At 26.3% G+C, this 72,089-nt stretch overlaps 5 protein-coding genes and 2 long non-coding RNA genes across 11 annotated transcripts; 6 read left to right on the top strand and 1 right to left on the bottom strand.

The window, feature by feature from the left end:
• Positions 1-4,861: 4,861 nt before the first annotated feature.
• Positions 4,862-6,546, top strand: LOC132924612 (uncharacterized). The gene is made up of 2 exons (XR_009661354.1): positions 4,862-4,999; positions 6,316-6,546. It is a non-coding gene; the product is annotated as an uncharacterized LOC132924612 (long non-coding RNA).
• A 5,173-nt stretch (positions 6,547-11,719) lies between these two features.
• On the top strand, positions 11,720-13,629 carry LOC132927858 (uncharacterized). The gene is made up of 3 exons (XR_009661868.1): positions 11,720-11,893; positions 11,954-12,084; positions 13,399-13,629. It is a non-coding gene; the product is annotated as an uncharacterized LOC132927858 (long non-coding RNA).
• A 3,637-nt stretch (positions 13,630-17,266) lies between these two features.
• Positions 17,267-19,510, top strand: LOC132926605 (AP-2 complex subunit mu-like). The gene has a single exon (XM_060990976.1). The coding sequence runs from the start codon at positions 17,682-17,684 to the stop codon at positions 18,990-18,992; it is 1,311 nt and encodes a 436-aa protein (XP_060846959.1). The 5' UTR covers positions 17,267-17,681; the 3' UTR covers positions 18,993-19,510.
• Positions 19,511-33,826: 14,316 nt separating this feature from the next.
• LOC132924336 (DDB1- and CUL4-associated factor 7) lies at positions 33,827-40,766 on the bottom strand. 3 transcript variants are annotated; one of them, XM_060988569.1, is made up of 9 exons: positions 40,059-40,766; positions 38,222-38,382; positions 38,008-38,149; positions 37,579-37,677; positions 37,282-37,404; positions 37,083-37,206; positions 36,865-37,016; positions 36,187-36,304; positions 33,827-36,114 (listed from the first exon to the last, which is right to left on the bottom strand). In XM_060988569.1, the coding sequence occupies exons 2-9, from the start codon at positions 38,326-38,328 to the stop codon at positions 35,939-35,941; spliced, it is 1,041 nt and encodes a 346-aa protein (XP_060844552.1). In that variant the 5' UTR covers positions 38,329-38,382; positions 40,059-40,766; the 3' UTR covers positions 33,827-35,938. The 3 variants fall into 3 exon arrangements, with proteins under 3 accessions (XP_060844552.1, XP_060844553.1, XP_060844555.1); XM_060988570.1 differs by having other exon boundaries at positions 40,063-40,766; XM_060988572.1 differs by lacking the exon at positions 40,059-40,766 and adding an exon at positions 39,864-40,035.
• Positions 40,767-43,007: 2,241 nt separating this feature from the next.
• Positions 43,008-45,670, top strand: LOC132927649 (uncharacterized). The gene is made up of 3 exons (XM_060992229.1): positions 43,008-43,280; positions 44,890-45,056; positions 45,326-45,670. The coding sequence occupies exons 1-3, from the start codon at positions 43,013-43,015 to the stop codon at positions 45,536-45,538; spliced, it is 648 nt and encodes a 215-aa protein (XP_060848212.1). The 5' UTR covers positions 43,008-43,012; the 3' UTR covers positions 45,539-45,670.
• A 1,812-nt stretch (positions 45,671-47,482) lies between these two features.
• LOC132928068 (uncharacterized) lies at positions 47,483-49,048 on the top strand. The gene is made up of 2 exons (XM_060992630.1): positions 47,483-47,923; positions 48,668-49,048. Exons 1-2 carry the CDS (start codon positions 47,715-47,717, stop codon positions 48,897-48,899), a joined length of 441 nt encoding a protein of 146 aa, XP_060848613.1. The 5' UTR covers positions 47,483-47,714; the 3' UTR covers positions 48,900-49,048.
• A 2,143-nt stretch (positions 49,049-51,191) lies between these two features.
• Positions 51,192-71,789, top strand: LOC132924323 (uncharacterized). Of its 3 annotated transcripts, XM_060988551.1 has the most exons (28): positions 51,192-51,716; positions 52,802-52,947; positions 53,013-53,258; positions 53,331-53,415; positions 54,963-55,130; positions 55,289-55,348; positions 57,391-57,480; positions 57,571-57,630; positions 57,700-57,771; positions 58,708-58,785; positions 58,875-58,958; positions 59,042-59,137; positions 60,366-60,437; positions 61,872-61,946; positions 62,116-62,217; positions 63,466-63,570; positions 63,982-64,080; positions 64,272-64,361; positions 64,835-64,948; positions 65,113-65,226; positions 65,286-65,390; positions 65,472-65,584; positions 65,821-66,012; positions 66,084-66,239; positions 66,879-67,026; positions 67,100-67,271; positions 67,661-67,820; positions 67,901-71,789. In XM_060988551.1, the coding sequence occupies exons 1-28, from the start codon at positions 51,396-51,398 to the stop codon at positions 69,006-69,008; spliced, it is 4,431 nt and encodes a 1,476-aa protein (XP_060844534.1). In that variant the 5' UTR covers positions 51,192-51,395; the 3' UTR covers positions 69,009-71,789. The 3 variants fall into 3 exon arrangements, with proteins under 3 accessions (XP_060844534.1, XP_060844537.1, XP_060844535.1); XM_060988552.1 differs by lacking the exons at positions 57,391-57,480; positions 57,571-57,630; positions 57,700-57,771; ... (2 more) ...; positions 59,042-59,137; positions 60,366-60,437 and having other exon boundaries at positions 51,193-51,716; XM_060988554.1 differs by lacking the exons at positions 57,391-57,480; positions 57,571-57,630; positions 57,700-57,771; ... (4 more) ...; positions 61,872-61,946; positions 62,116-62,217.
• The last annotated feature ends 300 nt before the right edge of the window (positions 71,790-72,089 follow it).

Below are 72,089 nucleotides of genomic sequence, written 5' to 3'. Positions count from 1 at the left end.
TATAAAGATTTTCGTTTTAATTATGGCATGTATTAGTGACATTTTATCCTACAACTATTATACATATTTAACCGACTACATTTTTTCAGATTGTAGTACAGCAGATCACTTGATGCATGCTGAGACGGAAATTCACATTCCTACAACTTTGGAAAGTATCAACATCCTACATTAAACAATGGACTAGAAGATTCTGATAATAATAATGGTTTTATGCAATGTATGTGAAATGAATATAGAATGTAATCGATAGTCAATTAATAGTAGTATAACATAAAATTAGTTTCAAAAAACCCTGATCATTATATTAAGCAAATAATACTTATTTACCATTAAAAACATTCATATATTTCATTTAAGATGACACTGCATAAACACTATGAAGCATGCTTTTACATAATAATTTATACACATATAACAAATTCATATTTTTAGCTGCTTATAAAACATTCAATTCTCATGTTAGTGTCTTAAAACCTTTACTACTAGATTGTAAAAATGATTCTTATTTACCATTATTAACATTCATGTATTGCATTGAAGCTGATACTTCATAAACAGTATGAAGCATGCTTTTACATAATAATTTATACAAATATAACAAATTCATATTTTTAGCATCTTATAAAACACTCAATTCTCATGTTAGTGTCTTAAAACCTTTACTACTAGATTGTCAAAATGATTCTTATTTACCATTATTAACATTCAGATATTTCATTTAAGATGACACTGCATAAACACTATGAAGCATGCTTTTAAAAAATAATTTATACAAATATAACAAATTCATATTTTTAGCATCTTATAAAACACTCAATTCTCATGTTAGTGTCTTAAAACCTTTACTACTAGATTGTAAAAATGTTTCTTATTTACCATCATTAACATTCATGTATTGCATTGAAGCTGATACATCTTAAACACTATAAAACATAGTTTTATATAATGATTTATACAACTATTAAAAATTCATATTTTTAGCTGCTTATAAAACATTCAATTCTCATGTTAGTGTCTTAAAACCTTTACTACTAGATTGTAAAAATGTTTCTTATTTACCATCATTAACATTCATATATTACATTGAGGCTGACACTGCATAAACACTATGAAGCATGCTCTTTCATTATTATTTATACCAATATTACAAATTAATTTTTTTAGCTGCTTAAAAAACATTCAATTCTCATGTTAGTGTCTTAAAACCTTTACTACTAGATTGTAAAAATGATTCTTATTTATCATTATTAACATTCATATATTTCAATTAAGATGACACTGCATAAACACTATGAAGCATGCTTTTACATAATAATTTATACAAATATTACAAATTCATTTTTTTAGCTGCTTAAAAAACATTCAATTCTCATGTTAGTGTCTTAAAACATTTACTACTAGATTGTAAAAATGATTCTTATTTACCATTATTAACATTCATATATTTCATTTAAGATGACACTGCATAAACACTATGAACCATGCTGTTACATAATAATTTATACAATTAAAACAAATTCATATTTTTAGCATCTTATAAAACACTCAATTCTCATGTTAGTGTCTTAAAACCTTTACTACTAGATTGTAAAAATGATTCTTATTTACCATTATTAACATTCATATATTTCAGTTAAGATGACACTGTATAAACACTATGAAGCATGCTGTTACATAATAATTTATACAATTATAACAAATTCATATTTTTAGCATCTTATAAAACACTCAATTCCCTAGTTAGTGTCTTAAAACATTTACTACTAGATTGTAAAAATGATTCTTATTTATCATTATCAACATTCATATATTTCATTGAAGCTGATACTTCATAAACAGTAGGAAGCATGCTTTTACATAATAATTAATACAAATATTACAAATTTATATTTTTTTCATATTAAAAATCAGCAAGTTTAAGTTATTGTACAAGTATATTTTTTTTATATATTTTATTTTCATTAAAATTCAACACAACACTGGTAGATTTTTATTATCTTTTTTTGCTCATCAATCATCATTATTATAATTTCTCCAACCATTATACATATTTATATGACTATTTTTTTTTTAGATGGCAGTATTATAGTAGATCACTCAAGGCATGCTGAGACATTTATTAACATTTTCGGAACTTGGGAAAGTTTCAACATCCCACATTGAACATGGACTTGAAGATTCTGATAATAATAATGATTTTATGCAATCTAGTTGTAATGAATATAAAATGTAATTGATAGTAAATTAATAGTAGTGTATCAATTTAAATTTGTTAAAAATATGAATATAGTATTGGTAATCAAAATGAGCTTTTAATTTTCATTCTTAAAATATGCCTCAGTTTTAAAAATCTTTTTTTATTATTTCTGCGTTTTTTTCATAATTAGGTTTTCATTAAACCATAATCCAAAGTATTGTAAATAAATCGTCTAGTTTTATTAGATGCTTTACGGTACTTTTATTCAATAATGATTCGATATATTTATGTTCAAATCAGTATTATTTTTGAGGTACAGTTATGTCATATTCTATTAAAAAAACAGCAAGTTTAAGTTATTGTACAAGTGTATTCTTTATAAACACTTATTTTACATTCAAATCCAACAAAACATTCTAGTAGATATGTACGATCTTTTTTGTCTTATCAAAATTATTATATCTTATCGTCTGTTATATATTTATATTTCATATCTATTTGCAGTTTTACATTCGTATTAGTACTTAAGTTTCATCTGCAAACTGCTTTCACAAATGATGTAATAAGAATGAAGTTTGTGTGTTAGTTTTTGTTTGACTATTTCCATTTCTGAATTGCTCAGTGTATTCCCGTACTAGTTGTAATATAAAGATTTTCGTTTTAATTATGGCATGTATTAGTGACATTTTATCCTACAACTATTATACATATTTAACCGAGACTACATTTTTTCAGATGGTAGTACAGCAGATCACTTGATGCATGCTGAGACGGAAATTCACATTCCTACAACTTGGGAAAGTATCAACATCCTACATTAAACAATGGACTAGAAGATTCTGATAATAATAATGGTTTTATGCAATGTATGTGAAATGAATATAGAATGTAATCGATAGTCAATTAATAGTAGTATAACATAAAATTAGTTTCAAAAAAACCCTGATCATTATATTAAGCAAATAATACTTATTTACCATTAAAAACATTCATATATTTCATTTAAGATGACACTGCATAAACACTATGAAGCATGCTTTTACATAATAATTTATACACATATAACAAATTCATATTTTAGCTGCTTATAAAACATTCAATTCTCATGTTAGTGTCTTAAAAACCTTTACTACTAGATTGTAAAAATGATTCTTATTTACCATTATTAACATTCATGTATTGCATTGAAGCTGATACTTCATAAACAGTATGAAGCATGCTTTTACATAATAATTTATACAAATATAACAAATTCATATTTTTAGCATCTTATAAAACACTCAATTCTCATGTTAGTGTCCTTAAAACCTTTACTACTAGATTGTAAAAATGTTTCTTATTTACCATCATTAACATTCATGTATAGCATTGAAGCTGATACATCTTAAACACTATAAAACATAGTTTTATATAATGATTTATACAACTATTAAAAATTCATATTTTTAGCTGCTTATAAAACATTCAATTCTCATGTTAGTGTCTTAAAACCTTTACTACTAGATTGTAAAAATGATTCTTATTTACCATTATTAACATTCATGTATTGCATTGAAGCTGATACTTCATAAACAGTATGAAGCATGGTTTTACATAATAATTAATACAAATATTACAAATTTATATTTTTTTCATATTAAAAAATCAGCAAGTTTAAGTTATTGTACAAGTATATTTTTTTTATACATTTTTTTTCCATTAATATTCAACACAACACTCTGGTAGATTCTTATTATCTTTTTTTGCTCATCAATCATCATTATTATAATTTCTCCAACCATTATACATATTTATATGACTATTTTTTTTTTAGATGGCAGTATTATAGTAGATCACTCAAGGCATGCTGAGACATTTATTAACATTTTCGGAATTTGGGAAAGTTTCAACATCCCACATTGAACATGGACTTGAAGATTCTGATAATAATAATGATTTTATGCAATCTAGTTGTAATGAATATAAAATGTAATTGATAGTAAATTAATAGTAGTGTATCAATTTAAATTTGTTAAAAATATGAATATAGTATTGGTAATCAAAAATGAGCTTTTAATTTTCATTCTTAAAATATGCCTCAGTTTTAAAAATCTTTTTTTATTATTTCTGCGTTTTTTTTCATAATTAGGTTTTCATTAAACCATAATCCAAAGTATTGTAATTTAAATCGTCTAGTTTTATCATATGCTTTACGGTACTTTTTATTCAATAATGATTCGATATTTTTATGTTCAAATCAGTATTATTTTTGAGGTACGGTTATGTCACAGTCTATTAAAAAAACAGCAAAGTTTAAGTTATTGTACAAGTGTATTCTTTATAAACACTTATTTTACATTCAAATCCAACAAAACATTATAGTAGATATGTACGATCTTTTTTGTCTTATCAAAACTATTATATCTTATAATATATTTATATTTCATATCTATTTGCAGTTTTACATGTGTATTAGTATTTAAGTTTCAACTGCAAACTGCTTTCACAAATGTTGTAATAAGAATGAAGTTTGTGTGTTAGTTTTTCTTTGACTATTTCCATTTCTGAATTGCTCAGTGTATTCCGGTACTAGTTGTAATATAAAGATTTTCGTTTTAATTATGGAATGTATTAGTGACATTTTATCCTACAACTATTATACATATTTAACCAACTACAATTTTTTCAGATGGTAGTACAGCAGATCACTTGATGCATGCCGAGACGGAAATTCACATTCCTACAACTTGGGAAAGTATCAACATCTTACATTAAACAATGGACTAGAAGATTCTGATAATAATAATGGTTTTATGCAATGTATGTGAAATGAATATAGAATGTAATCGATAGTCAATTAATAGTAGTATAACATAAAAATTAGTTTCAAAAAACCCTGATCATTATATTAAGCAAATAATTCTTATTTACCATTATAAACATTCATATATTTCATTTAAGATGACACTGCATAAACACTATGAAGCATGCTTTTACATAATAATTTATACAAATATAACAAATTCATATTTTTAGCTGCTTATAAAACACTCAATTCTCATGTTAGTGTCTTAAAACCTTTACTACTAGATTGTAAAAATGATACTTAATTACCATAATTAACATTCATATATATCATTTAAGATGACACTGCATAAACACTATGAAGCATGCATTTACTTAATAATTTATACAAATATTACAAATTCATATTTTTAGCTGCTTATAAAACATTCAATTCTCATGTTAGTGTCTTAAAACCTTTACTACTAGATTGTAAAAATGATACTTAATTACCATAATTAACATTCATATATATCATTTAAGATGACACTGCATAAACACTATGAAGCATGCATTTACATAATAATTTATACAAATATTACAAATTCATATTTTTAGCTGCTTATAAAACATTCAATTCTCATGTTAGTGTCTTAAAACCTTTACTACTAGATTGTAAAAATGCTTCTTATTTACCATTATTAACATTCATATATTTCATTGAGGCTGACACTGCATAAACACTATGAAGCATGCTTTTACATAATAATTTATACAAATATTACAAATTCATATTTTTAGCTGCTTATAAAACATTCAATTCTCATGTTAGTGTCTTAAAACCTTTACTACTAGATTGTAAAAATGCTTCTTATTTACCATTATTAACATTCATATATTTCATTGAGGCTGACACTGCATATACACTATGAAGCATGCTCTTTCATTATTATTTATACAAATATTACAAATTCATATTTTTTGCTGCTTATAAAACACTCAATTCTCATGTTAGTGTCTTAAAACCTTTAATACTAGATTGTAAAAATGATTCTTATTTATTCATTATTAATATTCATATATTTCATTGAAGCTGATACTTCATAAACAGTAGGAAGCATGGTTTTACATAAAAATTAATACAAATATTACAAATTTATATTTTTTTCATATTAAAAATCAGCAAGTTTAAGTTATTGTACAAGTATATTTTTTTTATATATTTTTTTTTCATTAAAATTCAACACAACACTGGTAGATTTTTATTATCTTATCTTTTTTTGCTCATCAATCATCATTATTATAATTTCTCCAACCATTATACATATTTAAATGACTTTTTTTTTTTTTAGATGGCAGTATAATAGTAGATCACACAAGGCATGCTGAGACATTTATTAACATTTTCGGAATTTGGGAAAGTTTCAACATCCCACATTGAACATGGACTTGAAGATTCTGATAATAATAATGATTTTATGCAATGTACTTGTAATGAATATAAAATGTAATTGATAGTAAATTAATAGTAGTGTATCAATTGAAATTTGTGAAAAATATGAATATAGTATTGGTAATCAAAATGAGCTTTTAATTTTCATTCTTAAAATATGCCTCAGTTTTAAAAATCTTTTTTTATTATTTCTGCGTTTTTTTCATAATTAGGTTTTCATTAAACCATAATCCAAAGTATTGTAATTTAAATCGTCTAGTTTTATCATATGCTTTACGGTACTTTTATTCAATAATGATTCGATATTTTTATGTTCAAATCAGTATTATTTTTGAGGTACGATTATGTCACAGTCTATTAAAAAAACAGCAAGTTTAAGTTATTGTACAAGTGTATTCTTTATAAACACTTATTTTACATTCAAATCCAACAAAACATTATAGTAGATATGTACGATCTTTTTTGTCTTATCAAAACTATTATATCTTATCATCTGTTATATATTTATATTTCATATCTATTTGCAGTTTTACATGTGTATTAGTATTTAAGTTTCAACTGCAAACTGCTTTCACAAATGTTGTAATAAGAATGAAGTTTGTGTGTTAGTTTTTGTTTGACTATTTCCATTTCTGAATTGCTCAGTGTATTCCGGTACTAGTTGTAATATAAAGATTTTCGTTTTAATTATGGAATGTATTAGTGACATTTTATCCTACAACTATTATACATATTTAACCGACTACAATTTTTCAGATGGTAGTACAGCAGATCACTTGATGCATGCCGAGACGGAAATTCACATTCCTACAACTTGGGAAAGTATCAACATCTTACATTAAACAATGGACTAGAAGATTCTGATAATAATAATGGTTTTATGCAATGTATGTGAAATGAATATAGAATGTAATCGATAGTCAATTAATAGTAGTATAACATAAAATTAGTTTCAAAAAACCCTGATCATTATATTAAGCAAATAATTCTTATTTACCATTATAAACATTCATATATTTCATTTAAGATGACACTGCATAAACATTATGAAGCATGCTTTTACATAATAATTTATACAAATATAACAAATTCATATTTTTAGCTGCTTATAAAACACTCAATTCTCATGTTAGTGTCTTAAAATCTTTACTACTAGATTGTATAAATGATTCTAATTTACCATTATTAACATTCATATATTTCATTGAGGCTGACACTGCATAAACACTATGAAGCATGCTCTTTCATTATTATTTATACAATTATTGCTAATTCATAATATATCAAACTTCTTATAAAACACTCAATTCTCATGTTAGTGGGTTAAAACCTTTACTACTAGATTGTAAAAATGATTCTTATTTATCATTATTAACATTCATATATTTCATTTAAGATGACACTGCATAAACATTATGAAGCATGCTTTTACATAATAATTTATACAAATATAACAAATTCATATTTTTAGCATCTTATAAAACACTCAATTCTCATGTTAGTGTCTTAAAACCTTTACTACTAGATTGTCAAAATGATTCTTATTTACCATTATTAACATTCAGATATTTCATTTAAGATGACACTGCATAAACACTATGAAGCATGCTTTTAAAAAATAATTTATACAAATATAACAAATTCATATTTTTAGCATCTTATAAAACACTCAATTCTCATGTTAGTGTCTTAAAACCTTTACTACTAGATTGTAAAAATGTTTCTTATTTACCATCATTAACATTCATGTATTGCATTGAAGCTGATACATCTTAAACACTATAAAACATAGTTTTATATAATGATTTATACAACTATTAAAAATTCATATTTTTAGCTGCTTATAAAACATTCAATTCTCATGTTAGTGTCTTAAAACCTTTACTACTAGATTGTAAAAATGTTTCTTATTTACCATCATTAACATTCATATATTACATTGAGGCTGACACTGCATAAACACTATGAAGCATGCTCTTTCATTATTATTTATACCAATATTACAAATTAATTTTTTTTAGCTGCTTAAAAAACATTCAATTCTCATGTTAGTGTCTTAAAACCTTTACTACTAGATTGTAAAAATGATTCTTATTTATCATTATTAACATTCATATATTTCAATTAAGATGACACTGCATAAACACTATGAACCATGCTGTTACATAATAATTTATACAATTAAAACAAATTCATATTTTTAGCATCTTATAAAACACTCAATTCTCATGTTAGTGTCTTAAAACCTTTACTACTAGATTGTAAAAATGATTCTTATTTACCATTATTAACATTCATATATTTCAGTTAAGATGACACTGTATAAACACTATGAAGCATGCTGTTACATAATAATTTATACAATTATAACAAATTCATATTTTTAGCATCTTATAAAACACTCAATTCCCTAGTTAGTGTCTTAAAACATTTACTACTAGATTGTAAAAATGATTCTTATTTATCATTATCAACATTCATATATTTCATTGAAGCTGATACTTCATAAACAGTAGGAAGCATGCTTTTACATAATAATTAATACAAATATTACAAATTTATATTTTTTTCATATTAAAAATCAGCAAGTTTAAGTTATTGTACAAGTATATTTTTTTTATATATTTTTTTTTCATTAAAATTCAACACAACACTGGTAGATTTTTATTATCTTTTTTTGCTCATCAATCATCATTATTATAATTTCTCCAACCATTATACATATTTATATGACTATTTTTTTTTTAGATGGCAGTATTATAGTAGATCACTCAAGGCATGCTGAGACATTTATTAACATTTTCGGAACTTGGGAAAGTTTCAACATCCCACATTGAACATGGACTTGAAGATTCTGATAATAATAATGATTTTATGCAATCTAGTTGTAATGAATATAAAATGTAATTGATAGTAAATTAATAGTAGTGTATCAATTTAAATTTGTTAAAAATATGAATATAGTATTGGTAATCAAAATGAGCTTTTAATTTTCATTCTTAAAATATGCCTCAGTTTTAAAAATCTTTTTTTATTATTTCTGCGTTTTTTTCATAATTAGGTTTTCATTAAACCATAATCCAAAGTATTGTAAATAAATCGTCTAGTTTTATTAGATGCTTTACGGTACTTTTATTCAATAATGATTCGATATATTTATGTTCAAATCAGTATTATTTTTGAGGTACAGTTATGTCATATTCTATTAAAAAAACAGCAAGTTTAAGTTATTGTACAAGTGTATTCTTTATAAACACTTATTTTACATTCAAATCCAACAAAACATTCTAGTAGATATGTACGATCTTTTTTGTCTTATCAAAATTATTATATCTTATCGTCTGTTATATATTTATATTTCATATCTATTTGCAGTTTTACATTCGTATTAGTACTTAAGTTTCATCTGCAAACTGCTTTCACAAATGATGTAATAAGAATGAAGTTTGTGTGTTAGTTTTTGTTTGACTATTTCCATTTCTGAATTGCTCAGTGTATTCCCGTACTAGTTGTAATATAAAGATTTTCGTTTTAATTATGGCATGTATTAGTGACATTTTATCCTACAACTATTATACATATTTAACCGACTACATTTTTTCAGATGGTAGTACAGCAGATCACTTGATGCATGCTGAGACGGAAATTCACATTCCTACAACTTGGGAAAGTATCAACATCCTACATTAAACAATGGACTAGAAGATTCTGATAATAATAATGGTTTTATGCAATGTATGTGAAATGAATATAGAATGTAATCGATAGTCAATTAATAGTAGTATAACATAAAATTAGTTTCAAAAAACCCTGATCATTATATTAAGCAAATAATACTTATTTACCATTAAAAACATTCATATATTTCATTTAAGATGACACTGCATAAACACTATGAAGCATGCTTTTACATAATAATTTATACACATATAACAAATTCATATTTTTAGCTGCTTATAAAACATTCAATTCTCATGTTAGTGTCTTAAAACCTTTACTACTAGATTGTAAAAATGATTCTTATTTACCATTATTAACATTCATGTATTGCATTGAAGCTGATACTTCATAAACAGTATGAAGCATGCTTTTACATAATAATTTATACAAATATAACAAATTCATATTTTTAGCATCTTATAAAACACTCAATTCTCATGTTAGTGTCTTAAAACCTTTACTACTAGATTGTAAAAATGTTTCTTATTTACCATCATTAACATTCATGTATAGCATTGAAGCTGATACATCTTAAACACTATAAAACATAGTTTTATATAATGATTTATACAACTATTAAAAATTCATATTTTTAGCTGCTTATAAAACATTCAATTCTCATGTTAGTGTCTTAAAACCTTTACTACTAGATTGTAAAAATGATTCTTATTTACCATTATTAACATTCATGTATTGCATTGAAGCTGATACTTCATAAACAGTATGAAGCATGGTTTTACATAATAATTAATACAAATATTACAAATTTATATTTTTTTCATATTAAAAATCAGCAAGTTTAAGTTATTGTACAAGTATATTTTTTTTATACATTTTTTTTTCCATTAATATTCAACACAACACTCTGGTAGATTCTTATTATCTTTTTTTGCTCATCAATCATCATTATTATAATTTCTCCAACCATTATACATATTTATATGACTATTTTTTTTTTAGATGGCAGTATTATAGTAGATCACTCAAGGCATGCTGAGACATTTATTAACATTTTCGGAATTTGGGAAAGTTTCAACATCCCACATTGAACATGGACTTGAAGATTCTGATAATAATAATGATTTTATGCAATCTAGTTGTAATGAATATAAAATGTAATTGATAGTAAATTAATAGTAGTGTATCAATTTAAATTTGTTAAAAATATGAATATAGTATTGGTAATCAAAATGAGCTTTTAATTTTCATTCTTAAAATATGCCTCAGTTTTAAAAATCTTTTTTTATTATTTCTGCGTTTTTTTCATAATTAGGTTTTCATTAAACCATAATCCAAAGTATTGTAATTTAAATCGTCTAGTTTTATCATATGCTTTACGGTACTTTTATTCAATAATGATTCGATATTTTTATGTTCAAATCAGTATTATTTTTGAGGTACGGTTATGTCACAGTCTATTAAAAAAACAGCAAGTTTAAGTTATTGTACAAGTGTATTCTTTATAAACACTTATTTTACATTCAAATCCAACAAAACATTATAGTAGATATGTACGATCTTTTTTGTCTTATCAAAACTATTATATCTTATCATCTGTTATATATTTATATTTCATATCTATTTGCAGTTTTACATGTGTATTAGTATTTAAGTTTCAACTGCAAACTGCTTTCACAAATGTTGTAATAAGAATGAAGTTTGTGTGTTAGTTTTTCTTTGACTATTTCCATTTCTGAATTGCTCAGTGTATTCCGGTACTAGTTGTAATATAAAGATTTTCGTTTTAATTATGGAATGTATTAGTGACATTTTATCCTACAACTATTATACATATTTAACCAACTACAATTTTTCAGATGGTAGTACAGCAGATCACTTGATGCATGCCGAGACGGAAATTCACATTCCTACAACTTGGGAAAGTATCAACATCTTACATTAAACAATGGACTAGAAGATTCTGATAATAATAATGGTTTTATGCAATGTATGTGAAATGAATATAGAATGTAATCGATAGTCAATTAATAGTAGTATAACATAAAATTAGTTTCAAAAAACCCTGATCATTATATTAAGCAAATAATTCTTATTTACCATTATAAACATTCATATATTTCATTTAAGATGACACTGCATAAACACTATGAAGCATGCTTTTACATAATAATTTATACAAATATAACAAATTCATATTTTTAGCTGCTTATAAAACACTCAATTCTCATGTTAGTGTCTTAAAACCTTTACTACTAGATTGTAAAAATGATACTTAATTACCATAATTAACATTCATATATATCATTTAAGATGACACTGCATAAACACTATGAAGCATGCATTTACTTAATAATTTATACAAATATTACAAATTCATATTTTTAGCTGCTTATAAAACATTCAATTCTCATGTTAGTGTCTTAAAACCTTTACTACTAGATTGTAAAATGATACTTAATTACCATAATTAACATTCATATATATCATTTAAGATGACACTGCATAAACACTATGAAGCATGCATTTACATAATAATTTATACAAATATTACAAATTCATATTTTTAGCTGCTTATAAAACATTCAATTCTCATGTTAGTGTCTTAAAACCTTTACTACTAGATTGTAAAAATGCTTCTTATTTACCATTATTAACATTCATATATTTCATTGAGGCTGACACTGCATAAACACTATGAAGCATGCTTTTACATAATAATTTATACAAATATTACAAATTCATATTTTTAGCTGCTTATAAAACATTCAATTCTCATGTTAGTGTCTTAAAACCTTTACTACTAGATTGTAAAAATGCTTCTTATTTACCATTATTAACATTCATATATTTCATTGAGGCTGACACTGCATATACACTATGAAGCATGCTCTTTCATTATTATTTATACAAATATTACAAATTCATATTTTTTGCTGCTTATAAAACACTCAATTCTCATGTTAGTGTCTTAAAACCTTTAATACTAGATTGTAAAAATGATTCTTATTTATTCATTATTAATATTCATATATTTCATTGAAGCTGATACTTCATAAACAGTAGGAAGCATGGTTTTACATAAAAATTAATACAAATATTACAAATTTATATTTTTTTCATATTAAAAATCAGCAAGTTTAAGTTATTGTACAAGTATATTTTTTTTTATATATTTTTTTTTCATTAAAATTCAACACAACACTGGTAGATTTTTATTATCTTATCTTTTTTTGCTCATCAATCATCATTATTATAATTTCTCCAACCATTATACATATTTAAATGACTTTTTTTTTTTTAGATGGCAGTATAATAGTAGATCACACAAGGCATGCTGAGACATTTATTAACATTTTCGGAATTTGGGAAAGTTTCAACATCCCACATTGAACATGGACTTGAAGATTCTGATAATAATAATGATTTTATGCAATGTACTTGTAATGAATATAAAATGTAATTGATAGTAAATTAATAGTAGTGTATCAATTGAAATTTGTGAAAAATATGAATATAGTATTGGTAATCAAAATGAGCTTTTAATTTTCATTCTTAAAATATGCCTCAGTTTTAAAAATCTTTTTTTATTATTTCTGCGTTTTTTTCATAATTAGGTTTTCATTAAACCATAATCCAAAGTATTGTAATTTAAATCGTCTAGTTTTATCATATGCTTTACGGTACTTTTATTCAATAATGATTCGATATTTTTATGTTCAAATCAGTATTATTTTTGAGGTACGATTATGTCACAGTCTATTAAAAAAACAGCAAGTTTAAGTTATTGTACAAGTGTATTCTTTATAAACACTTATTTTACATTCAAATCCAACAAAACATTATAGTAGATATGTACGATCTTTTTTGTCTTATCAAAAACTATTATATCTTATCATCTGTTATATATTTATATTTCATATCTATTTGCAGTTTTACATGTGTATTAGTATTTAAGTTTCAACTGCAAACTGCTTTCACAAATGTTGTAATAAGAATGAAGTTTGTGTGTTAGTTTTTGTTTGACTATTTCCATTTCTGAATTGCTCAGTGTATTCCGGTACTAGTTGTAATATAAAGATTTTCGTTTTAATTATGGAATGTATTAGTGACATTTTATCCTACAACTATTATACATATTTAACCGACTACAATTTTTCAGATGGTAGTACAGCAGATCACTTGATGCATGCCGAGACGGAAATTCACATTCCTACAACTTGGGAAAGTATCAACATCTTACATTAAACAATGGACTAGAAGATTCTGATAATAATAATGGTTTTATGCAATGTATGTGAAATGAATATAGAATGTAATCGATAGTCAATTAATAGTAGTATAACATAAAATTAGTTTCAAAAAACCCTGATCATTATATTAAGCAAATAATTCTTATTTACCATTATAAACATTCATATATTTCATTTAAGATGACACTGCATAAACATTATGAAGCATGCTTTTACATAATAATTTATACAAATATAACAAATTCATATTTTTAGCTGCTTATAAAACACTCAATTCTCATGTTAGTGTCTTAAAATCTTTACTACTAGATTGTATAAATGATTCTAATTTACCATTATTAACATTCATATATTTCATTGAGGCTGACACTGCATAAACACTATGAAGCATGCTCTTTCATTATTATTTATACAATTATTGCTAATTCATAATATATCAAACTTCTTATAAAACACTCAATTCTCATGTTAGTGGGTTAAAACCTTTACTACTAGATTGTAAAAATGATTCTTATTTATCATTATTAACATTCATATATTTCATTGAAGCTGATACTTCATAAACAGTATGAAGCATGGTTTTACCTAATAATTAATACAAATATTACAAATTAATATTTTTTTCATATTAAAAATCAGCAAGTTTAAGTTATTGCATAAGAATTATTATAGCAAACTTTTGTTTTGATAACAAACTATTTTTTAGGATTTTGAATCATGAATGATGAATCATATTAAGTATATATTATAATTTATAAATTTGAATTAGAGTTTAAAATATTTTATTTAGCTATACTGTTTTATAAAGTAAAAATATAATTTTATTTTTAACAAAACTGTTATCTTTTTAATCCACAAGTGCTATTTTGATATTTTTTAGTGTAATGCTGCAATCAATTTTTCTTTTTTTTTTATATTAACAACACATGTGCCCTAGTTATTTATTTTTAATTTTAATTGAACATTTAACTTCAACATATATAACAAACATAACAACAACAAAAAAAACTAGTTGTAGGTTAAAATATTTACAAAATGATCTAATAATTGCATTCTTCCTATGCTATCACTAACAGAATACTATATTTATTAATATATATACAAAATGGTGGTAGAATGTTTTTATTATTTGTGTAAATATACTATACTGTTATAAAAAGTTAAAATTCTAAAAAATCTTATTTTCATTAACACATTATTAAGATTAATATTATGAATTAATAGTTTTAATAACATAAGCTACATTAATAATTTTACTTTAATAAATTAAAAGATATTAGTAATATTTGTGAGTATATAATGTAAAGTCCTTTAATTACTATAAAAACATAAATTATTATCAAACTAATTATGTTCATAAATCCTGATAATTGTTATTTTTTTATGGCTCTGAAGGGTTAATTATTGTACGCTGAGTAAAAACAAATAGGCATTTGTACCTAATTGCGGTTGTTTAGGGATTGCACAATGTCACATTTCCAATAATCCTTTTGAAAAAAACAACCATTAATTACAATATCATTAAAAATACAGATATGATTATGGTTCAATATGTTAACAAATTATCTCTTCAGGAATGGCTATCTAATATTTTTTTTTTTTTTTTAAACAATTCAAAAAAATCAACATTGTGGGTCCTGACTTTCTGAGGATATTAGGAGTTTCTCTTGTGGGTTGCGGGTGTTCACATAAGACACAATTAATAATAATAAAAAGTACATCTTTGACTTGATTATGGGCTATGGCTATAATAAAAAATATTTTGAATAATATTAATGTTAGACATTATCAACATTATTAAAAAAAAAGTTATTTGTTAATTATAAAACAAAAACTTTGTAAGTAGGTACCTACTTTTAGATTCTAAACGGAGTAATGAATGTATTGATTTTACAATGATGTGTGTTTTTTTTTATTTTTGTGTCTGTCATCAGGTTTTGGAGTAGTAATAAACCTTCGATTTTCGACTTCAGCCCCTCTTTGAAAAGGAAAATTCATTTAGTTAGTATTTTGGGGGTTTAAAAGTAGTAGTTTTCAAAAGCGTCGGGAAAAACCCTGATAAAATAACGGAAAACCGGGAATTTTTACGCATAACCACTTTTCGACTATTATTATTATTATTATATTTTGATTTTGCTGTAACTCAAAAACGAATCATTGTAAATACTTGAAATTTTCACCAAATGTTTATATTAGCGTTATCTATTTATTATTACATTTTCAAAATATTTTGACTTTTTTTAAGCTACTTATAGACAATTGAAATTTTTGACTTTTTACAGTTTTTTTTCTTGAAATGCCGATAAAAAAATTTTGGCTTTCCAAAAAATCTTTAAAATTTAATACAAGGTTTATTATAAGTTGCACTTATCGTAGTAAAAAAAAATCAAAAATCGTTAGTCATAATGTTTGTTTATAAGCATTTAAAGTTCAAATGTTTATGAAATATATCAAAATCGCGAAAATTTGCAAGGAATTTTGAAGTTGAAAATTTATAATATGTTTGTGATTTATACTTAAGGTTCAAAAATCCAACCACTTGCCCACTTTTTTTAAATTTTATGTAATATTCTGTTTTTATTGCACAAAATATGATTTATTGTGTTTAGTAATTACTAATTTGAAGGCAACACGTTCTATAAAGTTCCAAAATAAGCATGCATTATTTATACTCTAAAAAAATACAAAAATTCATCGAGGACAATGGGACGAAAGAAATTTAAGGGCCGGCAAAATAGACTTTCTAGACCAAAATTTTTTGGATCATAATAATCATAATATCACTGGACAGTCGACACCAATGACATTCGTGATAACGTAATTATTCGCAGTAACTACTTGTCGTGTCAATGGTGTGTAACCCTACCGGGCCAATGCACAAGACGCATTATCTGTGGTATCACGGACACGTACCGCGGTTCTTCCACGACGTGTCCGGTTATGGGAGACGCGATAACGCGGTGCGCTGATAACGTAAACGTCGAGTCGCCGCGCAGACACGAATGTGCGATCAATCGATTCACAGGTCTTGGTAAACGGTTCCGCGGAGGCGTGTTAAACTGTTAAAAATAAACGAACGGAAACGCCGTCTGTCTCGACACTCCAAAACAGTCCCAACGACGCGTTTCTATTCCCGTGGTCAACTGCTCACCGAGATCGCTTCACATCGTCGAGTCCGGTGAGACAGCAGCACTTTCCTGTTCATCCTTCGGGCGCCCCGACCCGATACGACCTACCCCCAAAAAAGTTTTTCGTGCCGCCCGCCTCGTAAACACCAACAACTCCGGTAATAAATAATAATAATTATTATTATTATTCAGCAACAGACGTCGCCATGATCGGCGGTCTGTTCATGTACAACCACAAGGGCGAGGTGCTGATATCGCGCGTGTATCGCGACGATATCGGCCGCAACGCCGTGGACGCGTTCCGCGTGAACGTCATACACGCTCGCCAGCAAGTTCGCTCGCCGGTCACCAACATTGCGCGCACGTCGTTCTTCCACATCCGCCGAGCCAACATTTGGCTGGCAGCCGTCACCAAACAGAACGTCAATGGTGCTATGGTATTCGAGTTCCTCATACGGTTCACGCAGGTCATGCAGTCGTACTTCGGCAAGATCAACGAGGAGAACATCAAGAACAACTTTGTGCTCATCTACGAGCTGCTAGACGAGATACTCGACTTCGGCTATCCGCAGAACTGTGACACGGGCGTGCTCAAGACGTTTATCACGCAGACGGGCGTCAAGTCACAGAGCAAGGAAGAGCAGATGCAGATCACGTCCCAGGTCACTGGCCAGATTGGATGGCGGCGCGAGGGCATTAAGTACCGTCGCAACGAGCTGTTCCTCGACGTGCTGGAGTATGTAAACCTGCTCATGTCGCCCCAGGGACAGGTGTTGTCCGCTCATGTTGCCGGTCGCATACTCATGAAGTCCTACCTGAGCGGTATGCCCGAATGCAAGTTTGGCATCAATGATAAAATTGTAATGGAGTCCAAGGGCACCAAGATTCTTGACGACACGGGCTCGAGGACGGCTTCTGGAAAGCCAGTTGTCGTCATTGACGATTGTCAATTTCATCAGTGTGTAAAACTTTCAAAATTTGAAACCGAACATTCCATAAGCTTCATTCCGCCCGATGGTGAATTTGAATTGATGCGTTACCGTACCACCAAAGATATATCATTGCCGTTCAGGGTTATACCATTGGTGAGAGAAGTAGGTCGCACTCGCATGGAAGTCAAAGCTGTTTTGAAGTCTAATTTCAAGCCCTCCTTGTTAGGACAGAAAATAGAAGTCAAGATTCCCACTCCCTTGAATACTGCTGGTGTTCAATTGTTATGTCTTAAAGGCAAAGCCAAATACAAGGCTTCAGATAATGCAATTGTGTGGAAAATCAAGAGAATGGCAGGCATGAAAGAAACACAGCTCTCAGCTGAAATCGATCTTTTGGAGACTGACACTAAGAAAAAATGGACTAGACCGCCAATTTCTATGAATTTTGAGGTACCATTTGCTCCTTCTGGATTCAAAGTCAGATATTTAAAAGTTTTTGAGCCAAAGTTGAATTATTCTGATCACGATGTTGTCAAATGGGTTCGTTATATTGGGCGAAGTGGATTGTATGAAACTAGGTGTTAATCAAACAAAACTATACGTATTTTAAGAATTTCCCAATATTCTGGTCCAAAATTATTTACATACTGATTAATATTAAATAATATAATATTTATTTTATCATATTATCATATTTTTTAATTTATAATCCGTTCAGTATGTATGGTATGATTAAATACATTTATTGTTATTTGGGCTAGTCATTTATATTAATTTTATATGCATAATAAATAATGTTTATATTTTAATGTAATTGATTTGATAAAAGTATTGGCTGATACAATTGTATTATTACTATTATACCCACATAGTTAATTTATTATTTTATATGTATTTTTTTTATTATTATTTACTTATTTTGATCTGCTTTTATTTTTCTAGGTATTTATTATTTGTTATATTACAGCTAAATATAAACGAATAGGTATCACCATAGGTAAATAATAATTATTATAATAATTGAACATGTAACAGTTCATTACAATAATCATAATGATTTTATTTAGTGCTTTATTATAATATTATATTCAAATATAACAGAATTGTATTGTGTTGTTATTGATATAAATAATATACTACTACTTTGTTAGACAGAATGGATATATTAAAGAAGTTAAATTTGTTTGTATTACTGTTGTCTGTAGGTTACAAAACAATTTTAAGTTAACAGGAAATAATATTTAGACTATCTAGTAGTCCCTTCACAATATAAAATAAATTGGCTTAATAGGACTATTATAGTATTGCTTATAAAATAAACTGTTTTGACTTTTGAATACAATTTGACATTTATTAAATTAAATCAATTTTTTTTAGTGACCTAATTAAATTTTTTATTGCTTTAAGAGAATAGTAAAATATATTTATTATCAAATACTGTTTAAAAAATATAAAACATTCTAATTTTTATCAAAAATGGACAATAATATTAGATAAAAAAATTACATTTGAATATTTTAATTTTAAGAATTATGAATATAGCTTATTGTAAACAAATTGATTATGTAGTGATAATTACTAGACCTAAAGCAAAGAAGGAGGCAGCTAGCTGGTATGTACTAATAATATATTAATATCTTATATATTTTTAAGAATTAAGTGAAAGTTTTAACTTTGTCATTATAATCATATTCTTCCTATAACATGAGAGTAGAGAATTACATGATTGTATTTGAGATAAAAATTATAAAAAATGTTTTTACTCAAATCTTTTAGCTTAATAAATAATAAATATACATAACATTTTTAGCAACTACTTATTTTCATATATTTTATTCAAATGCATACAATTTGTACAAATTATAAACAAAATGTATCCATCTATTTATTTTCAGAGTTAATATTTCAATATAATATATAATAAATAATTATTAATATTAATTGAGACAAAATAAGAAAGTATATTCTCCGGTAAAAATAACACATAATTGAAAAAAAAAACATTTTCATTTATTGAAATTTGAAATAAAATTGTCTTTATTATTTGAAGAGAATTTATATAAAATATTAACTTCATATTTATTTGTATAATTATATTAGTTAGATAGCTTAATATTCTGGACAATAGTATTATTAAAAAAATACTTATCTTAAAACTTAATTAATTTCTTCAATTTTCTCATAACCTAAATGTATTGCTCTATTGAAGTTAAATTATTTATTAATAGGGCCACACCCTATATTTTAATGTGTTTATCATCCGTACATGCATATGCTATAACCAAATCCATTATCCCTAAATCCTAATAATATCAATGTATAGTTATTCTAAATATAGAGCAAGTTTAAATGTATATTTAAGAAGGAAATCATTACAACTTTGATTAATTTAATCTTAAGCTATTAAAACATTTTGTTTATAGTTAAAGCTAATAAGTAATTAGGAAGGTACCTAGGTACTAAAAAATTAATTTGCTATCAAATCAGACACCCAAATTTAACAAAAATTGTGAACAATATGTTACCTATTATTTATAAAATTGAATTTTTAAAGATCTAACTTACTTATTTGAATTTGATCTTGAGTCTTTGAACATGTCTATTTACTTTTCACAAACACAAGTCAAAACTTAAAAACAAGCTAAAATAATTGCCTATACAAAACTCCTTTATTTTATTGATGAACTCCACTCCAACATAACATTTTTTTACAAATTAAAACATGTTATACAACTTTTTGAATAAATAATTAAAAGTACCTATTGTTCAACATTTTAATGAATAACAAAAACATACCACAATCTTGAAAATGTATTTATATAAGTGTATGTGAATTGTGAATCTACCTGATATGTAGTTGGAACTTGGAAATATTAACAAATTGTATTAAAAGTATTAAGGATACTTATGTTAGGTTTAGGTATACAACTATACAAGACAATAATGTAGACACTAAACATAATATGTAATTAAATGTTTAAACATAAACAATGTTAAAATATAATTATTTGACACAGAGACACAAAGTATTATACCTTTGAGCTTTAGGGCTTTAATAGCCAATAGGTACCTCATTATATGTGGATAAGAGCTTCAGATATGAATTGACGGAAATCTCAATGGTGTACAGTGTACTGCTAACTTGTGTACCAAGGGGCAAGGATTTTAGTACTTTGGGTCTACTAAGTTCACGAGAGGCAACCTTGCAACTTAGCTGTATCTATGGATTATAGAAAATCATAAACTAATCGATGTACACACGATTTACTTCATTTATTTCATATTTTTTCCGACATAGGTATTTAACTAATATACTACATACAAAACAAAAATAAATTTAAAAAAACTTATCTACAGAAAGATAAATAATCGCATTTTAATAAATTGTTGGTCAATTAACAGTTATTCATTTGATAGCCGTTCTTACGTCATCATTGAACGAAGATATATATATATCTTAAGAAGTAGATGGTAATAATTATTAATTTATAATACATATAAATTTTATACAATGTATATGTATATATTTTGATAAGAAAAAACCATATTTCAAGATATCAGAAACTTCAACACTTCATAATTCATTTAAAATGTTTATTTTCTTCGTAAACTCGATTGTAAACCAGACAAAGCGAACAATCCTACATACTTTCTACTTTTATATCCGTTTCATCTATATGTTAACTTTATAAACCACTATACGACTAAATGTAATAGGTACTACTAATACTTATTTATTATAATACATAATACAATACCTATACTTATATACCTAATTATTTAACCATTACCATTTACCAATACAATTAACTTAAATGAAATATTTTGACAGGAAACTCAACTTTTTAAAGGCATACAATTTTCGGACTGTAAAGTAAGTATAGTAGGTATAGGTATTTACTAGATAGATATACCATCTAATAATTATTATTTGACTTGCTCACTAAGTGTACTTACACTTTACTTACATTAGCACAGTGGCGTCATTTTAGCTTTTAAGAGGAGGGGGTAAAAGTTTTGACCGGTCTATAATAAAAAAAACCACTCGCTAACAATTACATTTTTATCTCAATATAAACAACCTTCTTACCATATGTGGAGATAGGTGGGGGTCTTATAGGGGGCTTATCCCCCCAAAAATCGAAGGTAGTATGTTATACTTGTGTAAGAAAGGGGTGGCGAGGGCGAACAGCAGGTCACTTTAAATTGGATTATTAAATCAATGCAAATCGTTAACGATTATGGCGACCATTAATGAATTCATGTTAAGATTGCATTCAAGAATCAAGAGTTCTAATAATATTGTATAAAACGAATATTATTGTAGTACTTTAATGTACCTACTTACCTATTATTCATTTATGCCTAACCTAGTTGGCTAGTTAACTGCTACATTTTATAATTTAAATGTTAGGCTTTCCACTTATATAGTTAGCTATTATTGAACATAACAGCTATCAGGGCACAGGCCACATGTGACAGTTTTAAATAAAACAATAGGTACATACACACTACTTAAAAAAATTAGTTTCTGCGATGTACGAATATAACTAATAATAATTAACGGGTGTTTTATAATTCATCGAAATAACGACTGCAATAGTGTTTCTGTATTTTGACATACTGTACTGTTGTCTGTTTACCAGGGCCATATTTACCATAAGGCAAAATAATAGGCAACTGCCTATGGCCTCCGTTATTAGAGGGCCTCGGATTTTTATGAACCTTCTATTTTTTTTTTTTTAGAGTACTACTATCATCATATAAAATAAATATAAGAAACATATAATATTTCAACAAAATAAAATAATTAATCCTTATCAGCGTAAAATGTAAACGAAAATAATAGGTACAAGAAATCTGTAGCCTGTAGAGGTAAAAAAATATATAACATTATAATTATGTTTGTGAAAATGTATAAGTAGGTAAATAATAAATTGTAATAAATTATTATTTTGTTTTATACAACTCATTTGTGGAGGGTGTGGGGCTATGGCTATATGCCTATATACGCTACTGTTAGCAATGAGGAGCCACATTTTTTTATTTCACCTAAGGCCACAAAATGTCTAAATCAGGCCCTGCTGTTTATACTCTAACGAATGCAGACGTGCAGTAGTCTATTACACACTTTACGGTTTACTTATTGACCTAGGTACATAGACATCTATATTATAAAGTATATTTACTATGGCTCTAAGCCAAAATTATAATTGTAAGGTGTCGTTTACGAAAAAAAACATTCCAATTTTTTATTCCTATAATACCAATTGATTTGCACTCTAATGACTATGATTCCTCTGTGTACATGAGAATAAGGTACAGATAGTACTCTTTGTCGTATGAATTGGAGAGCGAATACACGTCATGACACAAAACAGTATTATATTATTATATTATTATATGATAGGTAAAGTAATATATCTGGTAAATTTTTAATAACTGCAAATATCGTGTTATTATTTATACCGTTTAGCTATACAATGTTATATATTATGTTCATTATAATCTATACATTTTTAAATTTCAATCCATGTTACTATATTTAACGGCGCCAATGGTACTATAATAATGTCGTCAATTATACATATAACATTATTAATATTATGATGAATAAGTCACATCATATTATTATGTAGCTTTATAGTTTTCTAAAACCAGACAGACAAGTGCTAATGACTAGTATAATTTGATATTATACGCGTATCATTGGAGTTTAAAATAAATAATTCGATATACAATTAAAAATATATATATAAATCAGTACATGTACAATAAACATCTATAGTGTCATAACATCTGTGTATACTCCTCTATAATAGTTTGCAGTTAAATAACGCCTACTTATTCAACAAAATAATATAATATTATGTTATCTTGACGATAATATTTTGTGATTACTGCCATTATAGTGCCATACTATAGTATGAGTAGTATGACTAATATGTAATTAATCAGTGCCCACTATATAGTATACAGATACAGCTAGGCTGCAATCGGTAGTCATAATATTATAATATTTAATAAAATGTATATAATATATATTGACTTATGAGTACACATTACCGTATCAAATGTGTCTTGTTCTAATTTTCCGTTTTATAATAATGTTATTATTACTTCATTTTGTTCAAAGACCATTTATTATTGCGTAAACTTGACTTTTGTAAATTCGATGTCATTATTATAATTAAATTTTGCCTAATAAATTACGTTGTCGTAAAATTAACCATATTTTGGAAAAATAAATGCATTTTACATCTTAAAACTGCCTACGATATATTTTATAATATCGTAGGTATAGATACATTTTATCTTATAAAACAGTGTATCTATATACTAGAAATGAGTACCTAAAGCATAAACGTGTTCATTTCAAAGCGGTATGAAATGTTTGGCCTTTAATAAAAAAAATATATACGGAGTGAACTGTTTAACATAAGACACTCTTTATTTCAGAAAATACTTTGAAGTATGAAGTTTTTGAAAATAGTTCAATATTTTATTAAAAAAATGATAATGAAAAAAAAATATAATATAATATAATATAATTTTTTAGAAACATTTTGCTTTTTAACAAGGTAGGTACTTTAGATTATGTAAAAAACTATTTTTTCAGCAGATTTTAATTGAACTCGAAGGTCAGAGCGTTCGAAGCGATTATAATATGTATACCTAATAATAATATAATACACGAATTCATCTCCGTTTGTTATAAATACGCGTGTGGCGTGGCTACGTCTATTTTTACTTATACGTTGTGTCACGCGTATAATTATACAAGGCACTGACTTTTATATATTTTAATATTTATATTTATTGTTATATTATATAATATATTAATATGGAATATGGATAGAGTATAATATGTATTATGTATAATAAATTGTGACATTGTGTATGTATTTATGTGTTTAACCGTTGAACGTGAATCGTGCATGTACAATAAAATTACAATTAATTTATAAGTGTTGTTTTATTTTTCATAATATCTAATATAATACGCCCCGTTTCATATCTCATTATAGCGGTTACCGCCAATCATTGGACTGGATGTATTTGAACTTATAATAAATATAATCAACTGTAGCGTATAAATGAATTAAAATGAAAACATTTAAAATACCTAAATCTACAATGCATTTTATAAAAAAATTTCAAAACTACATATTTTTTTATCACAACCAGTAGGTATCATATTTACATATTTATTCTATAATAAAAATATATAGTTAAAATATTAATAGGTATTATTTTTGATGATGGTTTATGAGTATTGTAAAAACAATGTGTGTATAGTTTGGTACTTAGGTAGTTGGAAAAGCCGTTAAGACCGTCACAACTTATTCTATAGTATGATTAATCTTGTATCTCTAAATAATTATATGATGGTTATGTTTAAAATGGGGGAGAGTAGGTAACTGCTTTACTGTACCTACAGTATAGGTATCAAATAAACCTCGTCATTGAGCATTAAGCCATTGTAATTATATGTGTTTGAATACAATGATAAATCTTTATATACAGAAAAACGATTCTCAGCGAAGATGGTTTGTAGCACTATATCTATATATATTATACATGGCTATTATAGTAATTTATTTAAAATTAGTTATACGTTAGTTCAGTAGCAGGCTAAGAGGACTCCCCCCCCCGAAATATTAAGAAAATTTAAAAATTATTTTAATTTTTAATGGTCGATGAAAATCACTACAAAAATTGATTTGCCCCCTCCCCCTCCACGAAAAAAAATCCTGACTACGCCACTGCGTTAGTGTAAATTAATAAAAAAATTGAAAATGTTATTGTGTGTATAAAATATAATTGTAGAAATATACTAATTATATACTTATACAAGAGTTTCAAAACTTTACAAACAATATTTTTTTGAAATACTACGAAGTAATTAAAATTGTTATCCTTCATTTACAATATTTAAATTACATAAATTCATGCAAATTATTGCATTTCTTTCTCAAAATATATAAAATTCATAAATTTATAAATAATTGTACATTTTAAATTCTAAGCGGAGCTATGAATGTATCGATTTTATAATGATGTGTTTTTTTTAGTGTACTAAACACAATAAATTATTGATAAAATGCTTCGATTTTTCATTGATACTTGAAATTTTAACCAAATATTTATATCATCGTTTCTTATTTAGTATTTACGGTAACATTTTCAAAATAGGTATTTCAAATATACTTCTATAATAAACAATAAACATCTTAATGTTTTAAAAATGTTCTAGTTTTTTTTTTTTATAAATATCGATTTAAAATTATTTTATTGGTAGAAAATAGAAATACTTAAAAATTTAATACAAAATCACACAAAATATAATATATCTGTATAAAAATATAAAAATACATAGGTAACATTGATAAAGTGATAACGTCATGACTAAATTCGAAATAATGAAACATTTTTTCTAAAATATAGATAAGCTGATTAACATTACAGATATAATAATTGTTTGTATTAATTATGAGGATTATTGGTAAAACAATTAATATATTAAATATATATATATTAATTCGATAAAATAATTGTTACAATACAATGCTATTCAACAACAGTAAATGATGGCTGTCACTTTGAGACAGTTTGAGTAGAAGTAATACCTCAAACATTTTATGAAATAAAAAAGAATGAAAATTGTATTAGTACTTAGGTATTAGTATATCTTATTATTTTCCATTAGTTTTGACACGAGGTGTATTAAATTTTTTATTATTATTTAAAATAAATTACTTTTTGTTTTTTAGTATTTACAAAGGTATTAAATGATTTAAAAAAGATAAAATAGGTTTGATTACATTTTTAATTTGACGCATTATGACTTTATGTAAATAATATTATTAAGTTGATTAATTAAAAAAATAAATATTAATTATAATATAGGTAGGTATTACATTCATAAGTAAAAATATTTTTGTTTATTTCGATTTCATTCCGGTTTTTAATTTTTTTAAGAATAAAACTTAATTTTTTTGCTTTATTATTAATTATGATATCCATTAAGTATTTATTTATGTGTTTAAAATGTCAATACAGATTCTGTAATTTGCATTACAGCTGGACAGGTATGACTGGTGTGAGACAGTCCTTTTGTATTCAATATAAATTAATTGCCAGTATGTTGTAATATATTTTCCGTATAGGTCAATTTGCTATCGATCGTGATGATGATACCTCTATGTTATGGGGGGAGATGAAAGTAACTTTAAATATCTATGCATCTGTATATCTATATACAGGGCCGAATTAAGAGTTTTATCACCCATGGGCTACAATATATATTTGTCACCAGTGACGCCGAACTCAGACATTTTTTGTGAAGTAAAATCTAAAATTTTTGTTCCACTCACCCACCAACTCAATTTATATGATAAACAGTAAACACATAGCTCCACGTGACATATCAGTTCAGCACCACTACCAATGCCCATATAAATATAAAATATATTTAAACACAAAGAATATTATACCTATGTTTATTGATCTATGAATAATTTCATTTCAACACTAGGCGCTGATCAGTACATTTGTCTGTAAGTTTCCAGTGTTTTTTTTTAATATTTTGCAAAATGGTAACGACTGGCTTTTTGGGAAAAAACTAAATATAAGTTAAGTGCACCTAGGAAAATAAAACACCGATTGAAAAATTTACAACCAATGAAGAAAGAGTTGATGGCAATGGTAATCAAGTAATTAAATAAAAAAAATATATTTTAAAATAATACTAATATAGAACTTACTACCTACTGTCACCAAGTAAGTATCTAAAACAGTTATTGGATATTAGGTATTGCGAAATGTTAGTTGTAGAACGTATAGAAGCTTCAACTTATACATAGCATAGATTAAATATACTATTATATTTAATATTTAATCTATGTACATAGATACTAATATGCATATGCTACATAATATTATGATGCCTTTATTATCGACGGCTATAATAACAAATAAAAATGTATAACTTATGAAATATATTTTCATAATTGAAAAAAATTAAAAATTTTAGTCACAATTTTTTTTTTATAAGCGTTTACTTTAAAGATCATATTTTTACGAAATTTATCAAAGTTGCGAAATTTAGTAAGTTATTTTGTATTTAAAAAATTATAAAAATTTTAATACCTATACCTAAACAGGTTTGAAATTGTATTACATGGTTCTACAAAAGTTGAAATTAAATTAATTATAAATAAAAGTCGAACGAAATTGCATGAAACCTAGCCAATAATTTATCATTTATTATCGCTGGTATATTGTATATTAAATTATATTTTATAAACTATTGTTGTTAGTTGAATTAAAACAAATAATAATATACTAATGATTAAGTTGAATTATTTGTTTGAAAGTATTAACCATTAAATAAAACTGCATTTCAATTTGAGTTTTAGTTATACAGACCACAATTATTTAGATAGTTAGTAATTATAAAAAGCAAAAAATATTGTTAAAAAGTACAAAAAAAATTAAATATTGCAAATAATTCAAAAGGCATGAAATGTAATATGTTTGAATACAGTTAATAATAAACTTTAAAATTCTTTTATAAACATATAAAAAGGTTGATTATAATTTATTTATGTTGTTACTAGTCAAAGTTACTCACTATAATACACTATCAGTGATACTCGTCCAATTGAAGTTTGTTTGTTGTAGATATTTTATTCTTCTTATTATATAAGTACTATAGGTAATAAATTATGATGTAGCATTAAATGACAAATGTTTAATTTTAGATTAATTGTTCAAAATTTTCTTAAAATCTATATTACTTTTATAGTGAATAGAATTTATTTTAATATTTTATTTATAACATTTATTTATCAAAACAAAGTGATACAGTATATATTAATTTAGATAATTATTGTAATGTTTTTAATATACTTAATTATTATATTTCTAGCAGACAGGGGTGGCGCTACACGGGGGCCAGGGTGGGCAAGTGCCCACTCCAACATTTGATTTTTTCTCTCCATTGCTCCCTATAATTTAATGTTAAGAATATATAAGTAAATAAAGAAATTGTAAATCATTATTTATATATAAAATACTATATAAACTTTAAAGAGTTTTTAGACTTAAGTTATATTATTTTAAGTTTGACTGTTATATTCGAATTAAATATGCTTTTTTTGCATATTTAGAAATAAATTTACTTAATAGAATTAATACTAACTGCACACTTTCAAATAATTGTGCATTAAAAAATAAAAAGTTATGTACTTATTGTTACATACAAATAAAATAAAACTGAGGAAATTTCAAATTTAGATTTTTACTATACTTAGTACATTTGTGATAATAATAAACAAGGTATATTTTTTGATTATTTATTTAAAAATATAACATATTATACCCAAAACACCAATCTCAATAAAAAATTTTAAAACCAAAAATAATTTTATTTTAAGAACAATATTCTATCTAAACCATTACAGAAATATATGACGTTTGCCTACAGTAATAAATTCAATAAGTATAAAAAAGAAAAAAGAAATCAAAGAAAAATTTGGGAACAAATCTAGTTTAGCGGCCACGCGAATTTTTGAATTTTTTTTTAGAAACCTAGATAAATCAATATTTTAAGAATGAGGGTGCAAAAAAAAATTGGCGGAAATCAATAGTTACAGCTGATCAAAATTTTTGGTTTACCCTATAAACCAGATCCTTAAATACCCAGTATGTTTAATATCGAGATACTTCAAGTGTGGTGTAGTGGTACGTTCATACCTTACGAATCTTGATGAGCATGGTTGATTACCTCATACAAAAATTGATTTTTTGCACTTTTTATTATTCGCACTTACACGAATTTTTCATTTTTTTTTTTTTGTAGTGCTCGCTCGTACATTTAAAAATGAAAATATCCCTCGATTTGCTATGCAACACCACAATATAGTGCCCTATTATCTATTGAGTTATTTAACATATTTACAACATCAAAATGTTATAACTCAAAAATTAAATTTTACCGCTCAATTCTGATTGCACCATCGGTCTCAGCGTAAAAAACCCCACCAATAAGGTAGAAAAAAATTCAGAAAACTGCGTGGCGCTAAACTAGATTTATACCAAAATTTGTTACATAATACATGCTGTTGGTAGACCTAGTCTTAATTCTTTAGAACTCTGCTTGCAACTAGAAAATTCATGTGTAAAACTGTAAATAGGTAGTTCTAACATTTTAATGAATATAAGTAACATAAGTACATAACAATTAACAACCCATTTCAATATTTCATTAGCTTATTTTAACATCTAGTATTCTAGTTGAAAATATCCCACTATTAAACAAATATTCAAAAAATAATACATTTTACAACCAGCTTTTAAATAGTTCTAATAGAGTAAAAAATCCCTGCTCAAAAGAAAAAACTCAAAAATTGGTACTTATCATAAAGTTTTTCTTAATAGAAAACGTCTATTTGAAATTCTGAAATAAAAATTACCTATACTTAAAATGTGTAAAAGATAGGTATTAGCTTTTAGGAGTGAACATTATCATTTCCAGTTAATTTATTATTAGTACCTATTTATTCGTACACATATAATGATGTAAATTTTATATTACCTATATTGTTTACATTGTAATAACACCGCAATAATGTTAATTTAAAATTTAAAATCAAGTAACCTATTCAGAGTCCAGTAGTTATTTTAAACATATTTTTGTCTTTTAAAGTAAGTAATAAGTAATAACAAATTATTACTTTATATTTGTTAGTAATCAGTTGCAATTATCATCACAATGAAACCCAGTTTGATTTATTTTAATTTTAGAACAACTTAACTCCATAAGTATTATCGAGCCATCAAAAATAGTTGCCATAAAATATATAAACATATACTTAAGTCATACAACGGTTGTGAATTGTAATTACAAAAAGACTCAATTTGTAATTATTTACTGTTTAAAAATAAAAATAGCCAGTATAGGTACTACCTTTAATTATAAATAGGTACTAATAGGTATTTAAAATATACAAATCAATGGTGATTTTACTCCGCTTAAGGCCTTAAGACTTGGTAAATTGCTTTTAATAGGTAAATATTAAATAATTATAATTTATAGTAATTATTATCAGTAAATATTTAAGTTATAGAATATAACCATAATAAAAAGGTACCCCTTATACAGTAATATAATAAATATGTTCTATTAGTATTCTCAAAGAAATAATTATCATTTATTGTGTCATAGTACGAATTCGCTTCCCCCCCTTTGAAGTTTTGTCAAGTTTTGCTTCAATTTTCATAATTTTGATGGCTGATTGTGGACCGTAGCTGGTTACCATTGACAAACATGATACACTGCTACTAAAGACACTAAAAAAATATACAAGTTTTAATTAATATAAATAACTTAGGCAACAGATTTTTGACTAAATTTATTAATTATATTTATTATTTATAAATTAAGACTTATGTCATTGTTGATTTCAAAAAGCTATAATCCCATCAGCATTTAAAGATTATAATTTGTTTTTAATTTTTAGTAGCCTCTACATCTACCTAAAATTAAGTGTCATCGGAATAATTTTTCTAAAATAAAAAATAATTTTGTCAACATCAAAATTGTACAATATTTATATGATTGATAACCATTATTTTATCTGAAGACAATATTTGTACACTAAATATTGAAATTAACAATTGTTTAAATACATACACAATATGTGTATAAAAATTTAAAAAAAAAAAGTGGGCAAGTGGGTATCGCTCTGCTGTACTTATAGTAGAGATGGTGAGTAGGTCACTGGTCGTGTGGATGTGTCAAATTTGAATGCAATGACGGGTATCATTGTATACGAAAAACGATTCTGAACGGAGATGATTTGTCAGTCAATGATAATTAGTTGGATATATTATATTATTATTACTTATATTTAAAGTGTAATATGTCGTTATTTTACGCGATTTCGTAAAAAATTAAATTTCATACGCTCATAAAATATTTTCTATATTGACGCTGGAATTTTTATTTACAATTACTTAAAGGAAAACTTATTGGATGTTTGAACCTTAAGTATAAATCACAAAAATTTTATAAATTTTCAACTTCAAAATTCCTTGCAAATTGTTGTGATTTTGATATTTTTCGTAAACATTTGAATTTTAAATGCTTATAAACAAAAATTATGAATAACGATTTTTGATTTTTTTTTACTACGATAAGTGCAACTTATAATAAACCTTGTATTAAATTTTAAAGATTTTTTGGAAAGCCAAATTTTTTTTATCGGCATTTCAAGAAAAAAAACTTTAAAAAGTCGAAAATTTCAATTGTCTATAAGTAGCTTAAAAAAAGTCAAAAATATTTTGAAAATTTAATCATAAATAGATAACGTTAATATAAACATTTGGTGAAAATTTCAAGTATTTACAATGATTCTTTTTTGAGTTACAGCAAAATCAAAATATCGATTTTGTCGAAAAGTGGTTATGCGTAAAAATTTTCATTTTTCGTTATTTTTTCAGGGTTTTTCCCGACGCATTTAAAAACTACTACTTTAAATTACTAACTAGATGAATTTTCCTTTTCAAAGAGGGGCTGAAGTCGAAAATCGAAGGTTTATTACTACTCCAAAACGTAATGACAGACACAAAAAAAAAAACACACATCATTGTAAAATCAATACATTCATCACTCCGTTCAGAATCTAAAACATTTCAATAGAAAAAAAAAATATAATAATAATATTATATTATAATAAGATTTTACTGAACATTTCTAAGTTTCTTAATACATTTTAAAATAATTTTAATACTGAATACTAGTTAGGTACAGTGGTATCACTTTAGTTTTTATTAGCTTCATATAGGTACCTGAAAATATAATTTTCATAATATAAAAGCTACAACAGACAATATGTAAATAATGATAGTAATTGATTGATATATTTTTTATAATTTCCTAATACTTACTTTTCATGTCTCACTTTAAAAAGTAAAGGCTATTTTGGACTACCACTAAAAATTAATAAAATAATATACAGTTTTCTCATTAAAAAAAATGTATATTTATTATAAATATATAATAATTATGAGTTTGACATTGACGTGTACAAAACATGTTATTTAGTATTAATTTTTACTATCTTAACACATTTTATTTTATAATAAACAGTTTATGATTTTTTAATTTTTTAACCAACCAATGGGGAAATTTTTGATAACTAACAAAGTAATATTAGTGAAAATATCAACTGTAATACACAAATTCATGAGATTTCCAACAAGTGTATCATTTAATACATTATAGCAGTGGTTCTCAAACTGTGGTACGCGAAATACTTTGTGGTGGTACGCGGAGGGCCGTTTTTGGATAATAAACCCATTCAATTATTTAATTCATATCTTATTTTACAAAACTAATAAACAAAAAATAATTATACTGCAGTTGTAGTATTTTACTGATTTATTATTTAAAATAAATGTATTTAACTATACAATTTGGAATTTGGATCGTTCTATTTTTAATCATTAGTGGTACGCGACTAATTGATAATATACTTAAGTGGTACGTAAAAATAAGTTTGAGAACTGCTGCATTATAGTATTTAAATAAACGTATAAAAACAAAATTGTCAATTTGAATTTATTGTTTATTCCTCATATGATTCAATAAGATTCATGTGTGGAAATTTTCTATTTACTTTATTACAAATTTATAATACGTAATAAGTAGAGATAGAATGTTGATGACATCAGGCGTTTAGCCAGGAATTTCAAAGGGGAGGGGGGGTGTTATTCAAAAGTAATTGACAAAATGCACATACACCACCCCTGGTTACGTGACTGGATGACATGCATTTTTCCAAATGCAATCTTAGTTAAAAATTAATTTCATGCTCTCTCAATTCAGAATATACTAATTTTATTTTTATTTTTAACATAATTTTTATTTCTATTTTCCATATTATAGGTCAATTTTGGTAGTTTTTATACAATGTAGAGGCACTTTACTCGAATTTTTAGATTTTAAAGAAAATTTGTTAAAAAACAATAATTGTATTCTTATAATTGGTAGGTTTTTGTAGTAACAAGTGTTATTAATTAAGTTAACTGATTTTTTTTTTTTTATATCTTACTTTTTAACAACTTCATAGGTTAGGTTAGATCATTTTCTATATTTATTAGGGCATTAAAGCATTTGTTTGGGGTAATTTTTTAAGCTTTTTTAGGTCATCAACATCATATCTCTATAACCTATTCAAAATGAGATCATTACCCGACAGCGACCAGTTTTCATCGGGTGGTGGTCAGACAATATCTGTTTGTTAACCCCACCGAGTTAATTATCTGTACGCCTACTGGGTACAGCGGTTTCCAAATTTTTACGACCACGGCACCCTTGAGAAATAGTTTGTGTTTTGAGGAACCCCCCTTTTTTTCAATTTTTTAAAATATAAATAATCCAAATATAATATAAAATAATTTTTTCAATAATCACAAATATATGGAGGGACTCACATTGGGAAACGTTGGTGTAGTAAAGCCATGCCTATGCACACAACTCAACCATCGGCAATGATCTCATTTTGAATAAACTTAAGTAATAAGTTATCTCCTTAATTCTAGTGGAAAACATGCTTAGTATTCATAAGTATAATTTAATTTAAAAATGCGCAGTTCAAAATATTGAGGTATTAGTTAATGTGCACAGTTGATAATTGTAAAAAAAGGATTTAAACATTTAAATATTTTATGTTAACATTAAAACAGTTGACTTTTAGTATTGATAACTTATATGTTACTAGTAAATAACTAATTATTAATTATACTTAAAATTATAACAGTGGGTTACTCAAGTAGTTGTTGCATTTACATAGACACCACACTGTATAATAATATTAAAATTAATTATTGCGTTTTCATACAAATGCAATTAGCAAAAATTAATGTTACCATAAAAAATTAAAAAAAAAAAATCACACAATTGTCAAAAAGAAATTAATATTACTGATACTTGGTAAATATTTACAGATTTCGAATTAATAAACGTACATAATATTTGCTTATACATAAGTGTATTGGATACCACTATTTAAATAATAAAAATAAATTTATTATATAATATGTCATTTATTATTATAATTATTTTGCTGGCTTACAACAATTGAAAAATCAATTGTCAAAATTCTACAATATATTTTATTACTATAAGAGTATTCTTCTTCTTTATTAAAAATACAGGCTAAAAATCATCTACCGGCGGGCTGTTAATGAAATACATTTTATACTAGTTTTTAATAATACAATGTATTGAACTGTTGTAAAAAATTATTATAATATAACTCAAAAAAAAAAAACAAAAATAAAAATTTATCATAAATAAAAATAAATCACGGTCTCTTATAAATCATGTGTAACAAATAAAACTATAAGTCTTGTTAATAATATCTGAGTCAAATAATTTGTATTGATGTGGGAAATTTGATAAAAATATAAAATAATATGTATAATAATGCATTTACAACATTAACAGTCCAACAGTATTACTACACTCGTAGTATTTCCAACGACTTATTATAACAAATGGCGATCCAGTCTGGTTGAGTAGCACCCCATTGAATTTGATTGATTTCACCTTCTGCAGCTGTATATGCTAGAATTGGATCTTCTATAGCCCTAGGCATTTGTTGGATATCCCAAATAAGGGCTTGGTGATCATCACCTAAATACAAAATAGTGATCATGATTCATCCATAAAATAATGGAACATATAACAATATATAATTATACATACCAGCAGTGCATATATGGCAAGATGAATGTGGAGCCCATGCGATTCCATTAACACATGCTCTATGATTGTTTAATCTAGCAACAGGTGTACAAGGCACTCTGACATCCAATATAATAACCTTTGGATAAAAAAATTCATAATGAATAAACAAAAAAATAAAATAGATAATTGTGTACTGCTTTGCTGTACATAAAGTGTCAAGTGGTTTACTATTAAGGGTGTGTTAAATGTGTATGATAGGTAAAGTGTATTAATTCATGATATATTTTACATCTTATATATTTATACCATATTATTATATTATCGTCATTAACTTTTGAGTCAATATCTAAAATTAATTTATATATTTTTTAAATTGAATTCCATATAATTAATAATATTCTTAAAAGAGTTTTATTATTATTTAAATAATTATATTGGATTTGTGTAAAATTTTCCATTTTTCCTTAATTTTTTGTTTGTTTATCCTGATAATTCAGAAAAATCCTGGGAACTTTTTACTTGTGACCACTCAAATTACTAATTAGGTTCACTTTTTCTACCAAAAAAGTTGATGAAATTGAAAATCTAAGCATTTTTACTACCTCGATACATGTCCCCAGATACAAAAACAAGTATGCATGATTGTAAAATCAATACATTCCTCACTCCGCTCAGAATCTAATAAATATTATTTACTTCGCATGCGTCCATAGCAACTGTAGCAAGATAATTTGGGTCTTGTTTGTTCCACGCAAGCCTCAGTAGTGGAGAGTGTTGAGGATCTTCATAAATTATAGTTGAATGTTCCAAATGCCGTAGATCAAACATCCTAACTGAACCATCAGCTCCTGTAATAAAATAAATAAGGTTTTAGATAGTAATAATAAATACAATTAAATTATGTGTTTTCATACCAACTGAAGCAAACATATCACGGCCACCTCCAGCACGACTAAAGGCTATATCATATACTTCTTTGTCATGAGCAATAAGTTGAGTCTTAACATGCCCCGCAACAGAATTAATTCGTCCAACAATCTAAGAATTTATTAAAAACATTAGCAATTTAATATGAAATCATTTTTACCAACTAAATATTGTTAATAAAATTACCTGAGTTGTTTCAAGACCCCAAATTGTACATGTAGTATCTATACTTGATGTACCAATTAAGTTTGGATCAACTTCATTCCAGTCAAATGATGTCAATGGAGCACAAAAGTCTGAATTCTTGTTCTAATAACATTAGGAAATAAGTAATATTAAAATATTACATTTACAAAAATACAGAATTAATACATTTTTTATATTTTTATTTCATTTAGAACCTTAATTAAAATGTATCATAGAAAAATTAAAACATTAAGAACGAGTAATGGAACAAATAATTTTTTAAGTTAGAATACCCACATTATTAAGAATGCATTCCAATCTTGTTTCTGGTTCACCTGCTCTCCAAATTCGTAAATAATCACCACTTGTAGCTAATAAGTCTGGAAATACTCCTTTCTAAAGTGTAAAAAAAGTATGATAAGAAACTTATCAATAACAATAAAAAAAATAAATAACATCCATGGTACAATCATAGACCTTACACTAATAAACGGTACATGGTAGTAGTTTCGGCGTCCATATGTGAGGGCGCTGAACAAGGTAGTACATGTACACTGCACATGCGCACAAGAACCATGGGATTGTACAATCATTGTAACCGTGCGTCTTATCAATACTCACACCGCGTACTATCAAAGTTAGGAAAGACCGCACCACCCACCCGCATCCACTCTGGATGTCACGTCTATTAGTATAAGGTCTATGGGTACAATACACAACACATACACTATCAGGAATCCACATAATTTTTGTTGTTGGATACGGATGATCAAATGTGCTCTTGGGACTGAATTCTGAAACTTCTTCGTCTAATGACACAATTTGTACTTTGTTATTGTATTCCTCTACAAAGCTCCCAATAGCCAGACTAAAAGAAAATAAATAAATAAAAACTTATATTAAACAAATACATAGTTATTGGCTAATGTCTGATTATTACCGAAATCGTTTGTCAGGTCGTACAGACCAGTTCATACTGTACAGTGGCCATGGCGCCTCGTGCTTGTAAATTTCTTTACGCTTAGGTGTAGAGCCGTGGACTGCCATTTTGAATATAATCAATTATCCACAAAAAATGTATGCAATAATATAGATACACACCTAAAAACATGATGTTTTTAAATTAATGAGAAGAATAATTTTAATAGCTAGAGTGGGATATTTTTGTAAAAATTTGGTCAAAATTTTAATGTATTTAAAAATAAAATATTATTAATAGACAATACTATATTATTATCTACGGACGTAATCTTAGAGCAATAACTATTTTTATTTTTAAAGTGCCACCATTTTATTAAGTATTAATACTACAGGTATTTTTACTATTCTATATCTGTAGAAAGGACTAAACTACGTTAGTTCCAATATTGTAGAAGTAGTTATTCATTCTAATAAATATACGATATATAGATGCTTGAATAATGTTGGCTAAAATCATTAGAGAAATTATGTGAATCCTCAACAGGTGTTAACAAGTCATAGAAATATCATGCCTGGAAAATAGCACTTAAAAAAACTATTAGAAGCACCAACACTAATTACTTCACTACCAACTGGATTTTTGTGGAATTGTAAATAGTATATTAACTAAATTGTAAAATATTTTTTTATTTATTATATTCATATTTTTAAATAGGTATATACAGTGGTCGCCATTCATTGGGCTCACGGTTAATCGACTCATTCGCCTATTAGATGCAAAATGGCTGATACTGATTTGCACATTACTAACACACAGCAAAAAATACTTATTTAATTTCTAATTAAACAGAATTTTACATAGTAGCTTAAATCTCAATAAGTATTTTTAAGTAAACAACTATTTTAATTATTTTTTAGTAGTCATTCTTGACTCTTTCGGTTTATGGATTCAAATGGTCTAGTCCCAATGTAAGTCTAATAAGCAGCGACCACTGTATATTGTTATGCATAAAAATAATAATAATGCTCACAGTGATTGTTAGATGTTAAATTATCTAACTGCCGATATATTATTGTAGATCACAAATCTGAGCAAAAACACATTTCACCGCACATCCGAATAGCACCCACATAAATTATCTACCGGTTAAATTGTAAACATGAACATTTTGTTTGTATTTCTTTTTAGTCTTTTAATTATTTTTCTTTGTCATGATTATTTTTAATTTGTATGAAGTCATTCTTTACAATAAGCACAATAGATGAAGGGATACATAAGAGGGCTTGGTTGGTTTGATTGAAGAAACTGTTCAATGACAGGCCTTCGTGGGTCTTTAAATTATGAAGAAAAAAAATATAATATCTATTAAAAACTATATAGAAAAGATGAACACAAATTGTCTTGGATGTTTATTAAAATTTATATTTAAGTAGTTTTTATTTGTAGACACATATTGTAACTTGTAAGTAATGAATTTATTTTTGTTAAACAAAAAACTATAGGAGAACAGACACTACCTATAGATTCTCGTTTACAGTTTATTGAAACATCAGTTGCGACAGAAAGAAAACAACATTATTGATAATATTATGTAATAAACGGCAATCTGCTGTTTCAAACGTCACATTCTTACTACTCTGCATGGTCAAATATGACTTACAAATTGAAATCGTATCCGTTTTTTTACGCGAAAACACCGTACCGTGCGACGATGCGGCGTTATGCACTGTAACGCGCGGAGACATCCCGCGAGAGAAACAACATCGACTATTAGTCATTATCATAGTACGAGACTTGGAAGAGCCGACGAAGAAAACGAAAAACGTCGGGACACTCAACCGCCGACCATGTTTACCTACAGCTGCTGTGCTGTTCGCTGACTCCGCTTCAGACGCAGTTGGTGCTCAATGCCGGCCAGGTGTCCGTCGTCCGCCGTGATGCATGGCGCGCGTTATCGGTACCTACTCACCGTCGGCGACTCGGCGTTCGCATGTCGTGTGTACTCGCGGCCAAGAACCGGCGACCGTGTTCGCGGGTGTCGGTGCGCGGGCGGCCGTCGGAGTACCCGTAACCGGTTGGCGGCGCGCGACGTTCGGTGCTGTTTTTTTGTCGGCCGATCTAGCCGGTGGTGTCCGTCGTCCGTCGCGCCGAGAGACGCTGCGTTTCACTGATAACCGAAGCGGACACAACAGTCGCGGTTCGGTGGACGGTCGGGCGGAAGTGACGGAGCGGCGGTGGGGATGGAAGTGGCGGTGGCGGTGGCGGACGGTGGCGGCGGCGTCGTCGTCGAAATACCGACTGTAATAAATTGAGTAATAAATGTTACCTATTGTTACACGGGTACGCGGCGGCGGTGGGGAAAACGAATGGAAAAAAAAAGAATAATGGCGGAAACGAGGACCGCCGACAGATAAGTAAACAAATATTGTATTGTAATATAATAGCGACGATAGTAGTAAGTTGTTGATAATATGAAAAAAAAATAATATGATATTGGAAACGTAAACAAACGCTATGGTGGCGGCAGCTGGTCAGGCGGAGGCGGTTCGGTGTGCGCCGTGCGGCTTTTGTCGCGTTTTTGGAGGCAATAGTCGTCTCCGGCGGTGGAGAGCGGTGGAGGTGTTTGGCTCGCTATCGATTATCGACCGTCGGCGGCGAGGCGCGCGCCCGCGCACTGCGATTGCGTATTCCCGCGATCGTTCAGCGAGCCGACCGGGTAAAACATCAGGACCGAAACGCGGATTTTACCACAGAATAAGATCCATCATCCATGACTACTACCTATTACTTATTCTCCGATTTTACCTGTACGTTTCAGTCGATGTTAGTGCCAAACGCTACACTGCCATCGCTATACTCGTGGAGCCGGATGGGCAGATTAGTTTTAAATGTGCCTCTGTTCGTTTTAATGAATTATTCAATTATTATTGTAATATTATATGTTTTTAATACATGACGAAAATATGTACCATTTAGTTTCGGCAATAATGGGCAATGGCATAGTATTGCTATTTTTATTGACAGCTGATTAATTTTGTACAAAATAAATAGCACTATAGTAGTATAGTAGGTATATAAGTATTTGTTACTGTAAACAAGAATCTTTAGATAATTAAATAATATATTATAATATTTATCTTTTTATATTTACCTATATAATATGGCCGTGGCTGGTAGTTGCCAGTTGGCTGTTTAATGTTCATACAAATAATAATAATTAAACTAATAAGAAGTTATTATAATAGTAATAAGTTTCCTTTTATGGCTGTTAAAAAAAAATACATTGAAATATTGAATAATATTATGTTGAAGACATTAATGACATTGTTACGAAAACTATATACTTTTTTAAATTTTATATTTTAATATTCTAAATAATACTATACAAAGAATAATTGTATACTTTTGATTGGACATTTTACCGGTTAGACTCTAGTACAAAAAAACACAATAATATGCACATTGCACACATAAATATTAATTAATAAATTCATTAAAATTAATAATACCCAAATTGAATTTACTAAATGACCCCTATCAAGTAAATTAAAAAAAATTTTAGAAAATTGTTTGTTGACTATCTTCTTAGATTAAACATTATGTGTAATTTCGTTGGATATGATCTAAGACTATCTTAATTCAAACTAATTTAATTAAATGCCTGCTGTTGATAAGAAAAATATTAGCTGAGGCCTGGGAAAAAAAGAATTTATGAATGGACTTCTTAGAGTTATGGAACTCACAATAAAATTGCACACTTAATGCTGTCATTCATTATTCATATTATGTCTATACTCTATAAAATATAACCAATTGTACTTTATACTTTTTCTCTGTAAATATTAACTTCATTCATATAAACATTGTCCTAAAATAGTAATATATTAACTCTACTTCAACGGTTCTGGGTTCTCAACCTGGGGGATGCGCCCCTCTAGAAAAGCATGACAACATTTCAAAGGAGCCGTGAAAATTTAAAAAAAACATGAATCGTTATTTTTGATTATTTATAATTAGTCGTTACGTTATTAAGTTTATTATTATTTATTATTAGTTATTAGTTTATTACATTATTTTTCATTTATTTCATTAATCTAACAACCAATATTAGAGTGCTACGTGTTTTGATCTTCATAAACATTATAATAATATATGTATAATAAAATAATTTTTAATTGTAATACAATTTAAGTATAATGAATAATATGAAGTAATAATAAAAGTTTATCAGTAAAGTTGTAATTTTTATTTTTTTCTTAGAACCTATAATATTTAATGGAAAAAATATCTAGTCCCAACAGTTTTCATATTATTAGAGTATTAATCATTTAGACAGGGTTTACAGTATTATAAATATAAATTAATTATTTTGGTAAATATTGAGTATAATGATATGCTGACATATCACAATTGTATTAATTATTTAATTATATAGCTTAATCATATTCTCGAACACACGACCTCGACATCGAAAGCTCTCCGGAGATCAGGAGGTAGGTAATAGCGTTAATTTGAAATTGATATCTAGTAGGTGGTTTTATCAGCACTTTTAAGTGTAGGGAATAATCCCCCAGACCTAGACCCATCCTCTAAAGGCTTGTGACCTTATTAATAATTACCGTTTACCACTTTTACCCTTTTAAAATTATTTTTAATTTTACATTTCTTCTATTTCTATTTTTACGTTATTACTTATTACATGAGTAAATTTAGATATAATACTAATCTCTGGTTACCTTGGTAAAAAAATGTTTTTTAAATCAAAATAAAAAAAATATTTTTTTTTACAATATTTTTGTATGGTGGAAAATGTTTATAAATTTGTTTAAGAAGAAACCAATTATAAAAAATTCTTCTGAATCGTCATACACGAGTAACTTCAGTGATGGAGTATCGGGGGGTAAGGTAATAAAAAAGTCTCGGGATGCGGTCGTTCAGGATGCTGAGTCATTGTGGGATTGCAGAGACCGAATTTTGTTGAGTGTGCGAAAGATAAAGACCAAAGATCAAGTCGAGAAGGAAGTCGAGAAAGATAAAGTTAATAAGCAACTTGAAGAAGCACCTATAATCGTCGAGGGTATGTAATATTCGTAAGTTTTCACGTATCTGTCTATATAATATATTTTCTATATAACTCATTTACTTTTGAAAATAATATAGTCTTATGGACAAAACTATTAGTTTCACTGCCTATACATAGCAAAAGCTTGAATCATGATACACTATTATACTATCCAAAGGTCGATTAAATATAAAATGTTCATATTATATTATAATAAGTATTTAACATAAAATAAAAAAATAGTGGGCAAGTGAGTATTGCTCTGCTGTACAGAAGAGATGGAGAGTAGATCATTATAATGGATGTGTTAAATTTGAATGCAATGACAGGTATCATTGAAAGTATACGAAAAACAATTCTAACCGAAGTTGATTTATCAGTCTAGGATAATTAGTAGGATATACTATATTATTACTTGTACCTATATTTAAATTGTAATATTTTACGCGATTTCGTAAAAAATTAAATTTCATACGCTTATAAAATGTTTTCTATATTGACGCTAGAATTTTTTTTACAGTTACTTGAAGGAAAACTTATGGATAACGTTGTATTGGGATTTTTAATCTTAGGTATAAATCACAGAAATGTTACGAATTTTCTACTTCAGAATTCCTTGCAAATTTCCGCGATTTTGACATATTTCGTAATCATTTGAACTTTAAATGCTTTTAAATAAAAATTGTGAGTAACGATTTTTTATTTTTTTTTTTTAATAGGTACGATAATTATAATTTATAATAAAGCTTATATTAAATTTTAAAGATATTTTGGGTTGTCAAATTGTTTTATAAGTATTTCAAAAAAAAACTTAGAAAAATCGAAAATTTAAATTGTCTATATATATATAGCTTGAAAAAAGTCAAAATATTTTAAAAATTTAATCGTAATTAGATAACGCTTATATAAACATTTGGTGAAAATTTCAAGTATTTACAATGATTCGTTTTCGAGTTACAGCAAAATAAAATTTAATTTTGTCAAAAACTGATTAAATGTAAAAATTCCTGTTTTTCCTGACGTTTTGAAAACTATTGTAAATTTTTTGCCCCCCAAAGTACCAACTAGATTGATTTTCCTTTTCAAAGAGAGGCTGAAGTCAAAAATCAAAACGTTATTTCTACTCCAAAACGTTATGACAAACACAAAAAAAATATGCATATCATTGTAAAATCAATACATTCCTCACTCCGTTCAGAATCAAAAAAAATATATAAATCCTTTTTTTTCAAAAAATTTAAATGTTGAATACTTTCATAAGTATAATTAGTTAATTTAAGATTTTAAGTGTGAATACTATAGAGTATCGATGTATTTATGATTTTTGAACACACAACTTTTGTATAGTACAAAAACATTTTCAAAACGACACAATTAATTGCATTTTTTTTTGCGGGTTTTTGAGTAGGTTTATCATACATTTTAAAAGCTAGTGTATTATGTCTGTTCTAAAAAGACATTTAAAATATTAAATTTCAATGGAAGTTAAATGTCGAAGGTATGTACTGACAAGAATAAATTAGAATATATTGTAGACTACTAAACTGAAAGTAGTCATAATCAGTAGTATTTAATTAACTAAACTTATTATTACGTATAAATATATAATACAGAGTCATTGCAGAATTTCAGACTGACATCACAACAGCGAACCTAAAGGTTAATGTTTCAAGTCAGACAAACGATCAATCAATGGGCCTGGTGGTTACGTTTAAGTCAACGACTGATAAGAGTCAACAGACGAGCACCGAAAAATGCATAAAACGCGTTGCAAAAAAGACCATACTTCCGGTATGTATGGTTTATTAATTTAAGCATAAAATTTTGACTTAGGTATATACTAGGTACATGTACTTATAATATCTACACATCAATTATCAATATATCGTAATAAATAATTAAAGTTAAAATAAAATTATGAAAAATAATTATTTTGGATACCCAATCCGTTTATTTTTTATTTAGAACTCGAAATTTTAATGTAAAATTAAAATCTGGTAATAATTTATTATAATTTTTTTATTTATGTACACAATATCGTTGGTTAACCATATGATCAGCCTGTGATTAAACCTCAGAATATTAAATGGGATGAAAGTTGTACACCAATGAAAGAATATACCACATATAACTCTATAATTCACAAGCTGTGTCAACTGAAAACGAGTAATATGACATTTCCAAGACATGTCGTGAATAGGATACTCTCGCCGGTAAGCAAATTGGTATATGTAATATACGCGTGGTCTTTAAATGTCATAAGACAGCGGTGAATAAGAATGTACTTTATGTTAATGTCCATGACTGTATAGTGTATACTGTATACCTATTATTGGTGACTTACATAATAAATTTGTATTCTATTGTATATAAAAAAATAGTATTAAAAACAGGTGATTATTTAATCATTACTGCCTTTTGGTAAATTTAACACTACTACTGAACTGTATACAATATACTTTGGAGGAAGTGAAACTCATTTTGTCGGAAGTTTCTACACCTTTGATTGGGATTATAGTTGGTTGCTTATTGAGATTGTCTAGTTAAAAGTCGTATAATGTGCAAATCTATTTTGTAATATTAATTCCTATGATAACTTAGCACTCTAAAGCATGTTTGGTGTTATTTTATGGCCTTGTGCAAATCATAAAACGTAAAGTAGAATGCTATGAATAGTAGAAATGAGTACTTGGTAATTATAGTTACAACAGGTGTAAATCGGACCTGGGCAATCCATTCGTGGCGTATTGGAGCGACGTCAGTTTAAGTGGATCTCAGATTGAGTGCTATTCGCTTCAGACATAATTTGCTCGTGCGGAAGTCTGTCATTAATTTACTTGATTGGGCAACTGCAATTTTTATTGCAAGTCTACTATTTTTTTTTTGTCAAAAAGTTGTAAGTCAAGTGTGGGTGTCTAGTCATTAGTCATAATCGGTATGTATCCGATAAGGGATACGGAAATTGTGTGCTTGGGATTAAGTGTACATCATGATACCTATATGGAGCCCCTTACATTTTGGATTACCTACACAATTACACGTGCACGTGAAACCATTACACTTGTGTAAATATGTCTTCTAAATGGTGTCTTATAGCAGGTTTACATATAGGTACCTAGTTCACTAGTGTTGAATCCTGAAATAATTTTAATAATAAATCACTAGTGTTCTATATCTATTATCTAATACATAAATGTGGGTACTACATTTCTACATAATCAAATAAATAAATATTTTTTTTACAATTTAAATATTAATAATTATACAATACAATTTTACTTGTTTATTTAATGTTTTCTTTATTATTTAAAAATTGGTACTTTACAATGTTATTCAAATATTAAAAAAAATATTCGTTTTTTTTATGATATGTTATAGAGATAACAGAGCTACAACGCCTACAATACATTTTGGTATTTTATCCCAAAATGTGACATATTTGGTTACAAAATCATGATATATTTGAGTACTATTTTTCTAATATATAACTTTATTATATTATAAGATATATTGATATTTCTAGTCTGTAAAAGTAGAAAAGAAAATGTAGGTATTGTATTGATTATAAAAATCGACTTATCTATAATGTACTAGGTACCTTATAGTAGGAATATTTTTACCGGCTCCGAAACGTTCGACTAGGTTTTTGGGTTGTTACGAAGCATATATGCCATATCCAACTCAGACAAATTGGTGTTCTTAGATTATTTTTAAAGTTTTTTTGAATTATATAAAAATATATATAAAACAAAATAATATGTGTATATATTTATACGTATATACGTACAAATATTAACAAGAAGTTGCATAAAATTATTGATTCATTTAATAGTTCACTAAAGTCAAAGTTCAATAATTGGTCACTAATCAATCATGTTTACAAGACTCATGTAAATATGTAATAATGTTAGCAAATAATAAAATAAGTTTTAAAAATTAAATATAATTATTAATTATATATATAATATTAACTATAGGCAATTGACTTAAAATGTGACTGAAAAAGATTTAAAAATGAAATGAACTTAAATAAATACAACTTACAAGGTTTAGGTTTTATTGGTTTTAATAATAATTGGGTAATTAATAACTATTAATGTTTTGTTTTTGATATGAAATAAGAATACCTAGATAAGATATTTTTTTTAAGTTGCTTATAAATTGCTGTATAAATTTTCATTAACTGACAAGGCTAAAGTTAAGCTAACAGTAGAAATTAAAAATAAATCATCAAATACCTTCCAATTTTATTCTTATAATTAAATTACTTTAGTCTCTCCTTTATTTTCGTTCGTAGATGGTGGTATTAATCTCTCATCTCTGTATACTTAACATGATTTTGAAGAAAATTTAGGTACGACTTCCAATTTACGCATGTGTCTTTTTCTAAGTACTTTTTCCATACTATTTTCATGATAAAATGTTTAAGACATAAAATTGTATAACAAAATGGTTAATAAACCACACGGACAGTTATATTGTTGCAACAGCGCGTGCCATTGTCATCCGTATTATGAGAACATGGTGCCTGTACACAAAATCGTGTACGCCGTGACGATGCTCGCCAGTCTGGTACTCAAGACGCGTCAATGGTTGGAAAAATGCCTACAATATACCGATCATTCAACTGTCACACAAAGATCCGAAATCGAATTTAGGTGAAAAAATATGTTATATAATAAAAATACCTTTCGATTTAAATATATTGTTGTGATTATAAATATATACGTAATTCAATATCTTGCTTGTATTATATAATTAATTATATACGTATATATACATATTATGTATTGTTATTATTTGGTATGCATTTATTTCTTTTCTTTATTGAATATAAATAATTCCAATGCGATTATTTCACTTTAAAGAAATACCTAAATACCTAACGATCATCTCTTTTATTTAGTTTATTTCTTATGTAATTAATGTGTTATCTTTGAGAATGTTTATTAATATTTGTTTACTTTGCTATACTACAGTCTCAATTTCGAACTTAAATAATATCTGATTTGGTGAAAATGTAAGTACTCTATAGTATCCATTCATTATCAATAAGTCTGTAGATACCCTCCGTATTCAGTTTTAAAAAAAATACCATTGTCAATTGACGATATGAAGATATTCATGAGATTATTCAATATAATGGTAATTAGGTTAGATAACAGATATACACAATTTTGCTGTTTAATTAGGGTGAATAAATATTAAGATATGTCTTAAACTTATTATACTTACCAAATTTTTTTTTAATATTATTAACCTTGGTAAACAAAAAAAAATCAGATGACAATTAAGTTTTTGCATTTTAAAAGAGTTAACAAAATTATCCTCCACTAAAAATTCAATATTCGTGAATACGCCACTAACGATTGAGAACCTATTACCCTTGAATTGGATTTCAGACTGTATGCCGCCGCTGCCGAGACGAAGTATCTGGCCGGTGAACTGACATTTTTAGGAATTGTCGTAAATCATACCACCGGTACGGCGGATCAGGTCGAAATGCTCATTGACGTCTATGATGTGTGTTTTAGACGTTTCAAAAAGATAATGAAATGTGTGCGTTGGATTGAAATGCTGCGGAGCGAAGGAAAACATGATAACGATGGCCGAGGTAGTCTTGTCTTTCCATGACGGATCAAAATAATTGATTTATTCAAATATAATATTGCAAGATGATAAAGTGTAAATTAGTCTAAAGGGTTTTAATTATTTTTTATTATATTATCTATAAGAATAAAATGACCAACATTAAATATTTTAAATGTTTTTTTAAAATTAACTAGTCAACCTATTATAAATGTATAACATAAGCCTTTCTAAGTTAAATACATATTTGTTCCCATATTCTCTAAATGCATTATTATTTATTTTATAGTTATTTATTTGTATTATCAAATTATCAATAGTAATTTCAAATAGTTGGTAAAATCCATAATATAGTAAAGTAAATAAATTAGTAAGTACAAAATTGACGCGCTATTACAATAAACATACAAATGAATTGTGAGTGAATTATATTTTATTTTAGTTACAAATTATTAAAATTAAGCTTTTTTTATTTTTGTTATTTATTTGGCACGTGGTATATCATTTTGAAAGTACCTACTTGCAGCCCAATAATTATTTTTTTTATTATAATTACAGTTTTTAATATAAATATAATCTAAATATAGAAGGTATATATATAACTATATAAGGCATTATATTCATTTAAAATAATTTAGATTGTACCTACTCAGAAACTTAAAAATAGGATTATAAGATTGTTAACAAGAAGAGTGTTTAAAAAATACAAATAAATCTATCGATAATAACAATAATACATTTTTACTACACCGTGTAAAATAATGTATGAACAAAAAAAGACACATAAATACGAGTGTATACCGATTATTTAGCAACTTGTATTCAACTCTTCATATTACTGTGGAAACGCATTTAGAGGACGCCATATCTGCATGTGTTGTCTTTCTCTTACTAACGTACATGTACCTACATCATAACAAATTTTCGTTTAGCAGAATACATTTTGTGATGTTAGCCTTAATATAAAAGTAAATTTACCTATTATCAAATTTAAAGGTAAGAATATTATCTAGACAATGACATATTATGCTTTTATTGTTATTATTATTTTAAAGTGAATTATAGTTATGTAAAATATTACAACTTTAAAATGTTCATAACTCACTTCCACATAATAATATAAATAAAAATATATGTCATTGTCTAGATAATATTCTTACCTTTAAATTTGATAATAGGTAAATTTACTCTAATATTTACGCTAACGCCACAAAATGTATTTTGCTGAACTAAAATTTGTTATGATGTACATGTACGTTAGTAAGACAGAGACACCCGCATGTGTTGTCTTCTTAATAACAATAAGACCTTATTCAAAATTAATTTTTTTTTAAACGTTTGTAGCCAAAATCTACCTATTTTCTAACATAGCATTACATTTTGTATACTTAATAAATAATAATTAATATAAAACATTGATGAACTTTTAATTTAAAAATTTGAAAATTATTTGATGCTAATTAAATCCAAAATTCTAGAAGTAAATTTAGAGTTTTTTTAAATATGTCTATCTAAATTCTAAAGGCATTAAAAAATAATATTGTCAAATATGAATAAAACGAATCAAAACTATGGTGTATCTTAATTTTTAGTAGACCTAATTAAAATCCGTAAACATTATTTACATTTATTACAACTTAATCCTAAGTAGTTAGGTACCTACTACGTATAACACTATATACATATAGGGACGGAGATAAGAAAATTGGGTTCATGACAATTTATGTTCACAATACCGAATTAAGTCATAATTTCATGTAAGACTTTATTGTATTTATTCACCTCCCTAAACAAACAAACATAATGTATCAATCCCTGTGGCAAATACCTATATACGATATACGTAAACTCGTGTACAGAGTGCTCGAGTGCAAAAAGTATTTATGATTTCCCGGGGAATTTTTTTCAAATTTTCTTTCCGTAAAACCTTATAACTTATAAGGACTATTTCGAATAAGTAAAACCCAAAAATCAGTCAAATCGGTCGAGCCGTTCTCGGAACGAAGCGATTCCCAACCGAACGAACATCATTCCGTTTTCACTTTTGCACGACGTAGTTAACGATAAGACGTATGTAATGTTTCATTATCTATGGTCGTTATCATCATCTAACTCGTGTGCCGCGCGCGTTTGTCGATTTTTCGACTGCTTCGCCGCAATCGACTGTGTACGCCAACATCGATACACCCGTCCCCGCGTCACCTACCGGCCGGCGCCGCCGTCGACACAATCGAGACTGAGAACGCGTGCACGCGCGCGCGCGAGTCTCCTATCGATCGCGTCTCGCCACCCGCGATTGTCACCGTCCGCCGTCGCCGCCGCCGCCGCCGCTCAACAGTGTCCAGGCACCGCGTCAGTCGTCGCAAAGCTCGCACATTGTACGGTCGTCGTTGGCGCCGTACGTTCCGGTGCAACTCTATTTAGTCAGTCGTCGTCGCCGTCACTGCGGTGGTCGTTCCAGCTGCGGCGCGCACCGTCGTCTCGTATTCCCCACACGCCCGTCCGGTCCTCGTAAACCGTCGACCGGGCCCTAGGGCCGCAATGTATTTCGCCCTGGCCAAGACGCCGGGCGGCCGCCCGACGACCGTCACTACGGCCGCGATGTCGGAAGACAGCCCGCGGACGTCCGCCGTCCCCGCGCCGTCCGTCTTCTTGCCGCACGCCGAGCCGTCCACGTCCCGGGGCGTCGGCACGAGTCCGGCCGCGTCGCCGGGCCCCGAAGCCGACGGCCACGAGCAACACGTCGACGGGCCGCAGTGCACGCTCGAGGACTACGACATGTCGTCGGACGACGAATACGTGAGGTCCGGGTCCACGTTCAGCGTCGCGCTGGGCCAGTACGTTTTCCAGAGGAACTTGATCGTGAGTGTGCCTGCGCCGCGCGCACCGTGCATGGTGGGCGGGGGTGGGGGTGTCGAAGGGGTGGTGGTGGGTTGTCGGCCGTATTGATATTATTTTCGTTTCTCCGTTCTTCTCCGCCGTCTCCGTCGCGGATTGCTGCGTACCTACCTTCATAGTATTATATTATCGTGTTTGCGGACTCGGTGGTGCCGGTATTTTTTGGCTGCACAGCCGCCAGACTACGATTTTTTATAATCAACAGGTCGGCGGCATAGCGTTATTAAAAACACAACCGCAGCCCATAATAATAGAGACGATTTGTACGATATGCCAGCAGACACTATCCGCCTAGATTAAATTATGATAATAGGCGTATAATATATAATAATAATTAGGGACCAAATTTTAAATCAAACCGATCGAAAAGGTATAATTTAGTGCAGGGGTCGGCAAGTGATTTCTATTGAAGTCCGGAAGATTAAAATAATAAATAAACGAGGCCCGGACAAAAAAATGTTTTTGTCAAATCTTGACAATATATGTCAAATAAATGATAAATTAATTACACAATCCTATTGAGATATTTTGATGATGCAGCTTTCTGCGTACTGTGGTCCGGATTCAGACCGCAGTTCGCCAGTTGCCGACCGTTGATTTAGTGTATCTATTTGGAGGTGCGTGGTTCAGTTAGCTCTGGCGTTTATGTAGCTCTATCGGTAGGAGACTTCTGTTTATTCTTCCGGTCGAACCGGCAACATCAATCGACCAAAACCGTTTAGTTGCCAACGACTGAGTGTAATCATTTTAATTTGTAAATATATTTACAAATTGTTATTTATTGTTTATTTTTATTTGAATAAATACTTTTTTTCTTCAATAATCTTGTATGAATTTCTGTATACAATAAAACGGTACAATTTGCCAATTGGCATAGTTTAAATTAAATTATATTTATAGGTATAGGAATTAAACCTTAAATCAAACTGATTATTTATACCGGTATGATTTAATGGACCTTGTTGGAAGTGCATGGTTTTTATTTAAATAATAAATACTTCAATGTTTTATTTTTTCATTATTTATGTAATATGAATTTTTTTTTTTAGGAAGATACATTTACTCCACCCCAAGATAGCAAAGCTGTTATCGAATATGTGAATTTGAAGTTTGTTGAAAACAATTTTAGATCATTGGGGCTCGATCAAATGTTTGATAAGAATAATATAATGCAAGCTGAACAAGAATTTGATTCGTAAATGAAACATTATATTAATATTACAGTGAATAAACAAATTTATTAATTAAATATTTGCTTAGGTTTGAAATATGGTTCTCTCGCGTGAGGGAGTTTGCTGTTGATAGAGAATTTATCAGAGATCTACGTCTACCATTGTTCTGTCATCTTTATTTGAATCTATATGTTCCACGAAATCATAACCGTTTACAGGCATTATTGAAAAAATTTGAATATTTGTTTACAAGTCCTAGAGGAGTTGTTTATCTACAGGAATTGAAAACTGTTACAAATGTCTTAGATTTATCACCTCGACTTGCATATTTCAGGTAATTGGTTTGTTGTTTATAATAATTTAATTGTTTACATTATTATTAATAATATTAAATTTATTATTTCAGGCGAAATAAATTTGTATACGGTGTCTCTCCTATGTTTATAAGCAATCTTTATGATTTTTTTCATCCTCATTTCATGCTCAAAGTGGTTTGTATATTATAGTACAATAAAAATATGTTAATCATTATGAAGACATGGTAAAAAAATCAGTTATTGTTGTATACTATGCATTGTAATAAAAAAGTATTTTTTAAGAATACATCCATATTATTGTCTTTAAAATAAATTAATATAACAAATTAATTTCTAATTGAACTCATGTAGTTTTAATATTAGAGTGAATTTTTAATTGTTAAGTTATCATGTGTCAAGCTAAATGTATTTGCATTGTCTCATTGGTTTTAATTTTAAAGCTGAGATGTAATGTAAAGCATTAAAATTTAATAAAGCTCACAATTACTTTTAAATAACATTTTTCTAAAATCCTACAAAAAAACAGATTATATTTTTATCATTAAATCTGATAATAGATTTATTCATTTTAACTAACTGGTTCTGTATTTGCTATGTTATACATTTATATTTTAAATCAATACACATTTAGTGTAATTTTAAACAAGCTATGCTTTTAAGTTTATAACTAAACAAACTATAACATATAGTTATTCAAATTGCTAATGATCTATAGAATAATAGAATAATTCACAGATTGAATTATATTTGGTATATCCAAATATGGAATAAGTTGATAAATTCCAAAATTGAATCATGACTTGTAATATTGTAAAATAATTAATAAAGAGAACAAACCATAATACATTACTTGTTCTGTTACCATGTCTTCTAAAGTTGACTTATACTTGAACACGTGCACATATTTATTCAGTTTACTTACTGTAGAATATGTTGCCTATAAATATTTATAATGCAGAATTAGGTTTAACTAAAATTCAATTTGGTCAACTTTAAAAAACGTAAAAATCAGTAAAATTTAAATAAATATCTACATTGTATATTATAATATATTATATGTGTTTTAATTATATTTCAATTTATTTATTTCTGCAAGAAAAACATTTTTTGCACTTTGAATTATATAAGATTGAAAACATAAATATAATTTCTAATTATATACATTGCACTATTAATATTTAGAGAATTTTATACCCTCTTGTGTTGTCACATGATCGTCTCTGTCTTACTAACGTACATCATAACAAAATTACGTTCAGCAGAACACATTTAATGTCATTAGCTTTAATTCTTTTTAAGTTGATTTACCTATTATAAAATTTTAAGGTAAGATTATTATCTAGGACATATGATTTTATTGATATTATCATTTTAAAGTGAATTTTAACTATGTACAATTTTACAGCTTTAAAATGTTCATAACATTCTTTAAAACAATAATATCAATAAAAGCATATGCGATGTCCGAGATAATATTCTCACCTTTAAGTTTTTTATAATAGGTAAATTGACTAATATGAAAGCTAAAAACATTAAATGTATTCTGCTGAACGTAAATTTGCTATGATGTATATTAGTAAGACAGAGACAACACATGCGGGTGTAACATCCTTCTTAACATTGTATTAAAGTATACAAAGTTCAACTTTTCTACTTATTGTAATATCTTAAACTGCATACTATTTTTCTATTTGAATAGTTAATTAATTTATTAATTAAAGGTGTTTCAAGAATGGTTTGATATTAACTATACTGCTTATGAAGATCCAAGAATAATATTTGATGATTATTATGCAAATAATCTAGTACGAGTAAATAATCTAGACAAAGCAAATGCTCCGAAACAAAATAATAATGTTGTTGTCAATAAACCTGTATTATGTAAAAAAGTAAGTTTATTATTTATAAAGAATATAAAATGCGATTGTTGCAATTTATTTCAATTTGTAACTTTTTTTGAAGGGCTTATAAAAAGCATATATTCCTAACCTAAACTATAAACATATTTATTATATTATTATTTCTATATTCTATTAATTTTTTTTAGACACTGAATTCAGCTCAAAATAAGAACAACAATCGAAAAGTCAATAATTCTGAAAATGATGTAAGTATACTTAATATAATTTTCCATACATTATTATTGTACTAATAAGCTGAAAAATACATGTTTTAATTATATTCTAAGCAAGAATAGCAAATCAAATCCTAAATATCAGGACTAATTTTGTTTATTATATTAGAAAATATTCAATATATTTTTGTTATTATTATTATTATTATTTTATTTATTTTTCCAGATTATAATTTAAAATTTCTTTTATATTAATGTTAAAATTATTTTTTGGAATAAAACTAAAAACAATTTTAATGTATATTATTAATATTTTACTGAAGTATAATTAGAAATTTCTTGGATAAAAAACAATGGTTTTTTAACAATTGTTTATAAAGTGCATATATTCAACTTTATTTTACTACATTTAGTTGTTCAAATATGTTACTTATGTGTTATGTATAATGGTTAATGGAGTATGCAATTATCAAACTAAGCAACATATTACAGAGGGTGCATTATCTTGAATGTTTATGCATTTTATAGTTGTCAGCCAACAGTTACTAATTGTCAAAAATTTAAATTAAATTTTATTTTATTTTATTTTAGTCAATAATTATTATTTTTTTTTTTATTTCAATTTAAAGTCAATTATTATTATTTTTTTTATTTCAACTTAATATTTAAATATTTATCAAAAATGTAAATTAAGCTAATTTTGTCATAAAGGTAATTTGTTATCAATTTTATTAATTGATTTACTGTAATTTATTATTAATATAGTATTATAAACTTACATACATTGTATAATATCATATATATGATATAATTATACACTTTTTTTTTAATATTTACTTATTTTGATTCAATTAATAATTCATAAATTTTTATTAACACATTTTTTTTTCTTATTCATTATTAAATTATTTTTATTATTTTTTATCGACAAATTAATATTTTAGTTTTCAGTTTTTATTCATTAAAATTAAATATTTATGCATACTAATTGTACTAAGCACAATAATATACATTATACTATTAGAAATGTTTGCATTTGACTTTAATGATTTAGTTATTGGATTGTAAGAAGTGCTGATTTTAAAGATAAATAGTGATTCAATTATTTAAATAAAAATGTATATCTATTCATTAAAAAAAAAAAAAATACTTTTACCAATCATTTTTAAATTATTAATTATTATTTAAAATAAAATTTACTTATAATTTCAAATCTAATTATGGTTTCTAAATTATCAGATTAACAAGTTATTCTACAAGTTTAATTTTTTTTTTTGTTATGTTTTTTATTTTGTATGTAAATTATGTTTACATAAAATTATATGAATACAATGAAATAGATATAAACATATATTTAAAAATAATAGTTTAATCATTTAATAATTTGATGATAAAAATGTTCATTTTCAAAAATATAATTTTAGGATACAATCTTATTTTTAGCATAGTTTAAGATGTTCTGTTGATAATCTTATGGACTACACATTTTATTTTTCAAATTAGTTATTTGAAGATATTAATCACCAATAAACGTGAATGTATATTCAGCAACTTTTTATTATAAAAAACAACATATATACATTATTTTTAATGTACACAAATATTTAAATAATTAATTAAAAATATAGTCTTCACTTATTTTGATCTTGCTACAATTAAAAACAAATTAAATTTATTTAAATTCAATAAATATTAGAAAACGATTCTTAGATAATATTATTTACCATGCTATTTTTATCAAATAGGTTATTTTTATTTTAGTTTAATTTTGTTGATTAAACAAAAATATAAATATATGTTTACTAATTTATATTTAACTATCAATTATTAGAATCCTTTAAGTATTTAATAAATTCAACTTAATTTTTTTTTTTTTTTTATTGCATTTATTTTTTATGATTTAAAAAATTAATACAAGTATTCATGTAATGCTCTTTTGAGAATTGGATTGAAAATAAATGATCAATATTAATTTAACCTTTTAATTATAATATGAATTACTTCCCTTGCCGCCTAATATTATTTTTATGATTAATATTTTTTTATTTCATTTTTGTTAATGAATAAAAATCAAGTTTTACAATAATCAACGCCCTTCTACAAGTAAAGATTTTGTTGGACATCAAACCTCTAGCTCCAGTCATCAAGGATCCAATTCTAGAAAAGTAATTTCATTACCTCAAAGCCTTAATTTTATACACATCAAAACTATAGTAAAATGTTTGTATTTTATTTTAAATACTCAATACATTTAGTTTGCTAACAAAGATGTTGAAGATCCACAAAACAATTTAACAAATTCAGAACTAGATGAAGTAAATATTATTTTAAAAATGATGCATTTTCAAATACTGACATAGAATTTATTGATTATTTGTAAACAGTCTACTGAAAATTCTGAACAGTCTTCATTGGAGGATCATTGCGTAGAACCAAGATCTAGACGATCAAAGAAGGTATGCTTTAATATTATTTTTATACATTTTAATACCATATTTTGTAATTTTATTTCTTATATTTAAAAATATTATTTTGTTATGAGTTTTTGATAATAAAAATTATTTTTAAAATTAAAATCATATATTATTATATGTTTACTATGATAAATATTTTCAAAATAATATAGTTTAGACTTAAACACAATCTATAAATCTCCTTGAATAGGTGTATTATGGTGGAAATATAATGGCATTATAATAAAATTAATAATTCTAAATCTATAATTTACAAAAAATATGATAATATATTCAATTTATGTTTTAAACGACTCTCTAGTTTATATAATTAATTCTTTAATTTTTATTTTTGTCACATAAAAAAAAAGTGAGTATTTCATTTAAACTTCTGACTCTTGAAAAGTAAAACTGCATTTTTTTAGGGTTTTAGATTTTTATAAGCAGTAAAAAAAAATATTAACCCCCTCTCCCATCCATAATTATGCAAAATATTTTCTTTATTTACCTTGATTTTGATCATGAATTGGGAATTTAAATAATATGTGGATTTTTAATATTTTTGTGTAAAACATTATTCGGTGTTTTAGGATGGCTTAGGAAATTTTATCAACATTTTTAATTAATATCCAGGGGATCTACTTTAAATTTTAAAATACATTTTTAGTTTGGGAATTTTTTAAATTTTTATGTCATAAAATATTTTGAAAAACTACTATATTATAATAAGTTAAAAACAATAATGAATTTGTATAAATAAATATTAGTTTTGTGTATTGTAATATAGTTTTAATTTTTAATTTGAGTTTTATTTTATTATATTTTTAACAATAATACCCATTTATTATTTATTATTATTATTTTTTTTTTTTAATATAATTGATTTTAAATTAAGTTATATAATAATAATATATATATATTATTTTGAATTGTAATAAGAAAAATTTCAAAAGAAAACATATGAGACGTAACAGAGACAATACTTCATCATATGAACGAGAATCAAGAAGACTCAAGGTAATTGATAAAGTAGTGAACTTATAATTCATACCTAAAAATTGTTTAACAAATATTTCATACAATTTTTCTAAATTAAAAATGAATAGAAATTTTGCGGAGAAAAGTATGATGATACCAGTTCACAAAATAAATCAACAAGTCATCAAGAAAATTCAAAATTGTCCGAAGAAGTAAATCAAAATTATAATTTATTTCCAGTATTAAATTTCTATAAAATGTATTAAAATTAATCATTAAAATGTTGACTGAAAAGTCATCTAGAGAAGGACAAAGTTCATCTAACCAGAAAGAAGTTGAAGAAGAAAGAATAATATTACGGATCTCAAGAAAGTCTAACAAATTAAGCGTTGTAATTATAACTTATATTTATTCATTTAATTTGAAATTTTTTAAAATTGAAGTTTGCACTAGTATTGTTAATTTATTGACCATTTTAATCTATAATTCAGTTGTCATGATGAGCTGATTTTTTTAACCTATATAATAGTATTGGCTTAAAAATGTAATTCATAAAAGAAATATAATGTATAATGAATTTATGATGAATAATTAATTATTATTATTGATTTTTTTTTTGATTTTTGCCTTGAGTTATTACCATTAATATTTTATAAACATTATTCAGGATTTAAAATTGCTTACATAAATATTTTTATTTTCAATGTCATAAGAACATTTATTTAAACAAATTCAAACGTACAGAATGTTACATTAGCATTAATACATAACGTTTAAATAATTATGTTAGATTATATAAAATTTATTTGTTTGTTAAAAGCGATTTTTATTAGAACGATATTATTTTCTAAAATGTATTTACCCGTTATTAGATGCTTAAGAGGACGTAGAACCCGCATGTGTTGTCTCCGTCTTATACATGTGCAACATAGCAAAATTTTGTTCACTATTTTTAATATTGTGCTATTAGTTTTGATATTAGATTAAACTGACCTATTATAAAATTTAAAAGTAATATAATTATCCAGGGCCCCACGTAGTATTTTATTGATATTATTATTTTTAAGTAAGTTATGATCTTTTTGAAACTGTACATTTTAAAATGATCATAACATTTATAACTTACTTAAAAATAATAATATAAATAAAAGGCTATGTGGGGCATTGAATAATTATCTTACCTTTAAATTTTATAATAGGTTAGTTTACTCTAATATCAAAACTAACAGCACAATATTGAAAATAGTGGACGAAAATTTGCTATGTCACATGTGTGTAAGACAGAGACAACACATGAGGGTACAACGTCCTCTTAAGGTACTTTGATAATAATATGCTAACTTTAAAAATGTTATAGGTAGAATAAACTAAAAAATATACAATATAATATAAATAAGTGAAAAAATAATAAAAACACATGAATCATATATATATATAATTTCAAGTTTTAAAATTTTAAATCATTAAAAATGTAATGGTTAATTCAATCATGACAACTTAGTTCAGCAATAATAAACCAGTTTTACATAATATATTATAATCTTGATATAGCAACATATTCCTGATGTTGTATGCAGTGTTATATTTTAATATATATATTTTTATCTTATTTTGAAAAGATTGTTAGTAATGAGAAGAAAGAACCTAATGATTCCAAAAATCCTATGTTGGAGAAATCAAGCGAAGAACAAGTAATTGTATTATTATTTTATAGTTATTTAATTTTATCACATAATTACCTTTACTTTAAAATATATGAAATGTTTAACTATCATAATTCACTTAAGCAGTTTATTATTTGTTACCCTTTATTATTGTAAATGTAGAATTTTTAATTTTTAGAAGATTTAAACAGTCTTGTTGGCAAACAACAAAACTCTTCATTATAGATGAATATTAAAATTTAATCAGATGTGGTTATCAGTTGATTTTTGGCATAGCTAGAAATGTTTGGGTTTTGAATTTATTTTTGCTTTTGACAAAAAGTATTTTTATTTATTTTGTTCAATTTCGACAATTATTGTAATAATTTTGAATTATTATTATGTTAAAATAATAATAAGGTAGGCAAATGGAAATCACCGTTGTGCATTAGGTGTCGAGGTTAGGAACTAGTCATTGAATAAATCACTTAAATGAATTTTGTTAAATTTGAATTCAGTTATATACGATAAAAAACAATTTTGAGTGAAGACTGTCTAAATTTTGGTGACCACGGTTATCAAATAATTATTTTAATAACAATACTTATCGGATTTGTGTAAAACATCTAGCTTTTTCTTAATTTTTTTATTTATTTTACTGTATTATAAAAGATGCACCGCATTTTTAATTTTAACCTCTCAAGAATACTAACTAGATCCAATCCAAAACCACCTAAAAGTGAAAATTTAATTATTTTATCGTTTATTTATCATGTTCACAGACGACAGACACATAAAAAAAAAACACACATTGTAAAATCAATATATTTATTGCTTCGCTCAGAATCTATAACTTAATTCATTGTTTAGAGATTATTTTTGACATTTTTCAGTTTTTATTAACTTAAATTAAATGATTACTTTATATATTCATTAATAATGTTAACAATATAATTTCTTATAAGTTAACTATAAAATATATATGAAAATCTCTTCTTTTTTCACATTTTTGATAATACAATATACTATTGATATTACACTAGCATTTATTTTAACAAAACTTAAATAAAAAGTAATATTTTTGTTTTCAATTAAAATTAATAAATTAAAAAAAAAAAAATATGAATTATGAATAATTATACTTTAATAAATGGGGGAATAAAACAAAGAAAATAGAAGGAATTCAAAACTCAATTTAAAATATTATCTAATGGTAAAAATATTTATGATGTCTTTATTTACATAATATATACTTGTATCAAAAGTGTTGTTAATTTATTCTTATTTTGTTAAAAATTAATGACATTTTTATAAGGAAAATTATCTTATCAAATAAATAGGTATACTGTAGTATTAAAATTTATTTTATGACTTAAAATACTTCTTAAGTATCGATGAAATATTTATTTTTTAAACTAATCTTTCCAATAACTAGTAAATGGAAAATTATAAACACTTTAAATATGTTTATTTATTTTTAAGATATCAAATGATGGGAAAAAGTCTCGTAATCTCCGAAAAAAACATAAATCAAGAGGCAAAAAAAAATCGAATGAAGTAAGAATAAAATTAATTACATTATTTTATGACTTTTTTTTCAATAATACAATACAACTTTTCTTAACCTTGTTAAACATATATATTAAAAAAAATATTTTATCTACTCTATTAATATTGATAAATAGGATATTATATTCAAAATTAATTTTATTTATATTTTTGGAAGATATCAAATGATGAGGAACAATTGCGGAAGAAAATTAAATCAAGTGACAGAAGTAAATCTACTAGTGATGAAAATAGTCGTTTATGTGAAAAATCATCTGAAGTAAGATTACAATTATCTTCCATCCCTATTTTATAAGATTTAATCAACAACTATAAACTTTTACTTTAAATTCCATGTAGATATTTATATGTTATTGTCATTAATTAAATACCTATTGTAGTATTAAATAATATTAATACAACTCAAATACCTAGTTATTTTTTGTTTGAATAAAAAGTAAAGAATGTGTTTAAAAAAATATTTACAATTTAATTTTCAAACATTAAAGTTTTATAGTTGGTAAGTTTTTACTTAAAGATTACGGGTGACGAGAAATTTTTACAAAATCAACAGTATTGTTAATTATTTAATTAATACAAAAGTTATAACTTTGATTAATTATTCATCATACTGTCTATTTATTTTAATGTGAACTAACAGTTGCAGTTTTGTTAATATATTGAATGTATAATTTGTTAATATAATAACCTAATCTATAGTTTGGTTCACAGAAAGTATGGTGGCCCTATAATATCACTATTGTACTTTTTGTTGTATACTACTTTAAACAGTCAAAACATAACTTGTTTTTACTATAAATATTTTGTAGACATTTTTTACATTGAACCTTAGGTTGACACAAACTAATAATTAATCAACAAGACCAATTTATAATAATAATGTTAATAATAGTAATTGCTTTACTGTCTTATTTATTGGTATAACAATAAATTAAATTTTATACTATATTAAAAATTTATTTTTTTTATTTTTTTAAATAAAATAATTATTTAAAAAATAATAGTTTCATTTAATTTTATTTTGTGATAAGAAAAACTGTGATAATAATATTTATATTTTAATTTATATAGTAAACAGTATATTGAAAATTGCACATAACTTACTTGTATTTTATAATTGTATACATTAACTGAATACAAACTATTTATTTAAATGTATAATTACCTAATCAATAATCATTAATAACTTCATAACTTCATAAGTTTTTCTATAAAATACATTTTTTTTTTTTGTATTGTAGCATATTATTTTATTATTTATATGATTATAATAGAATTATTAATAAAAGATTATAAATAATATAACCTTAATATATGTTTATCTACTTGTTTTGAAAATATGGTAACTAAAAATATCTAAACCTAGACTCCACATTAGTGGATAGTATATTTATTGCATTTTATTTAATATTTAGTTAAAAAACATGAAATATGTAAAATTTTGAGCCAGACTAGCAATAAATGGGAGATGAAAAGTAATAATTTAACGTTATGTATATTTTTGAAGGTATCTGATAATGAAGAAAAAAAGTATAAAAGACAAAAGAAAAGTAGTAGAAGCAAATTTACAAGTGATGATAGTAACATGCAAATGAGTGAAAGCTTATCTGAAGTAAGATAAAAATGATTTTATTTTATAAGCTATAAAATGTCTATTAAAAAATCTTTTTCATGTTGTTATTTACAATAAGATAAATATTATTTAAAAAAATTATTTTAATTTTAATCTATACCTAACTATACTTAATTCAAGTTAAAAATGGTATTTAGTGGCATTAATTCAACAAAACCCTATCTATAAACCTTCTATGTAATGATACACACCAATGCGTAAATCGGCTACTAAGCTTATTTCTTAACTTGAATTAAGTATAGAAATGAGTGAAAAATGAAACTCAATAATACAGGGTAATTCTTTTATCCAACAACATTAATTATTTCAAAAACGTTATAGATTTTTAAATAATGAGTGTTGTTTGTTCAATAAAAGCATTGCCCAATATAATGGTCTAAATTTTTAAAGGTATCCGACAATGAAGAAAAAAACTTTAAACGACAAAAAAAAAGTGGCAAAAGCAAATCTTCCAGTGACGATAATATGAATATGAGTGGCTTGTCTGATGTAAGAGTTATATAATCTTACTTTTATTTATAAGATTTTATTATTGCTTATTTAAAAAACACTTTTAAATTTCTAGAATTATAATACATGATAAATATCTATTTTAAAAATGTAAAAATACTTTATCTATATCCAGACTAGTAATAAGTGAGAAATTTAAACAATAATTTTACTTGTATACATTTTTGAAGATATCAAACGATGGTGAACAAAAGCAAAAACAGCAAAATAAAAGAAGCAAAAGCAAATTTACCAGTGATGATGATAATCATACATCTGAAGTAAGAATAAAATATTTCCCATTTCAACATGATTTACTAATAAAACAAAAAATATTAACATATTTTCAATCTACTACAAGATTGGAAATTTTAAAACTCTAATTCTTATAATGTGTACAATGTTGAATGTATTTAATGATATAGCTGACCAGGTAAATGTTATACTACACATTTGGTTGTGAATTCATACAAAAATCTTATTGGAAATGTACTTTTAGTTTTTTCCGAATTTTTCAATTTTCCAATTTTTCTGTTAGAAAAAACCTTATTCGAGCTATTACGAACAACAAACATAAAAAAAAAAAAATGGGCCCAATCGATCCATCTGTTTTAGTTAAGCGCTTACCAATGAACAGCATTTCATTTTTATTTACATACATTGTTTTAAAAATATCTTAAATGTTTAATATAATATTACCAGAAAACTCATTAGTATAATATTAATAATAATTTTATATTATGTATGTTTAAAGATATCAAGTGATGAAAAGAATTTTAAAAAACCACAAAAGAAACAAAAATTAAGAGGCAATAAAAAATTTGACAATTATACAGATGATAGTAATTTATCTGGAAGCTCGCCTGAAGTAAGAACAAATTTAAAATTCAATTTAAAAACTAAATAACAATTTGTTTCATAAATATTTATTAATAAATTAAAAAATCAAAAATGCTTAATATGAGTTTACACTAAAATTATTATAATAAATAAGATATTAAAACAATTTGAATGTTTTGCATTTTTGTGAAGGTCTCAAGTGATGACGAAATTTCAAGCAGTAACAATGAAAATCAAAAATCAAAAAACAGAAGAAAATATAAACACTCTGATAATAATAGTAATCTGAGTGGAAGTTCATCTGAAGTAAGAGTATAAATAATATCCTTATTTCTTTAGATGAGCTAAATGTTTATATTTTTAAGGATTTTTTGGAGGATTCCAGTTCATTGAATTCATCTTATGATGAAGAAATTATGATGCATAAATTTGTTAGACATGACAAAAAGTCAGCTCAACATTTACGTTATGTAATTATCAATTTTTATTACTTTTTTATTTGTTTTAAATTTATATAACTGTTTAAAAATGATTTGTTTTGTGTATTTAAGGAAACTTCACGTCGTTTGAAACACATAAACATTACTAAAATTGATTTGAAAAACCTTGATGAAGATTGGTTTCTACGTACTACTAAACAAATAGTCTTGAAAAATTGTAGCAAGTATGTATTTAAGAATGATTTATTAAATCTTAAAATATTAAAAATAATTTTAATATAATTGAAAATACCCTATATTTTGCGAAACATATAAACAACAATTATATATTAAAATATAATTTTTTTAAGTATATCTTAATTTATTAAGTTTTTTAATTTTAATAAAGTATAGAAATAAGTGATAAATTTAGTATTGTTTCTTTAAAAAAAAAAAAATTATTGATTGTTATTGCTTTTAGATTATCGTGTTCTATTTTGACTTCTGATCTAAAGTTGGTTGCTGCTGGTTCATTAGATTCTTTAATTTATTTATGGGAGAGATCTACTCAACAATCTGTACCGGAAAAAACTCCTGATATTCTACATACCATTGGAAATATAAATCCCAGCAATTTTACATCATCAATACAAGGAAACAATTTGATGGAATAGTAAATACTTCTACCATATTTTAACCTGTCTTTAAATACACAAATAATTTAACTATCAATGTATTTTAAAGTTTGGACAAAAGTACAGCCTTTGTATTACGTGGACATGGTGGACCTATATTTGATTTAGCTGAATTACCATCAGCTAAAATCCTTCTCAGTGCATCCAATGATAAAACTTACAGAGCTTGGGATATGGTATCAAAACGTTGTTTAGAAGTATACAAGTGAGTTACTGTAGTTTTAAGTATTTTAGTGGATAAAATAACTTAATTTTGTAATAATCATAATAAAATTATCAATACAATAATATTAATCAAAATAAAATTAAAAATATTATATAATTAGGATTAACATTTTTACCTAGTAAAACTTAATAATATAGCTCAGAGATTCCCAACCAGGGTGCCGCGGCACCCTAGGGTGCCGCGAAATCTTTTTAGGGTGCCGCGAAATTATTTGAAATATTTTTTTAGAAAAAACAATTTCATTAAAAATATAGCACTGTGAGTAATAAAACGGACTATAATAATATAAAACCTATCGTGTAAAGATAAATAATAATTAAAAATAAAAATAAATACAATGTAATAATTTATTTATTAAATGTAATATGTATATAGTATGCACCTACACCTTACTACTTTTGATTATACTTATGCATTAATAAATAGAACCGAAGTAGTCTATAGAATATTAGAATATAGGCCATAGAGCATAGGGTGCCTCCGGATTTTTAGAAAATGTCCAAGGGTGCCGCGAGTCAAAAAAGGTTGGGAACCTCTGATATAGCTCCTTGTTAACAACTGGAGAATTTCAAATTTGTGTTTACTAAAAGAACTTGAATTATTTGCATGATTTTTTAGTGAACATGAACACAGAACATGGTGTATTGCTGCTTGTCCATATAGCTTACAAGTTGCCACAGGATCTTGCGAGGGCGCTAGCTGTTTATGGTTTTTGAACTATAAACGGCCATTAAGAATTTTTATGGGTCATCTCGATGATATTTTGGTAAGATTATAATATGAAAATAATATTTTAATAATTGATAATTAATGAATATTTTTTACAAATTATGTTTCAGGTTCTAAAATTTCATCCAAATCAAGTGCTCTTAGCTACTGGTTCATCGGATAAAACTGTTAGAGTATTTGAACTTACAACTGGAGAATGTCATAGACTTTTAATGGGACACTCTGATTATATCACCGGTTTAGAATTTAATGCTCAAAATCCTAATTATCTAGCATCTGCTTGTAAGTAATATTTTATTTTGTAAAGGAAGGTTGGTTAGTTTAAGTAAGGCACTAGTTTGTAAATGTATATAATATTAACCTAGTGTTACAAATCCTATGAAATAGTATTTCAAAATGCAAAATTATTTATAGTGTTTTTATGAAACCCATAAATCCATATACCTAATATTACTTCTTAGGTAAAAACCAATTTTTTTTTTTATAGAAAAAATTTAGTTTATTATTTATTATTTTAGTAACCATTATAAATATATTATTTTATGTATTAATATTATATATGTATTTTCAATTTAAGTCAGAAAAAAATGCCTCGCCCTGATTTACCCAACAATATTTCATATTTTATTTTTATAAATTAGCTTGTAACATATAAAAATATTTATTTTCAGCTGGTTGCGGGGAAATAATTGTATGGGATATACCATCTAGTGAATTGGTATGGAAGATTAGAATCGGCAACATGTTATTTTCGGATCTGGCATGGTTAACCAAAGATATATTATTGGCTTCATTAACTAATGGTATCGTCTTAAAATGTGACACTACACTGTAAGTAAAATATATAAAATATATTGATGATATATAATATTTATTTCCATTATTTATTATTATTTTTTTTTTCTTATTAGGAATTATGTAGATTCTTTCTGTAAAGTAAAAGGATTTGAAACTACATTTGATCGTCTTATGTCTTTACAAATGTTTGACAATACAGTATATACAATAGGCATTCCTGATAAATCAGGTGGTCTTAAACCAATACCTAAGAGAAACAAAGAGAAATCTTCACAAATGAAAAATGAACAAAAATCACATAGAGAATCTTCACCTTTATCTAAACTATTTTTCCCGCAACATATTATTGATAACGATGGCAATTCAATGAAACCTTTACGTGGACTGAGTTCGGCTGTATCGAATCCTCCTTATAATTATGAATATCAATTGAATACTAATGATCAATTTAAAAAATCAAATCCATCAAGTTTTTTGAACATGAATTTAAGATCTGCACCATTTAATTTATCTGCTGATGAAATATCTAAATTACGCCCCGAATATCTATCAGAAAATATACGATTAGTACCAGCAGTAGCTATAACTAATAATCTTCAAAATGCTTACCTATTGCCAATTCAACCAATTGTCCGGACAACCAGTCAAAACTCTACTAACATCCATTCAACAAATGATCAGTTACCGAGTACGAGTAAATCACATAAAATAAATAAAACTCCAGGAACATCTAAGTCAAAAATAACAACAGCAAAACAACATAACTTTGGTAATAGTAGTTTAACAATGCATACAAGTATTCAACACATGCAAATAAAAACAACTACAGTTAAAGAACAACTGCATATAGATGATCAGCGAGAAACCAATACGTTAGTCCAACAGTATCTACAAACAACTAGCACAAGTATTCATAAGCAGCAAACTTCAAATCTAATGCAAGTTACACGTTCTGGGATGAGCTCTCAATTACTTCAGAATAGCATTGTACAGCAAGAGCAACAGCAACAGAGTGTGGGAAGTAATGCCAGTGTAGCTGGAACAAATGTCCAACAGCAGCAGTCATTACAACAGATACGGTCTAATACAAATTTAACCAAAGGGAATGTTCAAAAGCAACAGCGCTTATCTCCACAAACAAATAATCGATCGACCAATACCAACGTTACTCAACGTCCATCTCCTAGACAAAGTCCTAATAAACCATCTTCTTTGGACTAAACGTACACAGGTCAACAAACTCGCATGCCTTGATGACTGATACCACTGATGATTGGTAAGCTTGGTTCAAGGTATTTAATGATTCTGAATTAAAAAATATATACCTCTACTTACTACTTATTTAAATATAATTATTTTCCAAAATGTAATTCTTAGTATTTGTAATCATAAGTTATACACTATTTATACATTTTATATTTTATCTTTTTAAGTAAAACAAAACTATTACAATTATTACTTTATTTTTAAACTTAAATTATTCTTTAATTTATTATACTACATCTAGAGTGTTCAAACCTATATTGGCTCCCAGGGGGCATCATAGGTTATTATCAAGGAAGCTTTATCTGCAGTAGAGAGTGTTTAATTGTTTATTTTATTATTATCATTATTTATATTAGAGGCATTTAAATTGCTTTAAAAAATGAAAAAACCAGGAAACAAAAAAGATTGAAAACCTCTGTAATACACTATTATCTTATACTTGATGTTATTTGTGCTAATGACATTTATAATTTTATGAAAATTAGATAATTATTTTTATCATTTGTTTTTATGTTTAATTTTTATAGTTCAATATTATTTTTTATTTATTCTATAATTGGTTTGAAACAAATATATTATATACTAATATAAACAAATAGCTTAAGATAATACTTACAAAGTATTAATTTTAAAATGTATGTTGTGCGTTTTTAAGATATTAATTATTATTATTCAAGTTTATTCAATTTGAAACAACCGTGCAGTTTAGATATAAAAATATTAATGTTAAGAATTAAATTTAGTTTTGAATCATAAATGGAAAACTTACAATCTTTTCATTAACAGAAAAACTATTTTTAAAAATTTAATAAGAGTTATTTCTTTCAAGTGATTTTAAATCACATTATGTAATAATTAATCTTACAAATTAAAATTTAAGTACAATTTTTTACTCAAACAATTTTTTTAATACAATATTAACGCATCACATGTATTTTGATTCCTATTAATTGAACCAAAAATTAAAAGAAAGAACTACAATTTGTTGTTCATCATTTGACTAAGTGTTAATTTTTATGTTATCATTGTAATACCTATGCATTTGTATTAAATTTATTGTTGCAAATGTTTTTTTTTTTAAAGGATATGTTTTTTGAAAAATAAAATCATATAGACATTAATAAATCATGTACAAAATAATTATTATGTATAATTTATGTGTGAAGTTTTTTATTTGCATTTTATATAATATGTAATCGGAGCAAATTTATTTTTAAAAATTACTCATTAATAAAATAACCAATCCTATTAAGAGGATGTTATACCCGCATGTGTTGTCTCTGTTTTACTAATGTAGTAATGTAGATTATAGCAAATTTTCGTTCAGCAGAATACATTTTGTGATGTTAGCTTTAATATTAGAGTAAATTTACCTATTATAAAATTTAAAGGTAAGAATATTATCTAGAAAATGTCATATGCTTTTATTGATATTATCATTTTAAAATGAATTATAGCTATGTATAATATTTTAACTTTAAAGTATTTATATTTCACTTTAAAATGATAATATCAATAAAAGCATATGGCATTTTCTAGATATTATTCTTACCTTTAAATTTTATAATAGGTAAATTTACTCTAATATCAAAGCTATCATCACAAAATCTGTTCTGCTGAATGCGAATTTGCTGTGATCTACATTAGTAAGACAGGAACAACACATGCGGGTAACGTCCTCTTTACAGTTCAAAATTACATACATACATTTAAAATAGTCGATACGGATTATTGATATCCTTCTGTAATGTGTATCACACGCTGATTCTACATAGAAATAATTAAAACAAAACAATGTTTATATTTCTAAAAATATTTGTATTGACCTGTTAGCAATGGAAAACCTTAAATATTATTTTATCCATTCATTTCATTGAATGTCTGAACCTGATAATTGATATTTGGGTTATGAAAATTAATACATTTTTTCAGACGTCTCGTCTGTCCAATAGTTATGATTTTCTCTTATGTGCAAAAACATGTACAATTTAAATCTTACTTTTTTATCAGAATAACATTGCTCACAAAAATTTTACATTTTAATTGAATGTAGTAAAACAGCTTTGAAATTTAAAAAAAAATGTTGCATTTGCGTAATTCCTTCTAATAATAAGTTATGTTCTATAGCAGTGGTTGGCAACCTTTTTGGACTCTCGGGCCACATTCATAAATTAATAAGTTCGCGGGTCAGACAAAAATAAAAATTTTTAATATTCAATTAAACTTTGTTGTAGTAGAATTTAAAGCGGGCCGGATGCGGTTCGCGGGCCGCCGGTTGCCGACCACTGTTCTAAAGTAAAGGTCTTCAACTTTTCTAGGCTGTGGACCACCTATTGTTTTAAAGAAATCTTATGGACCAAATTCATAATAAAAACATGTATTAAATGATTAACAATGCTATATGATATGCTTAAAATGTGTTCACATACCACAAATAACAAAGAGGTGGATTGCGGGTGTAAGACCCCTGATTTATTGTATTGTCATTAATCTAATTTAACATTTAGTCTTAACTAGCATTTAATCATCATTTTTTCCAGATATAATAATGATCATTTTATGTTTTAAATATGAATTTTTATAAATTATTTTTAAGAATACTCATGATTTTTTTTTTTATTGCTTGTAAACTTTTAACAAATGGTGTGTACAATTTTTATTATATTATAAAATTAAAAAAATTAAAATAAATTTTGCGATAAAAGTATAAAAATTATACATTTATCTATGAACTGATATACTTGCACATTTATTCCTAATCAGAAAAATTCTTGTTTGTTACAACTAACAAATATCTTATTTAAGCAAATAAATCTAAACGAGCTGTGGATTTCAAAATTAATTGGTAATTATTCTAATCAACAACTTTATAAAAAAAAATCTTAATGTAGATACTTTACATTTTACGTTATTTATCAATTGGAATGTTGTATGCCATAAAACCTTTTGATTTTATGGTGTTAATAGCTATACTCAATTATAAAGATTTATATTAAAACTTTTACATGGCAAGATAAATTGAAAGTTCATCTTTCA

Source organism: Rhopalosiphum padi, chromosome 3 (assembly GCF_020882245.1).
Source record: "Rhopalosiphum padi isolate XX-2018 chromosome 3, ASM2088224v1, whole genome shotgun sequence".
Classification (NCBI taxonomy): Eukaryota; Metazoa; Arthropoda; class Insecta; order Hemiptera; family Aphididae; genus Rhopalosiphum; species Rhopalosiphum padi.
This window is presented reverse-complemented; position numbering and strand designations above follow the sequence as displayed.

Coding starts and splice junctions, on each gene's coding strand:
- LOC132926605 (XM_060990976.1), top strand. CDS start 17,682: ATGATCGGCGGTCTGTTCATGTACAACCACAAGGGCGAGGTGCTGATA.
- LOC132924336 (XM_060988569.1), bottom strand. CDS start 38,328: ATGGCAGTCCACGGCTCTACACCTAAGCGTAAAGAAATTTACAAGCAC. Junction 37,678..38,007: donor TTATGTGGATTCCTGATAGT/GTATGTGTTGTG, acceptor TTTACACTTTAG/AAAGGAGTATTTCCAGACTT. Junction 37,405..37,578: donor TGGAATGCATTCTTAATAAT/GTGGGTATTCTA, acceptor TAATGTTATTAG/AACAAGAATTCAGACTTTTG.
- LOC132927649 (XM_060992229.1), top strand. CDS start 43,013: ATGTTTATAAATTTGTTTAAGAAGAAACCAATTATAAAAAATTCTTCT. Junction 43,281..44,889: donor AGCACCTATAATCGTCGAGG/GTATGTAATATT, acceptor GAGTCATTGCAG/AATTTCAGACTGACATCACA. Junction 45,057..45,325: donor CAAAAAAGACCATACTTCCG/GTATGTATGGTT, acceptor CCATATGATCAG/CCTGTGATTAAACCTCAGAA.
- LOC132928068 (XM_060992630.1), top strand. CDS start 47,715: ATGGTTAATAAACCACACGGACAGTTATATTGTTGCAACAGCGCGTGC. Junction 47,924..48,667: donor AGATCCGAAATCGAATTTAG/GTGAAAAAATAT, acceptor ATTGGATTTCAG/ACTGTATGCCGCCGCTGCCG.
- LOC132924323 (XM_060988551.1), top strand. CDS start 51,396: ATGTATTTCGCCCTGGCCAAGACGCCGGGCGGCCGCCCGACGACCGTC. Junction 60,438..61,871: donor AGAAATCAAGCGAAGAACAA/GTAATTGTATTA, acceptor TTTATTTTTAAG/ATATCAAATGATGGGAAAAA. Junction 67,272..67,660: donor TAATTATCTAGCATCTGCTT/GTAAGTAATATT, acceptor ATTTATTTTCAG/CTGGTTGCGGGGAAATAATT.